Here is a 72,089-nt window from a genome sequence, read left to right as displayed (position 1 = left end):
GGCACATTTTATTTACTAAGGTAGCTGTAATTAGTCTGATCAATGCTGTTATGATGAATGACTCACTCATCAGCCAGAAGATGAAACAATTCCTCACTGAATAGCTCTCTGCTCCTTTCCTCTCAGCAAACAAGGGCTGTACTGGCATGGCTGTGCATCTCCCATGAGACCTGCCCTTCCCTGACATGCCTATCAAAAATACCACACATCTGGGGTTAGCATTGAGATAAACTCACAGCAAAAACACCCACCAAGGAGCTTTAGACTCTTCATTCTTTCTTCAGAGATTCCCAGGTAACTGTGAGGTGAGAAGACGATCCCCTCATACCTGCTCTGTGTCTGGCATGGTTCCCCAAGCATCCCCCACTGCCCAGTCTCACACTGTGGATGTGCCCTCGATGGCTGCTCCTCTTTGCTTGCCCTGCATGCAGCCACAAAAGCAAGTCCAAGGACAAGAGCACTAAGGGGGATGTTTTCTTTAGTGTGAGGACAGATAGAATTGCACACAAGAAATGTTAATGTTAAAACAAGTCAGACAACAACGTTGGGGAAGACTCAGAGAGCTCATATGCTGCAAAAGCCCAAGGGAGTTTTTTCTTATGTGCATACCTTATATTGTAAAGTATGAAATATTGTAGCTAACGAGTCCCATTTACCTGAGATGTTAATACATCCACATCCTGTGCCACTTTATCTTTTGACATTTTAGAGCTTCCTTTTTTTTAAATGGAAGCCATAATTTTCTTGAGTATATTATAATGAATTCATTTCAACACCTAAAAGCTCAGCTATACTTTAATTGTGTGACATAGATATTGGCAATATGAAATCTGATTTTGCAATGCAAATGCCTGTCTATTAGCAGAATATTGTAAATTTGAATTGGACTCTGGAACAGCAGCTGTTTATTCAGTTCTCAGGTTTCTTGCGGTTTGTGGTTTCTTGTGGTTTAAACATTTGCAGGGTGTAGACACTAACGAGAGCACTGAATTGTTTATGGTGATCTTTGAAGCAGAATTGCAGATTTGTTATGAATTTTTGCCAGGCCAGCAGAAACATATTAACCTCTCCTTATGCAAAGTCCCACATGCAGAGTAACCTCTCTAATCCAGCATTTTGGGACCATGACATCATGCAGGTCAGTGAGAGTTTATGCTGCTACTGTACAGCAGCTGGTCACGTCCTTTCCTCTGATCTCTTATCTGGAGGATGGGCTTTTCCTCAAAATACACCATTCTGGCATTAAGCAAAAAACCCCAACAAACCAACAACTCCCCAAAATTTTTGTAGTGCTCACAGCAGAAACCCATGTAAGAGCACTGGATAAGGCAGCAGGTTAGTGGTCATCTCAGCAACTCATGATCTAGCTTTGTAAAGCCAGCTCTGTGCTGGGAGTGAATGAAGGGATCCTCCTCACAGGAAACATGTAATTGCCAAAACAATATTGCCCTACGGAGGAACGGGAAAAATATTCTCAAAAGCCTTTTCAACCCAATTCTTGATGACATGCCTTCTTCCTTTAGGTACATAACAAAAGGGAGCCCTCTAGAGTAAGTGTCATATGGAAAGATCTTGGTTTCCAGATGCTTTGCAGTTGGTTTCATTTTGTGCTTCAGCAGCTGTGAAGGTTCATGGAACATGGTGATTTGCGTTGCAACCTCCAGCTCAAGGAAAGCACAAGCTGCTCACATGGGCCTGGGACATCCTGCCAGAAGAAAGATCTCATCATCTGTGCCCTGTTTCTCTAAGCACCCATCAAAGACATCATCCATCAAAGGCTGGAAGGGTTGGGATACAATTGTACTGCCTCAGACTGGCCATTCTCATGCTCCCTAAAATGAACAGGTGAATGAATGCTAGAGAGTAGACACCCCTCTTACCATTCTAGCTTTCACTTTTTGCACTTCTATGAATCTTTCACAGCTGCTGATGTCCCATGTAAATGCAATGCTTCTCCTTTTCCCATTGTTATCTGTCATCGTGCATTGGATCCCAGTCCCACTTACCTCTGTGCTGCCAGTACTGCAGCACGGTAGGTGACATGACACAGGTGTCATGTTTATTTCCGTTTTCTGTAATGACCATGCCTTTTCCTCCCCCTGCTCTCAGACTCCTCCAGTAAACCAGCAAACCCAAACTGCTCAGCTTGTGTTAGCTGCAGTGGGGGGGAGGAGCAGAGGGTGGGGAGACAAGAGTTGGCATGGTATCAGTGGTGGGCCAAGGAGAGAGATAGAGGAGGATAAAGGGACAGCTAGAAGGAGTGAGATGAAAATTGAAAGTAGAACTTTGGCCCTAGCAAATCAAGCGGCTTCTGGTATGGTCTCTTCCATGTTGTTGACTGAATGCCAGACTCAGACCTGCTCTGTTCCTGTGACACCAGCCCCAAGGTCAGGAGGGTGCAACAAGACCCTCAGTGCCCAGTAGAATGGACATCCTCCAAAGGGGACATGGCAGACCTTGGCCAGCTACAGCCCTCCTGAGCTGCCTCACCATCCCACCCATCCCAGAGGCACCACATCTGATGGGCCCCGCAGCCTCCTGACGTCTCCTCAGTACAGAATTACTGCTGTGCCAAGGCTAACAATGCTCCCTCCATTCCCCATGCCATCTGGGCTAAAGCACAGGTAAATTAGAGGCCTGCACCAAAAATTACTGGGTGTAACTCCCTGGCCTGAGTTGAAAGGATGATAGACCTGAGGATTGTGCACCTGGGAAACCATGAATTGCCTTGTGGAGCCTGTGGCTTTTCACAGTATTGCAAAGTCGTCTCTTTTTCCAGTCCCTTTTGTTTACAACCCCAGTGGCAGTGCTTTCACCATCTCAGTCAGCTGCATAGCTAAAGGGTTACACATCTATGTATTCTCTGGTCTTTCTTTCTAACCCAGAAACACCATAGACAGTAAGAAATTCTTGCTCAGAAATTACTGTCAGGGAGGCAGTGTAATGCATTTTGATTTTAATGGGATTTCCCACTTCTTCTTTTTCAACTCTCACATCAAAATAACAGAAACAAGCAACTGTTCCTTGGGTGCCAGCCTGTGGTGGCTTCTCCAACACGTGTGGCAGCTTGGCCTTAAGCTTCCACCAGGACTGAGTTATCTGCACAGTGCCTGGCTGCAGGCAATGAAATATGTGAGAGAGTGAAGTTGTTTGGGTGAGAAAGACACAACAACTTTTGTTATTGCCATCCTTTTTAATATTGGACTAGAACAAGGGTAGCAACAGCAAAATGAATTTCCATTTCTTTCCTAATCAGATGCCATAGCAGAATCAGAGATAGTTATGTGTAAGCTTCTTCTCAGACTTCACTGCTGCCCTGGAGTGGGCTTTAGATTTCCATGTTTTAATTTCTCTAAAATTTTTATCCACTTTTGTACTGGCTTAACTTGGGAGACATCCCTGTGCCAATATGCCCCTCTGCTCTCTGCTGGGGTGCCTGGTGAGTGCCGTGGGCTAAGCCCATCGTGCTTCGTCCTCTGCAGGGATGCATCTCCTGTCACTCCTCACTCTCCCATCTGACTGAATTTCTGAGCTGCATCCTGGTTAACACACAAACACAGAGGGACTCCAGGCATGGGAACACGGCTCACAGGAGCTGGAAGTGCTCCACTGGTAGAGCTTATAATGAGATCCATCTGGAAGAGAAGGCAAAGAGAGCACTGGCTGGCAGGGCAAAACATTTTCAGGAGTTGTCATCTGGCACAGTGCCCTTACCTTCCCCTGATGGGAACAGCCTGTCTTCATTAGAGAGGCATGAAGGCTTCGTCTTGAGTCACCATGGCATCAGTCTCCAAAAATACCTTCCTGCTGCTGGCACAGCCCTGGTTATTAGGTCAAGCACATTCAATACCCAGTAAGTAATAGAGGAGTTTGGCTGTGACACATACTGATTGCAAAAGGCTTCACCTGATGAAGAATTGCTCAATGAATTAATGAGTTGCTGTGAAGGAGCAGAGAGTGGCAAAAGATCAGATTTTGAGGTATTGGCTGCCACTTCAGGAGTGACACGAATCAGAGTATAAAATGGTGTACACAGACAAGTTAGACTGTTTCCAACCAGTGTCCTTGTCTCTGAACCAGAATGGGGGGGATCAGGTGTGACTGTCTTTTCTTTCAAAAAGGTCTTTCCATCCCAGCAAGCTCTATGTTCCCAACACTTATGCTCATTTTTATCCAAATACTCCTTCTCGGGAGGAAAACACTTTAAAAAGGATTTGGCAAAAACCCATCCAAGAACAATACACCACCAAACAGAAACTTTGGGACCTCACTTAGGACAACATTTCTACTGCTTCTTGAATTTGTGAGGCTTGCTTCCCATGGCAGTGGGGCAGCACTGTAATGCCTAGCTAAGTAGGGATGATGGCACTTGCAAATTAGCATCAACCATTGTATTACAAAAATTGGTTTGTCAGATGCTCATACAGATGTTGTAGCTCTAGAGCATTTAAAGAAGCAAAGTGTAACTCAACAGCTCCAAATAGGCTTTTAGAGGAGGAAGCACTGTGCTTAAGGCTCACCAAGAAAAGCAGCATAAGCAACTCTTCTGAACAAGCAATGCTGCTGCACCTCGTGATACTTTAGCCTCCTGTGGTGCCAGATGTAGCTAGTGTTTTACTATTTCTTTCTTCAAATAGCAGTGCTCAGGGGGGATAAACTTTACTTAACCTAATTAATTTTAATCACAGCTTTCAAATCTCATACTGTGCAAAGAATTACAAATTGGAATACATTAATAAAAGCCGTGGTTTATGCTGCAAGCTAATCGGGAAGTATGCATTTATATTTTCTGCATGAGTTTGCAATTACCATTAAAATAAAATTCAGTTATGTCCTTTTAAATTACTAAAATGTGAAGAACAGATTGAGCTGGTCCCATTTGTTGTAGAAAATTACTTGAAAATGGACTAGATTTCGAAGAATTAAATGATTCTTAGTGAATAAGAGGTTTTAGAAAATTATTTCCAGTCGTCTAGAGTTAAGGTGCTTCCAGGCATTCAGGTTTAAACAATCTTTCTTTAAAAAATAATAGATTGTCTACCTACCTGCTTCAGTATAGGTTCATGGAAGGAACAGAGAGAGTTCTCCCATGAAGCCTTGGCTATATCCTCCTTTAGGAGTAAACCAGAGAAACATCGCAGCTGACCACATGCAAAATCTAACTCCAAAATACCACAGTACTGAGCACTAGGTTAGGAAATTTTCTTCCCAGTGGGGAGGTTCCTTTTCATGTTGTGAAAGACGGGTGGGTTGGGAATAAAACTATCCCCAAGTACTAAAATGAAGAAGCTCTGCATTATGGTTACAAACATACAACTCCTCCATGTGTCTTTGAAATTGCAATTCTTGTGGGACCGGGCAAAAAATTTTCCATACACCCAATGATTTAAGAGCCTTTGTCTCATTTAAAAAGAATAAATGCATGCACTTGAAGACTGATCCCTCTGGCTGCTGATGGCAACTGGGGCCTATTCCCCAGTGCCTGGCTGTGAGATCATTGGACTACTTTTCAGCAATGCCCACTCTAGTAGCTGGAAAATTAGGTGTCAAATTTCTGTGGTCTGTGTCACCCCAAGGCCGAGGGCACCAATGACTACAGAAGAAATAATAATAATAATAATGAGCCGCTGGCTTTGCTGATACATTTGCCAAAAGACCTGTTGGTTTTTTTTTTTTTTCTTTTAATGGGATTGTTGCTCCATATAAAAATGGTTTGGCCAACTGGCACTCATCTTCAAAAGCAACTTGATCTTTTAGGAATGTAAGTCCCATCCACTTCAGTGAAATGTAAATTTCAGGGGGCCAAACACTCTGCTGAGCATGGAGCTCAGATCCCTAAGTAATTCAGTTCTTTGAGAAAGTGTTATCTCATTAGAAATGGTCTCATTTGCTAGAAAAGTTGAATTGCTCTGACAGGAACTTTGTCCTGAGGAAAGTATAGGGGTGCAGTCTGAGTGTCCAAAGCTGGTTTTAATATAAAGCTTTATGTCATAGTGATGATGTTCAACAGAGTACATAATATTGTAAAAATAAAATAAAATAAATTGTATTTATTTTCTGGCATAAACATGCTGCTGCAATTTTCTTTTTCTTTAAATTCAAAATCATGTAAAATGAGCAGTGCAAACTCTAGAGGGAAAACCACAGTGTCATCATAGTTTGTATAGACACAGAAACAGTTTATTCTTTTGTATAGCAAAAAGGTCAAAATGCACGGCTTTGAGGAAAACACAAGCAGATATATCTATTATAGATGATAACCTTTAACTAAGTTGTAAGCTCCATGCTTATTAAATAATTGATATTACATCAGAACTTCAGGAAATCCTTGTTTAACATGCTGAGTTTAAATAAAACAGTTTGTCATAATACTTTTTTCTAAAACATAATAGAAAGAACAAACACTGACACAGAGACCAACAGGATGGAACATTTCCATATTATGAAACAGATCACTGTATGTAAAATAGCACTAAACCTCACTAAAATCTCTGGAAGAGGAAAATTAATCATGTTTTCATGGTGAAATATCACTTCAAACTTGTATTTGCAAGAGGAAGCTTGCCGAGGGTTTATACTCTTTAAAAATGCAGCCTAAATGCTCTGTAGAGTGCTCATAACCACAGAATGATATAAGTAGCTTTAAAGGAAATGATGAGCTGATTCTTAACTGATGTAAATCACCAGAGCTCTGCTAGAGTAAATGGAAATTTATTCAATGGACAATTTTAATTTTAAATAAGATACAGATTGCAGATCCACCAAACTAGTTTCCATATACTTTCTTTAAATTGCAATGAGAAAAGGAAAATTCACTTTTCCACCCTTCCAGTTTTCCGTAGGTGACTGTGAGACTGTGTGCTCATTTGGCAGAACGAAATGTAAAAACACACCTCATTTTCCTCTCTGTCACGCTCCAGTAAATCGCTGGTAAGTTTAAAAAGGTTGCAGTGCTGCAAAAAGGTAGTCAGAGGGAGCATATAGTTAAATGCAGAGATGCTTCACCTCCAAGTGATTCATCTGCATCTTTTATGCCAGGTAGGAGGATGAGAGTGGTGCAAAAGTCCCACTTCTGCCCTCTAAAGAGCCCTGCCCACTGCTGAAACAGAAGCTGGACTCCAGCAAGTGCTTTTTGAATTTCTCAGGGTTTAAGGTAAGCAGCCACTATGGATATAAAGGCCTACACCAGGGCTTATGATGGAGCAGGAGAGCCCTGCACTTGTCCTTCTACGCTTTGGCAGCTTCTGTAAGTACTGCAAGAATCCTCTAGTCACGTCAAAGCCTACTCTAGTGATTCATCTTTGGGACTTAGGTACTGTGCTGTGGTTTGGTTGGGTTTGTTTAAATGTGGAATTTTCTAAACCAAAAGAAACACACAAGGTATTTATGAAAATAAATACAGGTTAATTTCAGATACCTCTGAGATTAATGCTTCTTAATGGCTATAATCCAACTTTTTTTTTGAGTTCAAGCCTGTCCAGCTATGATCAAGATCAACCTAGATTGTAAGTAGGCTCTTGGTAGTAGCTGCAAAACTTGGCCTCTCCCCAAGAGCACATTTTCCTTGTTGTTACATTATTAACAATGTCTGATTTTAGACACAAAAAACCCCCAAACCATTTTGCACCCATTAGAGATGCTTTGTGCATTAACTAGCCTCCATGTGATGTTCCTTCCCAACAATTCCAGACCATAAGGAGGAAACCACTGCAATTCCCATTTCCAAGTGGTAAAACAGCTTTCAGCACCACCAGCTGACTACTTGCTGCATTTTAATTAGCTCCAGAACGTTCCCAGGCCACTGTGTTGAAATGAAATGTGCACACAACTGAAGACTTGCTCATTGGCAATCAGATGTTTAAGTTACCAAGCCTGCCGGGTTCTCTTTGCAGAGCAAAGCCACTTCTTCAGAAGCAGTGATATTCCTCCAGGGGCAAGGAGGAAAAAAAAGTCCTATTTTTGCATAATCACCGTTTTCAGTAGTACAAAATTCACTGCTCTTTGGGAAATGGCAAGACAAAAAGTCTTAGTAAATATGAAATCCTCAGTGCTCTGGCATGTTAATGCAAGGGAAAAGTTGCCTTGCACAAAAGAGATTATGAGGGCTATTTGGCACCATTTCTCTGTCCCCAGGTCATTACTCAGGGTCCCATCACTGTTAAAAAGCAGAATTCCATGGTTTGAAGGGCTCTGCGAGCTGTATAGCTCAGAAAAAGGGCTTTGTCCTGCTGCTCAGCTCTCCTGCAGAAGTCTCTCACCTCCAGGAAATCCAGGTTATAGCATGATGTAATTTAGTCCCTGCTGGCAGTCTCAGTATTGTTTAATTAATTTTTTCAAATTTATTGCAATTTCTTGCAGATCCAGCGTAAATGCTGTGTCTTGGCTGCTGCAAAGCTGACACCAAGAAATTTTGCAGAAAAACTACTTGCACTTATGATCACTTACATAGTGAAGAATATTGCTTTTGTGTACTAGTGTGCTCAGTTAAAAAGGAATAGCACATTTTTCTTTTCCACTTTGCCTGAATTGAAAGGCTAACGTGTGTCTATCATATATTTATCTCTACATATTGGCAAATAAGGTCAATGATTAGGTAGTTTAAAACTCATGTGTGCCCATATCCAGTCTTAAAACAAAGATTACAGATAGAGGGTGACCTAAGACCTCTGTACTCAGCTCAGCTTCAATGATAGAAGAATATGGGAAAAAGAAACCAGAGCTGGGCATAAAGAAGGCATTGATCACAAAATTGATTGATCCTTTCAACCACAGTTAGGGTATAGGTGGCACAGGCTGTGGGCATGTTCTTCTTGGGCAGACATTGGCCTTGGCTGGCTCTCTGGCCAGAAGCCCTGAGGATGGGTAACAGAACCCCAAGCTGAGCAGGCACAGGAATTTCCGCAGGACTCAAAAAGATTCTCCAGGAGAGGTCAACTCTCCCAGCAAGAGATGATGAATCAGATCTTCACTAACACAGCAATGATACACTGAGAGTAAACCCAGAACAGTGCCATTCTGTTTGTGCTGGATTGTGGCTGTACCTTCCTGAATTCAGCTGTGTGCTTTGGATTATTGCAAGAAACGCTGGCATTAATATTTTATTTTTACTTTTTTCCAAGTAAAGGGAGTTTGACCTGGTTTCTCAAGCCAAGTAGGCCACAGTTCTTTCAAAATGATGGGCCTCCAGGGAACCAAGTGTAACTGAGCTAAGTCAAGAGACTCCCACAATTTACTCTTCTGTAGAGCCCTAAAGGTTTTCTGCAGATGCAAGGGAAACATTTATTTATTTAATTTTGATTTGCTCACTCACAGGCATCACAAGAAAGAATTGCATTTTTATTTACAGCTTTGCAATCACTGCTAGATTCATAAAGGAGAGATGATCTTATGTTTCCTGCGTTCTAAATAGCAGAGAAGATAGAATTTGAGCTTGGTGAGAAATTCTTTCTTCTTATGAGCACTGCATGTGGAGATACAGCTTTAGGCACATTCTTTCCTAACTGCACAGCATTTAAATGTAATTAAGCACAGTCACATGTACCAACCAACATCATGAAGTGTATAACATAAATAGATCTCTGTTAACCTCTTCCATCAACAAAAAACGATACCTTAATTTTAAAATCATTTCGCAGAATTTTTAACAAGTAATAATGTGCTTGGTTTAGAATAATTTACTCTCTCCTTGAACTATAAAGTTCTTTGAGGCATTACCCAAATGTGGTCTCTTAGGTTTTTTATTTCACTAGCAGTTATGGTCCTGGACAAGATTAGTCACAGTCAGCTAGTTTGTAGCAAGCCCAAAATTCACGGTCTTTTATTAAAGCCTTTTATATGTAGGAGACACCTTATCTCATACTAAGATGTAATTTCATCACCCCCCCTGCTATGCATACCCAAAAGATGTACCCATTCATTCACTGCTATCCCACTTTCACAACGACAGCTGACCTGGTATGTAATTGGTTTATTTCCATTTGCATCACCTTAAACAACTCAGACAGCTGAGAAATTAAAAATGTACCCAATCCTCGCTAGCTAAAAGGATATTTCCTGGATCTAGCTAAACTAGGTCTTATGTTAATGGAATGATAGGCAGGAAAGATGAATCTTATTCCTAAATTCTTACTCCTTTTTGGAAGGTCAGCTGTGCTCCCTTGGACCTCTATTTTCCTGTAATCATGCATTTTGGAAAGTGATTTGAAGCCTTCAGGTGAGAAATGCTCTGCAAGTGTTATATATCAGTAATAAAATAGGCCTAATGACCACATCTTTTCCCCTTAAAGGCTTCCCATGGAGCCAGCATCACCCATGGAGATGGTTCTGTAGGATTTGCTGGCGTTTTTACCCTAGGAATCATTGCAAGATGGGTTCCAGTTACTGGTTTATCCTTATAAGCCTGTGCTGAGACTTGTACATCTAAATACTGGTAAAAATTCAATCACCAATGTAAATTTCCTTGTTACTTATGCTCTGTGCATTGCCAAACAAGCTTTTGCCTCCTGGTTGCTGCAATGACATTTTTTACAAGGCACTGCTGCCTGTGAGACCAGATGACAGCGCTAATGACCCATGTCCTTGTTCTCCGCTTCCCCTGCTTACGCCTCTTGTTTCTCCACACTCAATTAAAGAAAAGGAATTGAGGTTAATATTCCCATCCTTGAAATTAAATCTACTCTTGCCCCACAGTGCAATTAATGAAAACAACTTGGATACAGAGCCTTTCATCTCTAGTTCACTGGTTTATTTACTAGGAGTTGACAATGACTCACGCCATTAATTTGTCTGCTGAGTGGCAACCACAGAGTGAATTAGAGATGTTAGCTGGGATTGTAGGCATAAACCTTGCAAAATGAGTGCCATGAGTTAACAATCCTGCTGCTCTTTGAGGTGAGGAGTTGTGGTGATACTGAGACTTCTCCTTGTGTCACAGGTCCTCCTGCAGCCTGCCTGCAGATGCACAAAGGTTACGCATGTGCTGCTCTTGATAATACTAATTCCAGGGGTAATGAGATAAAAATGGCTATTATACATCAAACATTAGCCTTGGTCCAAATAACAGAGCAAGTTATGCTATGCACTCATAGTATGAGAAGTGTTAGTCAATTATATATTTGGCTATTAAAAGATTTTAAAGTCCAAAATAATGTTCAGCAGCAGAAACACAATAGATGGGTCAAAATGAGTGTAGGTATCATCTCTGATTTTCTTCACTGGCAGATGCTGATAACTGGGGAGTTCTTGAGGTATTTACAAATGCTAAAGGCATTTGAGAGTAATCTCTCCTGTATCCACCTGTGTAGCCTCACTTGTAAGGCAGAGACACTTATTTTCTGCACCATCCACTTCAGGATTCTGAATTAGGCTCAAAGCTTGATTTACCATGGAGGAATACGTGTCTCCCTTGCCTGAAGCAAGTGGGAGGAAGTATCTTTGTGAATACTTCTACCAGCCCTCCAGCTGCCTGTTCCAAGGCTGAGCTCTGGGAAAATTGTTGGTATGGGAAGACTAGTCACATACTGAGAAGAGACAACACCATCCTTCTGTGACAGTGAAAAGATCTTGGCCAGCCCTGGTTCTCTGGGAGAGCAACAATATCTCAGACCAACTGACAGAGCAGAACAAAAGCAAATTTTTTGCAACACCATCTCTCTGTACAGGTGTGATGGTAACACGTGATTTACTTCCTTGCCAGCCAGTTTTTGACATCTGGAATAACATGCCAAAATGACTGCAAATTCATTTTCCTCATTGGCATTTTCTTCCATTTTTCTTGTCAATTTTTGAGATTTCAGTATTTTGTTTGATTTCAGAAATTAACTAACTAGGTTTACTCTCTAAGATCCCAAAGCTCTGCTTTTCCCCAGCAGGTAATTTCAATATCCAGACTAGAAGTAACTGTTCAGGCCAGGGAAGGTTAAAAACTTGCAACATCAACACCAGCCATGAGACTGGTGTTCTACCTGATAAAGATATCCTGAAAATCACTCACTTCTTGTGAAATCTGCCCCCAAATAAATCAAGTAAGGGCTAAACCTCAGTAGAATCATCTTCTTTAAAATTATATTTTGCTATCTTCCTTAGCAACAATCTAAACTCTCTACATAGAATCACAGAATCATAGAATCATGTAAATTGGAAAAGACCTCAAAGATCAAGACCAACCACTAACCCAGCACTGCAGAGTCCAACATTAAATCACGTCCCTAAGCGCCACATCTACACAGCTTTTAAATATCTCCAGGGATGGGGACCCAGCCACTTTTCTGGGCAGCCTGTTCAATGCTTGACAGCCCTTTCAGTGAAGAAATTTCCAATCTAAACCTCCCCTGGCAAAACTGGAGGGCATTTCCTCTTATTACTTGTGAGAAGAGGCTGAACTTGGCTACACCTTCCTTTTCAGGGAGCTGTAGAGAGCAACAAGGTTCCCTATGAACCTCCTTTTCTCCAGGCTAAGCACACGCAGCTCCCTCAGCTGCTCCTCACAGGACTTGTGCTCTAGATACCTCACTGAACCTTGCTGCCAGAAACTAAACTTGTAGGAGCTGGATAGAACACAGAAAAGCTGTGTGCAATTGGTTATATTTGCATCTTTTCTCACTCTGGGACTGGGCACCAGGGAAGGAAAAAAAAAATCACCAAAATCTGAGTTTTCATATGGTTAAAACCAAATCAAGTTAGATTCTTAATGTTCGTCACTTTTTGTACCTTTTGTGATTTACCGCAATAGGATTTTATTAAAAAGATATCTTTACCTGAAGTCCTGCTCCAGGAATATTTTGATAAAATCTTCTGCTTTATGGAGGGGCAAATTCAGCTGTGAAGGCCAGGTGAAGGCTGAGGTTTATCCAGGAGGTGCACATTACACGGTCCTAAAACCATTGAATTAAGGCAGCTGAGATTGAAAACTCAGTTTCACCTCTAGCGCTTTTTGGGGAGATTATGGCATAATATGCAAAATTATTAATAAACCAGCCACATTCATCTCCCTAGCTGTGTTGTTATGGCTTTTCCTTTTTTGTCCTCTTCTTCCTTTCAGGTCTGAGAACTCAGAGCCCTCAGGGAAGCAGCCATGAAAGCCTTTATCACTTGTTTCACCACATGGCTCTTTTGGTTCACATTCAGAGAAGGGCTTGTGCCAAGGCTACAGGCATACTTCCCTGATCTAGAGATGTGGGATACAGCGCTCTCAATGACCCTCACTCTAATTTTTTTTCTACCTCAAAACAAATAAACAAAATCCCTCCTCAGCCATCTCTTTAGAACTAGGGTTTTTGATAAGCATACAACTATCACCCTAAATTTCACACCTCACAGCAGCTTTGGTGTCTGTCAGCACACAAGGACACGCAGAGGGGTGGCTAAAGGCTACTGATGAAAAGCAGCAGCCCTGCTCTCACCCACCAGCCCTGTAACCTCAGCCACGGCACTGTGCTTTGCTGCAAAGCACAGCAGCACTGACCAAAGGGGTTCCTAGTGCTGACTCTTCTTCTGAGGTCCCATCTGAACCCTTCCCTGACAGAAGCAGTTTGTTTCCAGCAGCTCCACAGGCCTCAGACAGCCCTCAGAGGATGAGCTGAATTATCTACACCTCCTACCTGATGAACAATTCCTGGCTGTGCCAGGAATTTGCTAATGATGAAGGCGATGTAAGAAACATGAATAAGAATCTGATTCACATGTGGTGGCTTTGCAAATATGGATATCCCCAAATGACAGGATGATTTATTCCCTCTTTTAGCCTAATCTTTGTAACTTTGCCTGTTTTTGGAAGGGAGTTTGAGTAGTCTCAAGCATCTACTGTATAGATACAGTAGCAAAGCTGCATGAAGTGTTCTTCATTTCTTAAGCACCTTTTTGGCCACCCTTCTTTCCACACTGCAGGAGCTAGCAGGTCAGTCATGTGGCTTTGCACATCACTCAAAGGTGGCCACAGTTGTGACGTCCACACTGCTACTCTTAATGAGAAAGAAGGAACAGACCCAGACAGAGCTCTTTGCATATACATCTCATCACAGAATGGTTTGGGTTGGAAGGGGCTTTAAAGATTATCAAGTTGCAACCCCCTTGTGATGGGCAGGGACACCTTTCAGTAGACTAGGTCGCTCAGAGCCACATCCAGCCTGGCCTTGAATACTGCCAGGAATGGGGCATACACAACTTCTCTGGGCAATCTTCTCCAGTGCCTCATCACCCTCTGATCAGAGAAAATGTAAAGATTATATAATCTCCAAACTGCCTACAGAGAGGAAATTTTTTCTAATTTTCTGGTATAAACTAAGATTTTGTTCCACAGCACATGCTAAGCCCATAGGTTATATGAATGCAAGTCACCACTCGGTCCTTTGCGCAATTACCACAGGAAAGCAGTCTGTGTGCGTTTGCTCCATTGCTTTTCCTGTTCAGTATCAGTGGGAGGGAAAAGCATGACCAGACAAAGGGAAGGCAAATGCATTTCCACCAGCACATCAGTGTTTATAGATTCACAGAATGGGTAAGGTTGGAAGGGATGACAATGGGTCACGTCGTCCAGGCTCCAAAGGTCTCCTAGACCATGCTACATCATTATTGTATTCAAACATCTTTTGAATATTTCCAGCGAAGGGGACTCTTTGCTCTCTCTGGGCAGTCTGTTCCAGTGCTCAGTCAGCCACCACAGTAAAGTTCTTCCTCATGTTCAGGTGGAACTTCCAGTGCATCAGTTTTTGCTATTGTCTCTTGTCCTATTGCTTGGCACCACCAAGAAGAGCCTGGCTCTTGCCACTCTCCTTCAGATACCAATAGACATTGAGGAGAACCATTCTCAGTCACCTTTTCTCCATATTAAATAGGCCCAGCTACCTCAGCCTTCCCTTGTGAGACAGATGCTTCAGTCCCATCATCATCTTCATTGCCCTCCACTGGACCAGCTCCAGTAGCCCCATGTTTCTTCTGTACTAGGAGCCCAGAACTGGACACAGCACCTCACCAGGACTGAGCACAGAGGAAGAATCACTTCCATAAACCTGCAATGCTTTTTCTTATGCACCCCGGGACACCATGTGCCTTCTCGGCCACAAGGGCATTGCTGGCTCACAGGCTGTTGTCCACCAAGTCTTTTCCAACCTTAATGATCCTGTGATTCTATGATGCGCTCTTCTCCACCCATTTGTAAAAAGAAATGGTTCCCAAGGGCATGACTCCCTTTATTCAAGTTAGAAGGGGAGTACTAACAAACTATGTGGAATTACGCAGACACAAGCCTGCTGTAACTTTTGGAGTATCTCAAATTTTTAGCTACTTAGTGTAAAGCACACAGCTACGAACAAAAATCTTTTCTTCATTAATGCTTGTTTAGCTAAAGCCCTAGGATTAGCAGTGCTCTAAATATTTTAAGACAGTATTTTATTAATAATTAAAAATTAAAAGTACTTAGTCTAAATTCTGTTTTGCTCTTTCATTAAATACTGCTCCATGACCAGATAGATGTAGGTTCAAAGTTAAAAGATGTGTAGCAAACCTCTCCAAGTACAGTGGAAGATGTGAATTGTCCCTGCAAGAAGCAGGAAACTGCTACATGGGCACAGAAAATAACTGATGCACTCTCACACCTCTATTTATCTGCCCCTAAAGAACGTGATCATCACAGGCATAGAATTATCACCCATCTAGTGACATTACTGAAGTAAATAAAAACTAAAGAAAGATTTTGAACTCTGATTTTGGAAAAAAAAGGCATCTATCAATTATGATTTGATATATGCAGCTCTCTACAGAATCATAGAATCAATGAGTTAGGAAAAGATGTCTGAGGTCATCAACCTATGACTGACACCACCACATCAACCAGACCATGGCACCAAGTGCCACCTTCAGTGTTTCCTTAGGCATCTTCAGGGATAGTGACTCCACCACCTCCCATGTCCAATCACCCCTTCTATGAAAAAATTCCTCCTAATGTCCAACCTAAATCTCCCCTGGCATATCTTAAGGCCGTGTCCCCTGTCCTGTTGCTGGTTGCCTGTGAGCAGAGGCTGACCCCCAGCTGGCTGCATCCTCCTTTCAGGTAGGTAAGAACATGCGAGTACGTAACACCGTGTTTATATTTGCATATACATCTACATGCGTTTACTTTTCTAAGATCCTCCTCGTCAACCTGGTCACCAGGGATATCTCTATTCTGAGGAGTTGGGTGTGCCACACCTTTTTTCTTTCCCCTTGTTTTTTCAAACTTTCCCGGCAAGTTACAGCAGGGCACCTGAAAGGATCAAACTGTTCAGAACACTTCAGAACAGATGTGAAGCACAATTCTGTGATCTTCACAGACAATGACACTTCTGGGGGTCAACTCTGTCTCTGGTATGGCAACAGAACCTCTCAAGCTGTAACATCTATTATGAACAAAAAAGACCAAGTTCCAGGGAAGGAAATTTTTCTGACCTTAACAACAGAAGACAAGCAGTTATCTCTTTGCACTACATCCACCACAAGGTAGATGCGCCATTCTTAAAATATCTTTATACTCAGTTATGAGTAAGGCTATTCATCCTACACCCTAGTTCTGCATACAGGAAGGGACAAGCTCATAGCAGAAGAATTTTTTTTCGGCAGTGGGAACAACTGCACGATGATTATCTTCCACCCAGTGTGGGATTCCATGAGAGATCACGGATGCTCTGGCAAGCGTTGGGGCATTACTACATGTTTGTGGAAGGCTCTCAGCTTTTATTAATTAGACTCCTGACAAAGCAGTAAAACCCTGTAACAGAAAGCCACACTGCTCATTCCTGAATCATATGAAATCATTCACCATTTTATGTACAAGTTTTGAATTACAATCTTCAACTCCTCATCAGAAAAAATAACAAACCAAAAAGCCTAAAAAAAGCATTTTTGGAAGAACTGCATAGTATACAGAAGCATACTTCAATTACAAAATATCTTACAGAACACAGACTGTAACAATAAGCAGAGCCTGTTACCTTTTCTGAGAAGGCAGTGCCCAGCCCAAACTAGATGTTTCACCTCCATTATTAGAGGAACAGCTTTAACTGAACAGAGAGCACATGAAAAAAGTTCCTGAACAGTCCAAATAGTTTAACAGAAAAATAAAAGTACATTTGTAAACAACTTTAAAACAAGAGCCTTATGAAAAAAAAAAAAAAACAGCTAAGCTGTTAAACTCTCAGCCCAAACTGATGTGTTTTACCCTTATAGGTTTTTTCATGATAAACAAATTTGTTCATGTGGAAAACCTCAGTGAGAAATCTGGGCAAGTATTTTTTAAATTTCTGGTAAACTTAAGTAAATGACAATTTGAAGGCAAAAAGTCAAACTTCAAATTTCCTTTGAAGATTAAAAGAGTGATAAAACCAAGCTATTGATTGAAGCCAACAATGCATGGTAGCACAGCACTTATTTTATAATCTGACACCCTTTTTAATGTAAACCCTGAAAAATCATAAGCAACTGGTGGAAATTACTTTTGTATTATGTACCATTAATTTATCACTGCATTCACTTTCATTATTCAAACCTTGCCATAAAGTGACTTTTCACATACAACACTGATTTACCTTAAGCATCTCTTTTACTACACAGCAAAAATGTAAAAACTGTCCTGAGAAATGATTTTGTCTATGTAATTATCAATGCCTCTGAAGTTGAGCATCAGTATTTATGCTGCTCTACTTAATGCTTCAGCATATATTAAGTGATCTGCTGATCACTGAGTGTCTCCATTTTGGTAGACAGACAGATGTATGTGAACAGCGATGCTTTGGATAACTTGCGCTATTCCTAATACTAGAGTTATTTTCTCCCCCAATTATATTTTGCTATAAATATGTGTGCCCTTAAGTTGATCCCAATATCAGTTTCAGCTAACTAATCAAATTATCTGTTAAGGTTTTGGGAATGAGAACCCTTCCTTTATTTAAATAAAACGAGGGAAAGGTTTCTAACTCCCAAAGGTTTGCCAACAATAGATTTATTGTCAAGACAGGATGTTCAGTAAGTTGTTTGTCCTCTTTGCTGTTCACAGATAAGCACAACTGTATTAATGGTTTTTATCAAGTAGGCAGGAAGAGAAAGAAAATAGTATGAGGTTTTTCCCCTTAAGGTTTTTCCAAGTTCTGCTCATGGGTATGAGCCACTATTCATTTGAAATAAGTGTATTTCAAATTTCATATTAGTTCTCTTTTATTGATAAGGCTCAGCAGCTAAAATTCAATTTCCGATTTTAATTTTGCAAACAAGTGTTATTAAAACCCCACCTGTAACTGAGAACATCAAGAACTTAGGTATGTATGTAAGGAGTAATTTATCATTGTATATAGAAGTGCCTTATTTTTGTACCAGTTAAAAGTTAGTTCATAATCCAAATAATCAATCTGCAATGTAAACAAGTAATTATTTTCTCCTATGTAATAATGGTAAATATCAACACTGAGCATTGCATATTCCACTTGAGTTCATTAAATGCAATTCTTCAGTCATAAAGGCAGCAGGCATTCTGTGATGAACTTCCTTTGAGCTATGTTCAAATGAGTGGAATAGCTGAGATTCCTCATGGAGATCTAAGCTATTTCTCTCATTTTCTGAATAGTTTCCACTATTTGCATACTCAACTCCATTTTATAATTTTCTATTTAAAATAAAGTCATTCCCCCAAACTCTTCTCTATCTAAAACAAACTTATTTACATTTATGGTAAATGCTTTTCACCAAATAAATTTTAATTAAAAAAACTCCTGAAACAAAATCAATAATGGAGCAAAAATATAAAGGGAGCAAGTATTTCAAGTACTGCATTAATTTTCTTTCTGAATCTCCTTCCAACGATTCTACAGGGACAAAAGTTTTAAAGGTTTGAAACAGGCTTTTACCTATTTTTGATTCTATCTCTTTTATACGAGGGACGAATTGTGTCCAGTGATCACCTTCCTAACTTTTGGCCACTATTTAAATGAAACTGCATGTGATTCACCCCAAGGAAGTAAACAAAATACAGCCTTTTACTTCAAATATTTTATGAATGCAAGATTACATGAAATATATTAGTCAAAATGCAGGGCCATCAAGCACTGAACCAAGAACGCTGGCATCAGTTTGCCTACCATTTTACATGTGGAAAAATACACTATGTCTACAGGTAAAAGGCATCACTAATGCATCATGAATTACTCTGGTCAGCCAACATCACCTCTGCAGCTTGGCGCATGTTTCAGTTTATTATGAAAATAATCTTCATAATAATAGTTTGAGATGAGACACTGGAACAAAACCATTCTTAAACAGGAAAGTCTTTTTTTTTTTTTTGCTCTTACTGAGGCAACACCAAAAACTAAAAATAAGTTCTCACAATTTAGCAGCCTCCTCAACACTTGTTAGGCTAGCCTTCACACAAGGAGCATGCAAACAGCCACTCTTCTTGCTTTCAATTGAGGGCTATTGGTTAATTCAAGTCACTGTCATTTCACCCTATTCAATTAACCTGTTGAACTGGATTTCACCTAGAAAAAAGAAAATTAAATGATGTTAAGTGTAGCAGACACGTACAGATCACACCAGGAAGCTAACACTCATGAGCTGTCATAATAAGGGATAATAATAACAATTAAAAAAAAAAAATCAGTCTTTTCTGTGCATATTTTTCATTTGAAAGGTCCCAGGAAATCATGATGTGCCTGGCCGCTTCTGTTGCTGATTTCTGATGACCTCTAATTGTTTTTTGCATTGCTGATAGTATGTTGAGAGACTTTTGTTTTCATCTAACAGCTTTTTATGTTCTTGTACCAGACGGGATGTGTTTTGCTGGTCTTTTTCATCCTGGTCCAGTTCTGCTATTAGCTCTTGTCTGAAATGAAAAAAATAAAAGTCATTGTCATTTATATTCTATTTTCATTTGTGTGTAGATGACTTCATATGTTTCAAATCAGTATTTGATTATCAGTATGAACTCACAGCTGGTGATATTCTGTGCAAAAGAAGTTGACAAAAGAATGTTACTCTTTAATGTAGTCTGGGGAAAATTCCCTTCCAAATCAAATCCACATTTAAACTTTAAAATAGCTGAAAGACTAAGCCTCAGTCTCTAAAAGTGTCCTTTAGACAATATCTTTCATATGTAGTTTTACAGGTCACAGTAAAATACCTAAGGAGCAACACAAAATTTCATAAATATATTCAACTCCAATTTTAGATATCTATATGTACATTTAAATCACTAAAAGGCAACTTAAAATACAAAATTACAGCAATTTTTGTAGCTTTTTAGTGAAGTACTATTTTCTATCTGGACTTGAACTTACTAAAGCAGTGGAAAAGTAGAATCAAGGAAATTACTTCTGTAACTGGCATTTCACATTATTTATGCTGTAAGTGTTCAACATGTTTTTTTAGCAAGGATTTTAGAGGCCCAAACACACTGATAATCTTACTAAAATTTATTCTGCAAAACTGGTGTGGCAGTTTGTTTTACTATTTTGTTATGAGGTGACAAGAAGGCAAGCTGCCAGCAATATTTTTGCAACAAAATAGCAAAGGATAAAGTTAATTAATTGTTGTCATATGGTTTTTAATTACAGTTAAAGAAAATGTAGTATTTATATGAGGTTGAACTAATCACTATCTTAACCAGCATTCAATTCATCCCTCACAATATCTTTTTTTGTTTTAACGCCTATGGACAATTACCTTCTGACTAAGAAAAAATAGTTTGGAAGAAATGTGAACACAAACTTCTTAGGAAAAAAAGCAGTAGGAATCTAAAAGTAGAGAATGAACAGTTTTGAAACAAATATATTTTAAATAATTTATTGACCATTGGGGACAACACAAGTAGAATCAAAATTAAGATATTAACCCTAGCATCATTATCTCCTCATCAAATCTAAAAATTCTCATTACATGTGAAAAAAATCAAATTGTTCACAGAATACTAAGCCCAAAGTGAATATGTGATAGAGTTCAATCTTACAGTAACATTCCCCCCACCCCATTCTGTATGCTATTTCTACTGTACAAAAGGTTTACACATACATTTTTCTCATTAGCTAATCCACAGATACCAAGGCAAGATCCCTATTAACAGCTGCCAGTGGCTCAGACACTGGTGGGTCACAACCTGATTATTTGGTCCAGTGTGCAACTATGACCTCTGAACTGGCCCCCAGCAACAGGAAACAGAACACAACAGAACTTGTTTTGAACTCAAATTCTGAATCAGCAATCACTTTTGACCTAATACAACAGTATGTGCAGCTGCTTTACTTATACATGTAAACAATGCAAGAGGAAAGACTTTATTTCCAGTGCACAAGGAGAAGGCACATAACAGCTTTTAAGCATCAGGTCCTCAAGACATGGCAGAAAAATACAAGATGAATGTTGGTAATATTGTTGTAAATGCAGTGCTTGACAAAAGTCAGATACATGATTAAAACTAACTGCAAAATGAGTAACACTGACATATTACCCAAAATTCTACAATCCGTTAACTAAACAATTATCTATAAATTACTACTGAAAATACTTTAATGGAGAGTGTAGTAAAAGGTTCTTCAACAGTTCAGGTGTTTCATTTGAGATGATACTATCAAGCATTACCAGTTTGTAACATACAGAGATTTGCCACGACCTTATGTAGGACTTGTCCAGAAGAAGAATCTTGATATTGATTAGAACTTTCAATTACCTGCTCTAAATATTTCATCTGTATTGAGCAGCTCAGTATTCCTGAGTTTAAGGTTGCAAAATAATTACGCCCTATGAAATATTACTTCATAAAGGCAGAAATAATAGTCACAGTGACTATTATTTACTTTTTATTATGTATTTTTATTATTATACACAGAATGTGTGTATAGGATACACACAGAAGAAAAGAAAAGGTTAAACACATTTCACTTACTTCCTCTGCAACAGCAATGCGATTTCTGTCTGAACTTTCATATATTCTTGTGCCATTTTGCAGTGCTGTTCAAACACAGCCATAGATTCTTTGGAGTTTGGGCATGGTGCTAGAGGCTGAAAATAAATCAGACATGTTAAAGACTAATGAACTGATATCTTAGTAAATAGCGTGTTAGAATGTCTCTGCAGTGTATTTATAACAGTCTTTTAAAAACCAGTAAGCCTTTAAAAATAAGTGTTAAACCATGCCCTGGAAAATATTACTGCACCGATGTCAAAGTTTACTCAAATCTGAAGTTTTTAATCTGACACTTGTCACAAAAATCAAAGCAACATTTAATCCCCCACACAAAAATTAAAGTGTATACAACAATTTGATTCAGTAACGCTCAAGCAAATAATGTCTTATTTTGACAGTCAAACTCAGATTACATTTGGTTTAAGGGATCATGTTTCCCAGGGCTTGTTTTTAATAGCTTCATCAAACCTGAGTCAACCAATCTCAGATTACATAATATATTTTTTTAGCCTTGGTCAAAAATTAGACAGAACATAAACCCAGGTAAATATGTGGCACTATATTTTGCAGCCCCAAAGTCACATGTTAGAATGAAATGCAAACTTGAGAATCTAATAAACTGTATATTTATTACCTGTAACTGATGATCTAATGTGAGATATGCCATTGGGATGGAGTTATCTGACCCGTTGGTCTCTGTAAAAATACCAAGAAAACTTTAATGTATTTAAAAATACTTAATTTTTTTCTTACAGGACAAAAACAAGAAGTCTAAGTAATTTCACAATACACAATCTGAATGTGGATAAGCAGATGGAAATAGCAGCGTTCCAATCCCAAGGCAGATGAATCATTTTATTTTTCTGATAGCTAAGAACATCAAAAGTATGGTCTATCACATCAAGGAAAAAAAAAATTATGGTTATCAACCTACATTTCTAGAAGCCATGTAACAGCACACAGATTTGTGTACAGTTTTCTACAGTTTGCGATCATTTCTGTTTATAAAAATTTGCCATTTCATTCTTGTTTATGAAGGATCAGCCAGCCAGCCCATGCATCTAATGATTTTAAAATTAGAAGCTGTGCAAATCAGCTCTGCCAAAATAAAACAAGCCAACCTCCTGCTCAGTTTTGAAACCTGCTCCCAGTGAGGTCTCTAGAGTATCTTCCTCACAGCATGCTCTAGGACATCTTCTCTGCTCCATATAGATACTTTGTGGGTAGCAAGGAACCCAATAATCGGTCTGTCTGCTGGGCATGGCTGCTCTCTTCTTACACTGCACTTGCTCTGGATTTCTCTAGAGCTTTCATTCCAGATTTAGTATGTTTCTGCATTCTTATCTTTCAGTAGCCCACAATCTGGGGATCACAAGGTTACTCTTAAGCTTTAAGAGACACAGGAGTAAAGACACATGGAGAAACTACTGATTTTACAGCTGCATAATTGCTACTAGAGGATTATATGGAGGAGGGTAGGTGGGAAAAAAAAGGGGCTGCTTACCCATACCCCAAAAGCACCTGCCACAGAGTAGTCGTGGTAGAGAAACTAAGGTGTTGCCCTCAAAGACTATGCTATTTCCAAGAGCAGCTTCAAAAGGAAACAGAAATAAGAGGGTGGGAATGGAGAAAAAGTGGTTAAGTGTATGCTTGTAAGGAAACTGGAAGGTGGTAAAAACAAAAAGGAAAAAGAAAAAAACCCTAAAACCAGAGACTTAATCACCACGGTATCTTAAATGCAATCAACATGAGAAATCCTTCCCTACATTAGACTATTGCCATATACAGCTATTGTGACAATGAATTGCAATGCTTCAAAAATACATCAATACATGTAAATGCTTCAGGTGACATTCCCGAGTGTTTCAGCACCATGTCACAGAACTGCAAACTCTCCTTGATTGACCAGATACAGCTGCATCCTTGTTTTATCACCTTGCTTCATTAAATTAAAAGCATAGCATCTTTTACAGAACACCAAAATTATTTCTCTCCTCAGAAATTTGAACAATTCTTTGTGCATGGCCGACATAAACCTACCAAGAAAAAAATATTCATATGGCACATTATGTATGTACATGAGTATAAGGCGAGCAATTTCTGTGGGCTAGAAAACAGACTTGACTTTTAGCTCCAGTGCTGTGCTGCATTTAAGACCAAAAACTTGGCACAAACTTTTGTTGCACTGGCTTACGATTTGCATCTTTCCCAATGAACTCCTGACTGGGTAAGAGCTTGCTTCCAATGTGAGGCAGCAATTCCCATTAGTGCTCACTGCCTAAAACAACTTGGGGTCCATGCTGCACAAGAGGGCCCAGGGTGGGCTGCAGCAGTGGGCAAGGGCATGAGGAAGTTCTGAGTGACTGTGGTCAGGCAAAGCAACAAAGGACAGAAAGAAAAGAATAGAGAAGCAAAACACAGGAGTGTATTGTCCTCCCACTAACACAGGGCAAAAAAAAAAGTACATCTTACATAATCACTGTATATTTGGTAAAATGCAAGTGTGCAAATATACATACATATTTATGTATATATACATATGCTTGTGCAAGAGTCAGTCACCACATGAGTTTCCATTTTGCAGTCCGTTACAGGAAAAGAGTCTGATCATCCAGATGAAAAGATCACAAGAAAAAGATTACAAAACCTGAGGTACTGTGAAGTACCACCTTGAGACTAAATTTACATTGTAAATTTACATATTCTACATGTACATTTTGGTAACAAAAACCTAATTTTTATTTATATTCTAAAACGGAATTTATGGGGGTCCATCTTTTCCTGCATTCCAGTACTGGTTCTTTTCGTAACAATGCATTATGACTTTTAAAATCAAACAGAACTATTCAATTATCGTCATTCTTAATCCTATTTCATAACAAAAGAGCAGTGATACTACAGTAGAAGTATTTACAACGTTTCTACAGACACGTGTTAGTGCATTTAAAACCAGCAATTTTGTGTGCACATCTACACTCTGCATAAGCAAAATTACAACAGTGATAGTAAACAGAAGTAACCCACTCCAGCTGATACTCACCTACATAACATTTAATTCTAGATGTCAGGGCAATGAAATCTTTAAATGTGCATTCAAAATACAAATGGACAAGACTAAAATGTTCCAAGATTACTATTCCCCTAGTTCCCCAAAACGACAGTAAAAAACTACAGCTAACAAGATCCTCATTAAGTATTATTATCACATCAATTTACAGTACTTTCTTACAAGCAGAATGTTTACAAGTTTATGTAATTTAACAATCTATAAATAAGTATTCTTAAAGCATATGTGAAAAACAAGGCAGTAATGTAATGACTGGATTTAAGCAGAACTTAAAAAAAAATCATGATCTTCATTGCTTACTTTTATTAATATCTGAGCACACACCTCATACCACAATCAAATAAATATTTTAATTTTTTTACAGGCAAAAAAATTACATAATAAACAAAGGATTACCTGCATCATCTGGTGTCCATGGGTTACGTGTTGGCTTTTCAGAGGTTGGTCCCGAGGTAGTGATCATTCTCACACTAGGACTAGATGATCTACTGCTGTTTCTACTCTCCTGAAATGACAAAATAAAACCAAACGACAATTAAGAGAAGATTTTTTGAGAAGTTCATTAAAAGAAGTTCATTAAGAAGTTAATTAAAATTTGAAGAAATCTGAACCTATAATCCTCCTTAAAAATACTCTCCCTCCCCAAGCTTTTACCCTGAATGCTCTCCTGATGGTTTGGTTAACTTTACATGCATTGCAGGGATAATTTCATCCCTATTTCTTCTTTACTGTGTAAAAGAAATTGATACAATTTTGCTATTCAGCATAACAAAAAGCAATGCTGAACAATGTGTTCAAGATCTTTACAGAAAATCATGACAATATGTTTAGTGATTTTTGCATCATCATTCAGTGAAATTTAACAGCTCTGTAATATAAAGAGGAAATAAAGTTTGTTTCCAGTGTTTAATCAATGACTGGAACTACATTCAATGAAAGGAATACAGCTTAGTAGTTGCACTAGACCACCATGTATTAATCTACAGTTTTCTTCTGGTTCTTTTGTTAACTCAGAGGTTTTGTGATTACTCTTCAGAAAATGTGAAAAAAGAGCCTAATCAAAAAGGATCAGTCACTTGAAGCACATCAATCAATAAAGGAGTACATTCTCCCTCATGAAGCAAATTAAGGACTAAACCAAAATTCTTAAGGTCGTTTTTTCATGTACTCTTTGACTCCTCCAATCTTTTTGTTTACCAAAGCACAAAACCATAATAGATTTTGTTATTCTGCTAAGCTGCTTTTTCAGAAATGTTATTTACAATATATATGTTTCTATTTCACATACCTCCTCCTCCTCATGTCACTCCTAAGTGACATTAAATTAACACAGTAAAGGATTTAAGACTATAAGCCCCAGCAAGTTTCTCAGAAAAAAATGAAGTAAAAGGAAAGATGCTATTAAAATACAACTATTTCCAAGATGGTGTATTTATCATGAAATGATTCATTAAATGACTCAATTTTTCAAAATAAGCACTCAAATATACATTAACTAGAACCTATATTTCTTTATGACTTTATTTCCAAATATCCTACTTTAATTTAAGTTTTAAAATTCAAGATTCCAGCCCAGTAACAATCCAAAGAATAGTAAGATTATACACACTGAAACATCCATTATTTCAAATGCATAGTCTTTCTTATGTGATGTTTATTAAGCATTTTGTGTATTATGTTAATATCTAGAAACAAGAAAATAAATCGTAGTAATAATCTGATGGATCTTATCAAGATGATGGCATCAGACATTTTGAAAAATCTTTTGTGTTGGAGTCTTTGTTGACATTAATTAAGGTTTAAGTTGATGAGCTTACTGTTAGTGTCCTCAGATATGAATGACAAATACACCCTGCTGATGTAAAAGACCAGAAGATAGAGAAAGCACTTGTAACAGCATAAAAGTCCTTTAAGCAAAAAGATATTTGTTGAGTATCTATAGCGGATAGTGAAGGGCACCTGAGAAATACTCTAGTTACAGTAACTTCTCAGTGCTTTACCAGATTGGTTTGGTTCACCAACCAAAACCACATTTCCTTGGTATCTTTATTTACATGAAATTCAGTAGATATAGAAATGAAGGAATCACATCTGAAGCATATCTAAAAAACACTACGAAGCTGAAAGGAAGTTTCCCAAACTGAACACTGGTTACAGTGTTTGAGTGTGTGTTGAGTGAGATGTTTTAGGCCACCCGCACGGCAGCTCCTCTGACAGGTAAAGTGTCTGGACTTTAGCAATGAGTTTCTGCTACCCCTTCATCCTTGCTTCCTCCAGATTTGCTAGCAGGTTACTCAAATCATCTTTGCCAGGTGGTCAAACCCAAATGGCATTCTTAGCTTCCATTTCTCAAAGACTTACAGTCTTGAAAAAGCTGGCAAGCTCTGAATAATAATCCTCCCTGAAGTTTAATTTAAACAGGCAACACAATTTAAAGAAATCATTACTAGTCTTGTTTCCTCATCTCATCTGTGAATTTTATCTTTCTGTGAAAGGGGAGAAAAAACCCCAAATGTTCATCTATGACAAATTTCACAATCTCATGGACAGAATGATTCATCTGTGTAATATCAGATCCCCAAATTATCCCACTTAGCTTGCATGCATGTACATGGGCTTGTACATTCTGACCTTGCTTCTCAACTGTTCATATCAGTACATGGCTTTCTTTAATATAGTATTTTTTTTCACTTCAAAGTAAACTGTAAAAGTTATGAAGGCCCAGTAGCAGTTATGATATCCCATCTCCCCCAAAAACCAACAATCCCAAAAAATCCCAAAACAAAACAAAAAATGTTTAAAAGAGGAAGTAGGTAGTTTTCGTATTTATGATAGTACTGTTAAAGATGGGTACAAAACAACCAAACCAATAAAAGATACACTAAGGAGATGGATACCACACTGAGAATCAGATCACAACCCATAGATCCTGGGTCATTATGCCAGATATGTTTCTCAGTATCCATATAAAATATTAAATTTTGTAAAGATTGCATGCAGTATAAATAGCAATTTCCTGTGTTCCTTCAAATCCCCAAAAATATTAGTAGCTGCAGTTAAGAGACCGCATGTTTCTGTGTTGCAAAGGTGTTTAGGCAAGAGCAATAGCACTAGAGAGAGGACACACTAAAATGTTCGGAAGTGCATGTACAGGGAAATAGGCAGAAGAAACAATTCCGTTCAAAAAAAAAAAAAAAAAAAAAAAAGAGAGAAATCAATGCATATACTGCATCACAGTATATGGACAGAAATAAATGAAAACGTAGCATTTGATTTTAGAGGGGACAGTTGCATCAGTGTTGCTCACGTCACTTGGAAAGGTCAGCAAGTGCTAAAATCTGTGAATATTCAGATCTGAACATGTGTTCTCAACACCAAATCACTCTAACAGCTGATCCAAGGATGGAAAACCCTTGACCTAGCAAATTTCCTATCTAAACTGTTGATGCTGAGTAGTAAAATCCTCTGCATCTGCTGCTGAGAACACCAGTAAGAGCAATACTGTTAAACACCTTAAGTGTCTCAAGAACATAAACATAGTAATCGTCAGCCATACAAGGCACATAAAAAAATCTTCCAAGAGCACACAGACATAAAATAGACATACAATCATAAAACATACAAGGTGGTCAAATGGAAACAGATGAACAGGTACACAGGACCAAGAGTCTTGGACTATCCCTTTCAGGTAAGCACACAAATTTTGGTATATGTATTATTAAATATTTATTGTGTGTATATATATATATTATATTAATTAATATTATATATACATATATTTGATTATTTATATACAAGCCTGGTGTTTTCTTTCACCTTAAGAAAAATTCCATTCTGTGTTGGAAAAACCTTTCTAATTAAAACCCAGTAGTAGTAACAGAACCGTTTTCTATTGACACAGCAGCAATTTTCAGGAAAAATACATTCAGTAAAAATACTTCTGATCAGCTTTACCGTGTCAAATAGTTAAAAGCCAGAGAAGAGGCACCATGGCAATCCTTCAGTTTTGAGTGGGATAGGGCCTTTCATGGCCTGGGTGAGGGAGCAGAGGGGCCACGGCTGCTTGGTGAAGAAAGCTGTGCTGCAGAGTGGGTGTAAGGGAGAATGGAATGCGGGGAAGAAGGATGTTTGCAATGAAGGAAGGGAGGGGGAAGGGGATTTTCACATTAGAAGAGATACCCTAGATATGGTATAGTGCATATGGGGAAATTGGATAAACTGACCAGAGATGCCACTCAGATGTTTTTTCTGCTTTGGCTTGTAGATTGCTTATATGGGTAACAGTTCAAAATTTTTAATAAAAAATCAAGGCACTGGGGTCTAGATGTATAGAAACCCATAGAAATTAATGTCAAGTCTTTAGCCTTAATTACATTGTGCTCTGTTTCCTCATTGTTTTCCATTTTTTTTTAATGTACAAGCATGTGTACATCAAAAGTTAGCATTAGTTTCAGCAGACTCTTCTATCTCTCCTCACATCAAAAAGGGGATAAAAATTCAGTATTTGTTTATACAGACAGTGGAAAAATATCTTTGAAACTGCATTTTTCATGTGTTCTAAAATATTATGTTTTCCAGGTTTTGCCATGTTTCCAAAGAAACTGCAGGATAGCAACAGACAATTGTAATTCTTCCACTTATATTGCCAATATGTGCACTATCAGAAGCAAGAAAGTAAAATATTACTCTGGTACTTCTATAGACCCACAGGTGATATTAGTGAGGTAAACATAAAACAAAATTTCTGTATCCTTCTGTTCACAAGGACAATTTAGCTAGAACACCCATAAAAGCAGTAGAACACCTTTCAAAGAAAGATTATTATAACAGTTATTAAGAGATGAAGCAAACGATGATAATCTGAAATATCAACCATTCATTAAAATGAACAGAATGAAAACTTTTAAATAAAAAAGCTGTAATTTAATTGTTATGCATACATCAATCAGCACAATTTGGAATAACTGATCAATATGCTAAGCACCAGTATCCCACACTCAAATAATAGTAGGGATCTCAAAATTGCCAATTCACATTAAGGACCAAATAGCCTTTGTGAATTGTTGAAGCAATTAAAAAGACAAAATAAACATATCTGAATGAAGCATTAGCTATACTTTTCTCATTTAAAACTGAAATGAAACTAGGAGCGTGTTATGTAGCATACCACTGTCTCTGTTACCATGGCATTTACACTACCAGACAAATAGCGATGTTATTATAAAATATCTTTTTGAAACAGTATTTTTTTATACAAAACTTTTTGACAACACCCTGCTATAAACCTTTCACAAGAAATAGAGAGATATCTCTATAATTTACTATTCAGGATTCAGAGACTGATAATAAACAACACTTATTATACTGATGCACATGCTTTTTATTTTCAGGAAGAAAGTGAGACTATCTATAACTGTTTTACACAATAAGTAGTAATTACAATCGTTTTCTACATACAGAAAGATGAAAAGGCTTTCCTGTGTAACAAGTGCCCTCAGCCAAATTAAGCAGTACACAAAAAAACGTGTACATAAAAGTGATAAATACTGCATAAGCTATATAGAAAATGCTTCCCATCTAGAGCTCATTCATAGTTACCCTCATGGAATCTCATTTCAATGCAATACAAACAACACTACAGTCTGCCAAGCTTCCACATCATTTCTATGAAAGCATCAAAGGTGATCTAGATCGGTTCCCCAGTACAGATTGGGTGCTGACTTTACTGAAAGGCAAAGAAGAGATGAGAAGGACATTACCTGACTGGACTCTGTTCCAGCAACACTAAGATCTTGAATGGATCTGCGCCTCTGCTGTCCGTTTCCTGCTGGGAAAAAAACAAAACAAAAACAAACCAGTGAAATATATTCAGAACAAAATAAGAAGGGTGCGACTGTTGCAGAGGAGCTTGGAATTTGTACAAATCCACAGAGACAAAGTGAGAGAGGGGGAGAGACAGCTGCAGAATTTTAACTCAAAACATGCTGGCCTGTCAACAAAAAGTATAGCCTAATACAATAACCACTCCTACCACATGAATAGCTGCTGCACTCTACTCCACCATCTTCTGTCACATGTATTTGGTCAGGCTTAGTACTTGGGGCAGGAACTGATGACGACATCTATTTCAAGTGCGTTACGTTATGGGGATTTCTAAAAGCTAAACCACAAAGATAACAGGCTGCCAGCTTTAACCTGCTGCTCTTTGGCTTGCTCAAGGAACACAGCAAGGACTTCTGCCTGTGTGACGCTCCCCTCAAGAAAAGTAAGAAGCGAAAGCGCTTCCTTCTGGTCTCCTGTCTCCTTCAGGGGAACGAAACTGTGTCCTGTTCTCATGCTCTGAGAAGTGTGAAAAGGGGACCGTTCAGCTAAATCACATCTCACCATCAACCTACGAAGCACAATGCTGTAATCTTTTCCTCTTCTCCTTCCACCTGTTTGCAATTATCCACCAGTGACAGCTACATAAAACAGTTTAAATTTTAGCACTGACAAGCAATCAAAGGCATTTTCAGGAAACAAAATCTCCTTAAAAATAAAAGGAGATTATGCAACAGAATCTCCCTGACTACTTTGATTTTTATTACAGTGATTGTTTATATTATCTCTTGAGAGCAGGTCAGCTGTCCAAAAGGAAACACCAAAATGTCCTGAGTAACAGCTGACAATGCTCAAAATTCTTGCTCTTAGCTCTGCATTACGTAACTCTGCTACTGGAGGGGAGCATCTGAAACATGTACTGCAGCCATGGCAGCCCCTCGCCCAGCAGCCTCACACTCAGCCACCAACACAGCTCACTCAAAGCCTTGCAAAAGGCATCACATTGCTGACCTTTTAGATACTTCTCATTCAGCATAATTCCCACGACTCCAAGCCTATCCTGACACGTGTTTTGAATTACAACAGTTACTACAAAAATGTAAGACTGTTTAATATTGATTGATATATTTAATAAGCCTTTAAGGTTTTAAATATATGCATTATTACATATAAGAACACACTACCACAAAACAGCAATACAAAATGCTTATAGTCACTTTATCAATTTTTCATAATGTTTTAAAATTTATAGAAGGTACTTTAAGAAACAAGCATATAAGAAAGTCAAGCAGGATTCTAAAACAGGAATATACTTTTTGCTCTGACTACAAATGGATTTCAATTGCAACTGTTCTGTGGTCTTGGTATTTTGCTTCTGAAATTCAGGGAAAGTATATACTTACCTAAGCAACAATAGCTAAGTTTGTTTAATACTTTCATATGGGGATCTTGTGAATTATAAACTCTGTCAAAATGTCTGAACTTGTTCATTTGCAGTGAACTTTTTCTCTATGTAATTGTTTAACAAACAAGATTATACATTTAATAGAATTCTGTGCTGTGGATACTTCATCTGGCTGCTACAGCTCATCTCAATATTCAACATATGTGCAATCCACCCACGACTGATACAAAATTATGTGCACATTTCATTCAACAACATTGTTATAAAATTAGCTCAGCTGAAATAGGCTTGCAAAAATATCTGAAATTCTCATTTCAGATTAGCAACATTTGTGAATTTAAAGAACCCAGCACATGTGTTGCTGAAATATTAGAACATGGCTGCCAAAATGTTAAAATAATCAGGGTGGGGTGCAAGAAAGAAAAGAAAATGCCTTGCGGGAAGTGAAGGGGTGGGGGGGAAAGAGGGGCCAAAAATACTGTTGTAAAAAATGAACACCTTTAAATGAAATATCTTCAAGTTAGTAGCATGAGGGAAGAGCAAGCTCAACTAGGCAATGCCATTTTAATTAGTATAATACTGCAGACATCTGGCAAATAGCTTCAACAAGGCAGAAACAGACTACGAATCAACAAATACTTATTGCTCCAGATTCAAGACAAATTTCAATTGAAAAATATGCTATACAACACAACAAAAAAGATTGATTTGAAAAGATAATGTGTACTTCCTTATGCTTTCCTCTTCCAGTTTTGATCTTGTTCTTACCTCTATGTCCATTTAAAAATATTTTTTCCTCATTATAAAACTAAGAGATTTGTATACGGATAGAAGTTAATCCACAGTAACTTGATGCACAATGTCAGGCTTTTGGTGGTTTACATGTCACAAATGTACTTCATGGTCTCAGAACAACCCATTTCACATACTGTTGTTTATTTTCTAAAATTAAATTCTAAAGGAACAGGAAACTTCCATCACGTCCTGCCCCACATACTCTAGGCAAAAATAAATTGTACAACTTATTAAGCTTTTGATCACCACCCCCACCAAGCCGCCAAATATCCAGACCAGCTATGACCTCTTCTCCCTGCCCTTTAGCAGATACTTGCATCTCCTTTTACACTTTCTTATTTACTCACAGTCCTCTCTCTTCCTTACACACCTACAAGGCTCAAGCCTCTCTCACAGTGCAGGATGATTAGTGACTGCAACAGTGCTATGAGACATTCTGACGAAGTTAAAATATTGACCTGAATTCCAGAAGAATTAAGTGATCTGGGAAGACAAGGGTGAGGTTTCTCGCATACATTGATTTTAAAAGTAGATAGAAATACTACAGACCTGCAACATCCATAATTCCTATCTACCTTCTAAAGACCTTGAACAAAGTGTGTCTATCTTGAGTAATCATTTATGCAGTGTCAATGCTATAAAAATTGTAACGCTGTGGCACAGTTTCAGATGACAAAATTACAAAGCCAAATGCACACATGCTAAATGCATGAGATGTCTAGTGAACATTGCTAGTGAAGAGAAGGCTGTACTTGTAGGTATATTTGCTAGATGCTGTTTGAATGGTTTCTACCAAAAAAGTATACGGACTTCAGAATTCAGATTTTTTTTTTGTTTCTTTAAACATAAAGATACTTAAACCTTTTGTACTTACTAGGATTTTTAGTTTTTATATATAATATGTATATAAAAATAAAGTTGGTGCCTATGACCTGTACTATACATACTGTATATGAAAAAAAAGAATGGATACATGGTTATATGGTTACAGGAGACCACCACTGCAAACTCATTTACTAAGCTGTTAAACAAAGGAGGAATTTTTTGACCCATTTTTCAGTTTTTAAGTTTTGTAAGCTAGTAACACAAAATACCATCTTAAATGAACAAACAGCTCTCTTCACCTTATAGTGCTTAGAAAGAAGAGCAAATATATTCTAAAAACTTCCCCTTCTGACAATATTTTACCTTTATTGATAAAGTATGTATTTTACGACCTTGGAAGCATAATCAGTTCATGGACGAAATGCAGTTGAGGCAACACATTACGAAAACCCCCAATGATAGCAGATGTAGTACTCATAGTTCCAAAATAGCCCTGCCCAAAGCAGCTGACTCACGGTAACATGCCTGCCTGGTGCTTCCCCTCTCTGGGCAGCAGCTGCTCTGCCATGTGCTCAGCACAGCTCCAGGCAGCAGCACAGACCGGCACTTGTGCGGCTCCAAGGACAGGGACGAGCTGCTCGCCCCACCGAGGGATGTGCCCAGGGAAGTCTGGAGGAGCTGGGTCTAAGGCAGAAGTAGTATGGAATATATAACTGGGTGGGATTTAGGTGGTGGTGACAGTCTGGGGGTCTTGGAAGCCTGGGGGTCTAGAAAGTGAAAAGTGTGTTCAGAGGCCAGAACTGAGAGCCTTGTGCTGAAAGAGTAAAGAAAGGAAAGAAGTGAGAAATATACAGCTGAGTATAATTAGTTTACTGGGCAGATGATCATGTTCTGTCATGTAATGACTAATCTCACTTTTTTCTGGCTTTGGGCTTATTACTGGAAAGCTGTTCTGACAACCAGAAAACTTTCAATACAAAGCCCAGATTTATTTGCAGACAATTTACATGTTGTTTCTGTAGTGCCAATACTGTCTTTTAGCTTAAGTAGTTCTCTCTTCCTAGTTTTTAGCAGCAGATTCATCTATAGAAAATAATTATTCATTCTCAGATTTCACTTTGTGGGCTAAAAAAAGCTATGCTTTCAGATCTGTTTTTATACTCTCTATACCCCTCTTATCCTAGTAACTCTTCTTCATATTATTTGAGTGCATGTATGCTTCTTTTATATGGCTGACCAGAACAGTATGTTCAGAACAGTATTCCTGATTCAAACTCAACACGGGCCAGTAATAGTAGCAGTGCTTCTTTATCTTTCCTAGAAATTAACCTTAAGAATTCACAGTTTGTCACATCTACATTAGATTGGCGGCTCATACTACCTGAGATTAACCTGCATGCATGTACTATGATCCCATGTCATCTTATTAATAGAAAATGTTGTTAGTGCATGACCCTGGATTTTACCCTATTTCTATTCAGTAACATCAAAATTCTCCCTACATGATAGTCTAATTCTCCTCTTAATGAATAGCTGCTTCTGATAAAGCATTAACTCAAGCTCATTTCACTTAAATACCTTAGGAGTAAATGTTGAGAAAACTCATTAATATGCTTGCTCCAACTCTATACCTTTTTTTTTTTTTTAATTTCTACAGGTTTCTATTTCTTTCATATGTCTCCCAAATTATCTTGAAATTCTCATCCTGTCAAGTTCAATTAAAAGAGACCAGGTGAAGAATTTTTAATGACTGCCTCTGCCTAACTAAGAAACCAACAGACTGGTACAGTACAATCTGTTTTGTGAAAAGAATATGATATTTTATTTCACTGACTTCTTCATTATTGCCTAAAAGTTTCAAGGTTTCTTGGAAGCCTCAATGTTGTATAGACAGACAGTGTATAGAGACAAGAGGCACTCCTTAGCTTCTAGAGCTTATTTACCAGGCTCTCATCATGAGTTAGCACTGAAACTGGACAGATGTCTTCACATTCGCTTTCCTTGTTTTCTCAGGATTTCATTTACATCAGTGCAGGCCAGGACTGCTTGAAAGTTAGACTGGAAAGCTACTCTAGTAAACTTTTTTGCCAATTTGTTAGCCTCAATGCCAATGAGGTTTTCTGTTTTATGGGTGTTATTGCTCTTTGGAATCTACTTTCTCATATTCTGTATTTTTACTGTAACCGTCAATAAAGTTATTTGAAAGAAACGTTTGTACAAAAATATCTTTTGCATTCAACTTTTTAGTACTTAACAATATCAAGATTTACAAGGAAACTTCCTCAGATGACAGAAATTTAGAATAGGAGGGCCTCAGTTTTTAGTGGATTCCTAGATACTATCACATGCATTTTCTGATTCTCTGCTCCTGACATATCATTCTGAAGTGACTTGCATACTGTTAATGGGATGCCTATCACAGTTTGGGATTGATTGTACTTATCTTTAGACTTTGAGAAGTATGAAATGAAAAAAAGAAAAATGTCATTCTACTACCTAAAAAAAGACTTGGGATACATGAGAATTATTCATTAAAGTCCCAAATGATATTCCCATCCATGGTGGCTGATTAATTTTTTTCCTATCAAAAGCCTCTCCTAGTAATTTTAGTTTGCATTAACTTTAACACAACAGCAATACCTCATGCACACACATTTTAGCCCTAGAAAAGTGTATTCAAATATAAGAATTACACAGACTAAGTGTTAATGTTTTAATCACAAGTATCACATGGATTTAAAGTTCTGTACATCATTTATCTTAGTCTTTTGTTCTACTATTATTTGATTAAAAATGGGAGCCTAAACACTACAAAGATCAGGGTAAAACGGTTACCTAGACAGGAATTTTTAGTTCCATTTTCACCAAATTAAGTACTCTAACATAAGACTGCATATGTAATTTTCCTCTATAAGAAGACTGAACATCAAGATCGTAAGGAAAAAGTCCTTTATCAGTAGAAGCAAATTTGAAGATTGAACACTTTACTGATAAAAGTAAATTTGCAATAAAATATCATGCTCTTTACTGAAACATTATGAAAAATTTAGTGGGATAATTTCTGGGCCTGTCCTAAAGCAACTGGAGCAAGAAGTATTTTAGCAGTCTGATCATTATTCTGGCATCTTAACCAATTGACCCGTTCACCTGGTCTGCGATACCTGGTATGATGATCTCAGGGACATCCAGAATGTTGCCAAATGAAGCAGTTTTACGATGGCCTCGTTTAGGCTTGGAATAGGCTGAAAAAATACACATATACAATACACATGCAAAACACTAAAATGGCAAGAGCAAAATTATTAAATTTCTAATACTGCATTGTTCATATACTTGGTTAAACTAGAGTTCATGCAAAAATGTGTCATGCAGAATAAACTGCATTGCCTTCCACTCATGCTTACACAAAGTAAAGCAACTGTTAAAAAGCAAAAAATGCAGAACTAGCCGTCATTACAACACAGTGTAATTAGTCATAGTTAGCAACACAAAAGTCAAACACAGAAAGCAGCATGGCAACACAGAAGGGAAAACCAAATGTAATTATCCAAACAGAAAACAAATTATATTATTTCAATTCACCTATACATTCAGAAAAAAAACTTGATTGCCTGAACTTAACTAACATTTTCTCTTTAGTGTTAGATACAAACTATTTTATTAAAAAGTCTAATAACTAGGTACTTCTGTTTCTTTAAATCACGTCCTTTCAAAGCAAATCTCATCTATCTCTGAAAAAATATTTACTTTTACTACGTTTAACAATCATTCCTGCCAGCTACTCTTTTGTCCTACCAGTGAAGATTTTTTGTTTTGAAAACTGGATATAACTACCAGCTTTTTAATTCTTGAATAATATTCCATAAACATTATACACCTTGAAATAAAATCTAATAATACTTTTTTTTTAATTTTACCGCTTCTGTAGTTTAAGATAAATAGTTCCTATTTAGAGAAAAATCTGAATGTATCTCCCAAAGGTAGAACATTGTAGCATACTCATCTCAGTAATGGTGATGTGCATTACATGATTTACTCTTACAATTAATCTACAGGACGATGGAACAAGATAAAATAATTTTCAACTTGATTTAACAACAGCCTAATCCTCACCCAGCCATGCAAATTCTTTTCAGGTTCACAGCATATTATTTCTGTCACACAGTTACAAGATTAAAAAAAGAAACCAATAGAGTGCTTAAGTTTCACCTCTTTTTGAAAAAGTTATGGTCAGATGTGCTTGACCTCATTTCTCATAGTCCACTACTGCATGAAGTGATCTCGCAAAAAAATATACAAAGAACCCCAAACCAAAAATAGTATGTTCAATATGTACTTTCATTTCAAGAAAAAGAAACCCTACAGTCATAACAAAAAGCCACCAAAAAGCCCTTAGACTATTCTGAATAGTAGCTATTATTTCAGAGCAATGTACTTAAAGAAGACAAATTAGGAAAATTAAAAACTTGTACAAAGGAGGGCCAGGTTATCTCTGATAATGTCAAAAAGTTACATTAAGAATGTCAGTGACCAAAGTGAGTCCTGACACGTTCTAAAATAAAACCAGCACAGTGTTATTACCAGGTAAGTACACAGCTGCCTTCTGTGTTAAGAAACCTTTATAGATATTCAGGGTGAGATGTGCTACACCATCATCCAGTCAAAGACTGACAATACAAAAGACAGATTTTGGAATAAAGCTTTAAAATAAAAACATTAAAGTAAAAAGAATTTAGGGCAAGATAAATATTATTTCAGTACTTCAGTATTTAATAAAACAAGATCCTGGAGCAATCATAACACAATGAAGAACAAAAATGAAATAGCCATGGTGCACAAGAAAGCCAGAATTTTGATATGTAATTCCTTATTAATTGCACCTACTCGACTAGTCTAATTTTAATATTGGTATAAAATACTCAAACAGCTAAATAACCCTGAACTAACCAATTTTGTTTAATTATTTAAATCTGTGGTTATATACCATAGCACAAAAAACTTTCACATATGGAACTTAAAACCTGAAGTTTACATGTACTAACAAACAGTATCTTTGATGAAGAAAAGAGACAAGAAAGTGTTTGCCAAGTGTATGCATTTTTATTAATTCACTCTTCTGGGATGAATCATGATTGCTTTCACCATAAAATTATGTATTTATACTTACAGATAAACTCTAATTCTCTCAAATATTTAAGGTTTAGAGATGACAGTTTATATCTGAAGGAAACCTGGCAAAACACCTGTAGCTTTTTTTTAAACAAAAGACAATGCTTTCTTAATCTGGTGAATAAATCTAATTATGTTTCTCATTCTGAAATCTGTCACAGTGGATGTTTAAACTTATTTGGGAACATGAACTTTAAACCTACCTTTTAATTTCAAAAGTATTATAGAGACAACCATGAAGAAAATGTTATTATAAATATATTTACTAGGTTATTATATATATATTTACTATATTTACTAGGTGAGATGTAATAACACTATTTCAGATAAAAAGGAGAAAGTTGTGCATTTGGAATAGGACCGATATTTAGAAATCTCATAACGCATTTTTTAAAAAGGTAAAAATCTAATTCAACAAAATATTTAAAACCTTTAATATACGCAATTACAATACTCAGTCTTGCTGAGTGTATAACCATAAATAAAGGCATTTCCCGCCACAATTAATAAAGGACAATCAAGACTACAGGAAAGGTATTTGCATATAGCTACTGTTGTCAACTTTCTGTAAGACTATGCATGTTTTACATTTTCCATCCTCCTTTATTTCTTTCCAGTTCTTTAGTCTACTCCCCAAACATCATTAAATTTTACCTGTGATGGAAGCTATTCTTGCTTCTATTTCAGACATGTCAGCACTCATCCTTTTGGCTTCTCCGGAAACAAGGGCTGACGGTGGTCGTGCGCGAACATCTGACAAGCTCTCAACACTGCTCCCACGAGATGGGGGCAAACTCAAACGGCCAGGGTCACCCTGTTTAACAGTCACATTTTGTGAAAAGAAAATTCTGCCCAAGCCCCTCCATATTATGAACCAGTATGTTTCTACAATATGCATTTTCAAAGGGACAAAATTTAAAATTTATAACATAATAAATGGCAATAATTTAACTATTATTGGTATACACAAATAAAATATATGCAGCTTTGAAAATAATCTAACTTCACACAGATAAACAAATCAACAGAGTTAGGCCAATATTGTCATAAGAGAATCTTTGTATTTTTGCATTCTACTTGAAATAAACTAAGGTATTTTCAAAATTCACTTAAAAGTTTAATCCCTTCATGTCATACTAGTATTTTGGTTATAAATTAAGGCAGCAATTTTCAAACATATTTTTTTAATCTAATAAATCCCTTTAAATACAATGAACTATTTTTCACATTTCACTGGAGATCTTATTAGAGCCTTCCAGTTTACCTTTTTGGAATTATACAATGTTTTTCTGCCCCTTTTCTTCTGTATTCTTCTCCTATAACTAACTGGATCCAATTTTGCACTATTTTGAATGAGGACACACACTTCAGAGCAGACACAACACTTATGTCTACCCATATCCATTTTGTTACTATGGTTCAAAATTGCACACATTAGCTTACCGGCTGCTTGGCTGTATTTTTGATTTGCTGTGCCAATTTTGATTCTAAACGTTTAATAGTGTCATTGGTAGAAGCTCCTTGGAAGTCGCTTGGCTCCATGTTAGCATCGCTCTTGTTACTTGTGTTTGTAGAAGTGATGTCCATGAATGAACCTAGAAACCAGTAACAAGGAAAAGCATTTGAGAATGTCCTCTAAAAATACTGAAGTGCATCTCTTCACAGCAAAGCTCTCAGATGTCTAACTTGCCTTTAAAGCGGCACTTTTGAAAACTTTTAATGAAAGACAAGTAGCAAGACTGCTACAGATCAGTTAGTATAAGAAGCAAGAGGAGTGAAGAAACAGTATATATCTAAATACTGTGATAACATTCTGAAGTCAATCTTTACCTCTCTTTGAAATTGTTAGGGTAGCTGTTATATTAACAACACAACAGCAACCTCATGCACAATTAATGACAAAGACCATCATTAACCACAGAGCAGCACAAATACTTGAACACTACCAGCCAATAACTATTCATAGTTTGAAGCGATAAATTCACTTAAAATCATGTGCTGAGAGGTGGAGAAAAACTAGCAAAGTCAGTGAAATGCTAAATCTGCAAATATTTTTTTACTAAAGGTCACTAAGCTGCAAAGTAGACAGTGAAGCTTTATCCAAAGTAGCAGCAATTTCTTTGGTGATAGAAAATAATTCAACCAAGCAGAGAAAGCCAAAGACATGTAAAATTAGAAACTACTTAAGTGGAAAAAAATGTACTCTAAACAATGAGGAAACTAAATGACCTTTTTTATTATTATTAAAAGGATTTATTTGAGGGCAAAACTACCTGAAAGTCTAACCCACATTTTGTTCCATCCACCTTTCTTGTGATTTTTCTTGCACTTATTTTAAATTACTGTATTTACTGCAACTTATCATAAAACAAATGCAAGTTTAAATTGTGGAGATCGCAACTTAAAGCAGGTGCAGCTTTCAAGAATAGTGAAAAATTTTCAATTGACAACTCCTAAACATTACATAGAAGTAAAAGGGTGTCAATTGCTAGTTATGGGGAAAAAATGGAGACGTTAAGCCCGGGCATTTGGAGACAGTTCTTATTATAAAGCTTTTTCTTCATTACAAGTACACTTCAGCAAAACCACTTGACTGAGAACACTAAATATGATGTGGCATGAGGTATTAACAAAATATATGGGGTCTGCTGATGCTTAAGATTTTGGCAGTCTTTTCCATTTTGAGTTAAAAATCAATGTAAGAACGTGCTTTATAATCTATATGCATCATTTCATGTTGCTGCTCTTTTTCTCTAAGTTATACAAATGTACCTGTGCTAGTGGCAGAGTTGCTTTGGCCTTCATCTGAATACTGGCAAGGATACTGCAGAGGTTCATCAGCTCCTGGAAAGTACTGTGAAAAAACAGTAATTATTTAATAGAAACAGTATTTGACAATTGTTTTGAATTATTTAAATAGTACCTCATAATTTATGACTGTAAATGATGTATTACATTTATAATAATTTATTTAGAAAATAAATGCATGCAATTTGTTTTAAAAATTTAATACATTAGATATACCTATAACTTTGCTTATTTTCTAAAATTTATTATGAGTTATTATACCCCTCCAAAGAGGGAATATATATATATATTTATACATATACATATACATATATATATATATATATAAAAGACAAATTATTTCCCTTCTCTACCACAATAATTTGATAATTTTTGTCAAAAAGAGAGGGGCAAAAGAAAACACGCAAGCCCATCTTTGGAGTGAGATAAAAGGCACACCTTCTGTAAATCAATTTCCCAGCTTAATAGTTCAAGAAATTATTAAAATACTTAAATAAATTTTTATACCCGCATCAAGTGTGTCATTATTTTAACGATTTCCTCCATGGATGGTCGTTGTGAGGGATCCTTGGACCAACAACGAGTCATTAAACTCTCAATTGGTTTAGGTAAATTTTTGATCAGTGGTGGCCGAGTACCTGCAATTGAAATTAGAAAACACCCTTAAAATTCTTAAACAGACTCTAAAACAACTGAGTGTCTCATCTCTCTCCAGTATTTTGCTAAATAAATAAAGGAAGATGCAGAATTAAATGTAATCTCGATGAACTGGCTTGTACTTAATTTTCTCTCACAAATAAAAACTGACAAGAAAAGTTCCTTTGCACTACACAGCAGAAGTAGAAAAAAATTTAAACTTTTCCCTCAGTACAGGTTTGAATACATTCACTGACTGACCAAATACAGCATATTACAAAAGCTAATGAAAGGTTACTTTTTTCTGAAGAATAAAGTTCTAGGCCAAGTAAGGAAGCAAATAATAACAGTCTTTGGTTCCTAATGTTGTATTCACAAGAAAAAAAAATTAAAAAAACAAACAAAACAACCCCCCCAAAAAAAACCAAAACAAACAAACAAAAAAAACCAAACCAAACCAAAACAAAAAAAAAACCAAAAAACCGAACAAACTAAAACCAAAATAAAAAAGACAAACAGAAAAACCCAAAAGACTCTAAGTATTTTTGAAAGGTGATTTTACTCCTAAGAACAACCTGAAAAATTATCAGGCACTGGAACTACCAATTTTTTGTGATTTTTTCATGGTCTATACTAATTTTAATAACATTTTACTTCAACTATTGTATAACTATTCACCTGGTTTTTGCTTCAAGTTCCTCCTCTTACTACAATTTCAATGAGGACAATTAATGGACAACCAGTTGTGTTGGATATATGAGACACAGTGATGGTTTGCAAAGAAAGCAGTAAGTATTTAAGAACATATTAAACAGATCAAGTAATACATGAAGTAAGAATGCCACAATAGTTTCAAGTGAGATGAAGTGTACTAACACTTCCTTCTTGAGAAAAAGGAAAAAGAAAATTGAAAAAGGTAAAGAAGACAAAATTTTAAAGCAAAAGTAGGTACAGATAGTGAATTTTAAAGTATACTCCCACAGCTTACTGAGGTTTCCTAATTTAGTACTAGATTTACACTTAGTTTTACAGCTAATGCTTTTATGCAGGGCACTTATCACTCCTAATCTCAATGTCCAGTGTCCTTGAAAAACTGGAGAATCTCTTTCTTCATTCAAAAATGGCATTTGCAAACATGTCTCTTTGTGCATTATTATATGCTAATATTCATTGATTCTATCACTGTCTTCCCCATTCTTTTCTTTGAATAGGATATGCCTGTGCTCACCTTATGCTTCTATCATTTACTACTGAAGCAATGATACTCAGGCAGAGTACCAGCCTTCATTGCTTCTTTCTTAATTTTTTTCTTCAAAAAGTTGGTGCTTGCTTTGATGTTGTCTCTCACAAATTGCAGAAACTCTTTGCAGACATTCACTGAACTACTTCACTATCATTACTTTATTATTCAAAAAATTGTTTTGCCATGGTACCTAAAAACACAGCAGTAAAAAAGTTACACCCCTGGCATGAAGATACTACAGTCTACTCTACTGCACTGAGCAATGTTACACCACTGCTTTAAAGAAAGCAGTCCATTTGAACACAACAACTGTGTCCTGCTCATAGTCTAACCTCCTGGAAATCTCTTCTGCATAGTACCTAGCACAGTGGAGTGCTGCTCCATGAGTGCACATACCTAGGCATAAAGGTAAAACCTTTCAAGCAGCAGAATAAAAAAAAACAAACCCCCAAAACCACAGATGAAAAACAGAAGTAACATTTTTAATGTCTAATGGTCCTTGAGGAGGTTTCATAGTTTCTAAGATGTCTAAACACAGGTTAAGTTACTTGAAGTTACACTTTTCTTGTAGATGTCTAATTAAAAACAAAAAGATAAAAGAAAAACAGTGTAGCTAATAAAGCCATCATTCAGGCAGGTAAGAGGTTTTTCTCAGATGACTTTTAAAATGGAATGTTGTAATAATGAGGACATTACTCTTTATCCTTTGTTCATACACCAGTTACATGTAGCAAGCACTGTAGTAGCCAAGTAACTCAAAACCCACACTGACACACTGACAAACTGTTTAGCCTTTGTGACAAAAATGCATATTTAATGAAGCACAAAATGGAAATACAAGTAATTTAAAGCTGTACAGTTAAGAGTGTTTAGCAAATTTACAGGTCATATACACAACTTCAAATGCAATAAAGTAATTTCAACTCACCATTGTGAACGGCCCACATTATCCGGAAAGCTGGACCACCAATCTCATCAAAAGGTTTCCTACGGGTGATTACCTCCCAGAGAATAATACCCCAACTGAAAACGTCACATTTTTCACTGTAATTGCTACCTGGAAGAAAGACATCAATATAATTTGACTCTTCTATGTAACACGTCAAAAAGATATATGGTTTGAGCAGATCATAGAATCAGGCTGGAAAAGAGCTCCAAGATCACTGAATCCAACCTTTCACTAAACACCATAACGTCAACTAAACCACGGCACTAAGTGTCATGCTGAGTCACTTCTTCAATGCTTCCAGGGATGGTGACTCCACCACTCCCCTGGGCAGCTTGCTCCAATAAATAAATAGCTTTACATACTTACTTTCACTTCACATTTATTTTGCTGAGAAAAAACAGTTTTCTAAAGCTGGCTGATTCATGCTAACTTAAGTCTGAAATCACTTGACAGTGACTGTTAAGAATGCCTCTCTCTCTGGGAATGAGTCCTTTTCATTTGGAGTCATCTTGAAATGATAAAATGCATCAATTTTCTTACATAATTGCAAATTATTAGGTTTTAAAAATATCTTGCATTCAAGGTTTAATTGATTATGTTTGCTTCCTCTAAATATTCTTCAATTCACTTCTTCCAATCTTAGTCACAATATGCCAGCCAATAACACCTGTCATATCCATTACTCTTAATAAATTACAGGTCTTCAGAAGAACTACTAAGTTACCACATGAACAAAACAGGAGAGTCCTTAATTCCTCACCATCTTATTTCCTCCTTGTTTATTATTCTTATTCTTTTTGTAATGTCATTACTTAATTAAAAGTCTTTGACAATAAGTTCAGTATTTCTAAGACTCCTAAGGTACTGAAGACAGGTTGGTGGCATAGAATAATAAATGAAAACGTTCAGAGGCTACAAAGAAAGAATGTATGCTTTGTAACCATAACAAGGATTAAAACTGGCATATAGTGGCCAAGAGATTTTTTTTTGTTTATATCTAATCAGAAAGCTTTATTCAGACTAATCATTTCAGTAACAGTGGAATTAAAGAAGTCTAGTTCCACGTGAATACCCAGCATATAGCAATAGTTGCAACAGGCTCCATTCACTACCTGTGAGCCAACTTCCTCTGCTCCCATACCTCTGACAAACTGCAAGGCAAACAGCCTGTTCTCTGGTCAGTTCTTCCAGTCCAGCCAGTTTACAAGGCAAACATAAGAAACAGGCTGCAGCATGAACCACAAGCCCTCTTTAAGTGAAGGCACTAATTTGGACTTTACAAAACTCTCTTAAGAATGTGGATCTCAAGAACTCTTTACACCTGTATCAAAGTAGCTGAATGTGGCTAATAAGTTCAAAAGGTACGAAGAAAAAAAAAGCCAGCTTTATCAGTCAGCTTATTTTCAAAGATACTTGGGGAAAAAAAGTAATGTAAACAATGGCAGATCACTAAGGAAAGCAAAACAGTCTCATCTATGCAGTCACAGAACTTCTGTAACACACAGCCTATAAAACTAAAGTAGTACTATTCCCCTAGGAATTCTACTTTGTGACTGAGAAGTCTTGGACTAATTCTGAAAAGTGAGAGTCTAAAAGAAGTGAGAAAGTATTCTGTATTGTTTCCTTATTATCCCAAAGCAATTTAATTTTTTTAAAATAGTTTCTTCTAATGGGAATTCTTATATTGGAATTACTCTCTTTTACTTCATACTTTAGGTGCCCTAAAGCCTTAGGTTTAAAATGGGAGAAAAATTCTTAATATTACAGTAACTAGTTCACAAAGCACCATGCTCTGCAACAGATGCTTTCCATGCCTTTATTGTTCTCACCTAGAAACCTTAGTACTAGAACAGCATCAAATTAATATTAGCCTTTATTCCATTGTTGAATTCTGATGCAGTAACACAAGCAAAGAAATTTTTAACAATTTTGCCATTTAAAGTGGTTATTTTGAGTAGTTTAATGACTCTTTCAAGAGTCATTTGATATGCTGCATTGTAGAACATGCATCATACTAGATTCTTTCCCCTCCTTTATACTAGTGTTTTTATAATGATTTGTCTATTTATCAGTAAATGCTTTCAGTTAAAAGTGCATAAAAACAACTGTAAACAGAATGCTTCTTGCACTGTTCAATAATAACTGCAATAGAAGGTTTCTTTCTACCTTGCTGGATTCATACACTAGAGGAACTAGGCTATGAACTGCAAATCCCTTCTACAATACACTTATTTATAGCCATTTTATATTAAGATTTTTTCACCAAAGAAATCTACCTTTAACACTGATGGCTCAATTGCTTATTTCTAAAAGAAAAAAAAATCTCCTATCTATACAATTTAATTTAATAGCAAACAAGTGTTAAGAAAAGCAGTCCTGGCTAAAAAAATAGAGGAAATGCCTGAATATAAAATAACATAATGGAAAATTTTCAGGCATCAGAGTGAAACAAATAATCCTTCTGTTGGTGCTCTAAGCAATCTGTGCAACAAAATGGTACCTTCAGAATAAAAGTTCCAAAGGTGATGTTTGGGAGGAATCCTAAAATTGTATATGGACAGTCTCTGGAATAAGGACAGTAAAATGAAAAGAGGCCACCTGGATCCAGAATTTGGGAAACCACTGCTGCACAAAGGCACTTGCCAAATATATCAAATCAAGGACACCTGCTTGCTAAAGCAGGAGGATGACTTTTCCAGACCATTGCTAAATTGCATTGATAATTAAGGTACAGATAGATTAAAAGGTGTTTAATCTGCAATTTGTTATCTGTGAGTTTATTTCTTTGATAATCATGCAGCAATTATAGGTATCTAATTATCAAGTATCATCAGTCTTCCCCAATTACACTCCAAGAAATAGCTTGTTTTATTACTTAACCAAATTAACTGGTATTAACAAGTTCCTCAGTATGTAGGAAAGAGGAAGTACATCAAATCTCTAGATTACACAAAAAGCAGATGAAGATGGCAGTTACAAGAAAGTGGGGGATGAAAAAAGAAAGCAATTATGTTCAATTTAGAGACTATAACAGGGAAATTCTAAAGTTAAAAGCTAATCAGAGTAGGGAGTGAAAGTAGTGACAGTGTATTTAAATGACAGAAGAGTTTGAAATGATTTAAGAATCTTAGAAACAGCAAAATTGTGGGGAAGGAGCCCTCTGGCTGTATTTTAATGACTTACAAAATAAGGAACTGCAGCTGTCTAAAGGTACTCCTTATGTAAATCTCAGCAATGACAAATAAAGGTTCTACATCTTTACATAATTAAATATCTAATAATAACATCAGAGAATTGGTTCAGTGCTGTTCTTCAAACCTCTGCACAATTATTTGACAACATACACTTGTAGAGATTTTTATGATGATGCTCTTATTCTTACACCACATTAATTCACAGTTGCATCCCTATAAAGAAAATGTAATATTAACACTGAATTTTCATTACCTTCAAAAACTTCAGGTGCCATCCAAGCAGCACTTCCTTTGTTGTTGGTCATGTGTGTTTGAATATCACAGGCTGTACCAAAGTCACAGATTTTTAGAACTGTCCCCCCAGCTACCAAGAGCAAACTGTCAAAGAAGAAAAAGGATATTAAAATTGTACAATATAATAGTCTGATAACAAACCCACTTTTTTTTTTTTTATCCCAACAACTATCTTTCTAATATAGGTGAATATCTTAGGCTTTGTATCTCAGGCCTTTGTTTTATAATTTGAGAAATACGGAAAGTCATTTGTGTCTAATGTGAACATATTACATATTTTAAAGTAACCCAATGTATGTTGTAATTTATTAATATTTCTACATGCTAGACCTTAAAAAAATATCTTTAGCCATAGTAAACTACTAAGCATATACTGACAAAAGTAGACTCTCAGATGCCAGGGGCTGAAAACCAACAAGTGCTGTAACAATTTTACCAAAAGAAGAATCAATGTCAGTCAATGTAGCTATTTATTTAAATGGAAGCACTCGAAGTTACATGTGAACAACTCTCTAAATCAAAACTGGGGAATACAAGAAAGAACTGAAGATTTAACTTGTGGCTTCATGTTATAATTTTACCTGGTAATAACTGCAGATTACCACCCAAAAAGGGATGATTCTGCTGATCCTCAAATATCTATCTAATCTGTGGAGCCAGATCTGAAGCCATAAAATGAGCTGGATAACAAACTGACTGGGTAGGAAACTATTAAATTGTGTTTCGGTGGAAAGTGATGGGAGCTTCTGGCAGGGGTAGTGGAACAGGCAGAAGGAAGGGATAAAGGAGGATGGCCATGCGGCGAAAGAGCTCTAATGCAACAGATTAAACATGACATTAGAACCAATCAACCCCCCCACAATGTTCTCTTCTTGAACGCCACAACCATTCCAAAACTGCAAGATTTTAAATGCCTCTGATTAGAAGCCCTAGTCCTAATAAAAACCTCTTCCATGGTGCAGGGCAGGAGCAGGGTATTTTTCCAGTTGAACAGAAAGTAGCTGAATACAGTTAACTTTCTGTATCACAAACCATCATTCTGTAACTAAAGTTTCACATGCACAGCTTTCATTTGGAATACAGTACATCCAAAAGTTAGTACCAATTAAAGGTAGCTCCTTTAAATGCAATAAAATTAGTATAAATTATATTAAATACCAATTGTAAGAAAATATGAAAAATGAACTCTCAACCTACTTTGGTGGTTTCAGGTCTCTGTGAATTAGAGCCTTTGGTTTCATGCTGTGGAGATATGCCACTCCTTGGGAACACTGTAAACACCAACTCATGGCATGTGCAGCAGTATAATGAGGCAGAGGTTCAGCACCATGCAGCACTGCAAAACAAAGGCACAAACTAAAAAGAACTTTATTGCATATTACAACATATACAATGGAGTTAACAAAATACCAGTCAGAAAGCTCTATGGAATCTAAGTAATCACCAACACCTCATTACTGCAACTAAATATACCCTTGTGCAGACTGTTTAAATAACAGAAATGTCAAAATATTTTCCATTTTTTAGTACATTTTCCATAATCATTTATGTTAAGATTCAGTATAAAAAGTGTTGCTTGTTCTCAGCTATCCCTGGTAAAGTCTGTGTTAAACAAATACCCAGGGAGTTTACAAAATAAGGAAGAATGTTTTCAGATGTTCCACTGGAAAACCTTACATTACTTGTATAAAATGTAAGAAACTGCTATCAAGAACAAACCAGTGAACTGAAAAGAGGTTTTAAAAGGCACACTCCCTTCTCCTTAAAATTATTTTAAGAATTTCAAAGACCCACAAAACAGTTGGAAGAGACCTCTGGAAGTCCACCAAGCAGGTCAAGCAGGCCAGCTCCAGCTGGTTGCCCTGGACTGTGTTCAGGTGGCTTCTGAATAGCTCCAAGAATGGAGACATATTTATGAAACAACTTGTAGTTTAGATGATGTTTACCCTAATACTAGCACTTTAACTCCAGGAAGTTGAAATGATACTCACCATTGTAGAGAGAACCTCCTTCAGCATACTCCATAACAAGACACACCTTTGAGGGGAAGGGGACAAAAATTAGGCATATTTTCAATGCAGAGGCAGAAAACAGCTTTTGTAAACTGAAAGGGAAGTTCTTTGAGAGCAACTGCAAAGCTTCCATATCTAAGCTAATGGAAAATACATCAGTCAGTTTGACACATATGTATTTGCATGTAAGAAAAATCAGTTTTACACTTAGTTCTCACTGGATGCTAGAAAATAAAAAATAATGACCTCCCTCCTCCTCTTCAGACGTAAAAAGCAAATACTGTCTTCCAACTGCAGTTCATTGTTCTTTACTTTATTCCTTTAGTGGCTTACAAAAAAAATTAGTTAAATACCACGCCAGAAAAATTTCACTAGTACTAAGAAAGAAAAGGGATGAATCACTATTTTAAGCAATTAAATAGCCCATACAAGAATTTGCTAAGGATACATCTGTCCTGTCACAGTACCCTCTTTTCTGCTCAGAGAATTTGTGAGACTGTTTGCAGCTATGGCAGAAAGTAAGCAAATCCTGAAAATTACATGTATGAAAATAGGAGCTGATTTACAAGACACAATCATGTCTTGACTCTTGACACTGCATTTCCTTTTTGTATTGATTTGCAATTAATAGAATTGTAGATATATATTTAACTACATTATGTAATACACTAGATGCCATTTTGACTAACTGAAGTATAACTGGTGTTCAGAAACAGATTTGGGGTGTTCTTGAAAGAATTAATTTTTATAGCAGCAGAAAGAAAAAACAAATATCAGAAAATATCAACCAACCTACACATCTATATATTTCCTTATTATGGCTAGAACATGAAAAATATATAAAATAGACATTTTAATATAAAATACATGTTCTGTGCATTGATGGTTGCATATGTTAAGCTAGTTACCTTTTTTCATACTGACATAAGCTATAACTTACTGGGTTTAGACAGGCTCCATATAACTTGACAATATTGGGATGGTTTACCCGTGACAGTTGTCGAAGCTGCAATACAAATCACACAGTTTCAAACCATGGGAAAAAAAGGCTAATGCTTTATTTTCATAGCTATAAATACCACAACAGCAAGTACAGTTCTCTATGTCTGCATAACCCCAGATGGTGATTTTACAAATTACAAGACTTATGTCACTCTTTGCATTTTCATTTATGTAATCAGGTTTGTGTCAAACTGGACCTGTATTTTAAAAGAAAGTTTGATGAAATTACATTTAAAGAAAGTATTTTTGTCAGGATATAGTAAAGTCACTCAAGTCAAAAGCACAGTGCAACTATGAAGTCTATAGATTTGGTGCTCTTCCTGGAGCCTTCAATTTTGGGACTACATAAAAATTGTCTGATTAAATAAAAAAAAAAAAAATCAGAATCATACTGTCTCTTTTAACAGTATAGAGGACAGAAGTTCTAATATCCCCAAGCCCACAATCTTATAAAATAATTTAATATTAAGATGACACAGTTCCAAGGACCTATTACTATTTGTACTGACAATTGCGTTATTTAGCGTTGTTTTTTTTACCAGTACACAGTAGAAGCAAGCAAAAAGGAATTTTTTTCCCTGCACACAGACTGCTGAAGGAGTTTACGCCGTCTTCAGAGCAAATGCTATTTTTTTCTATACACTTCAGAAGATCTAAAAAATCAGAATGAACTGATGCTTGCACTGTGCAGGGTTTCCTGAATAGCAGTAATTACTGAAGCATTTCTGGGATTATGTACTCAGATCTCTTTTGAACACAAAAATCCCAAGAGACTGATCGGATTTACTCAGTGTTAAACCAGAGTCATATTAATAACCTTTAAAACTTTTCATTGTAGTGAACAACATATAAATATTTACAGAAAGGCCTATCACAAACATGCTTTTTTCAGCCCTTTAGTGTGTCCCTTTGACTAGAGTTAGTTCTAAATTTAAGAGTTTTATTTTTAACATATTTTGTGTATCCTGAACATTCTAATTTATACCTGAATAAATACTAAGCAGCATGCCACAATATATGTCATTTAAATTAACTTTTGATTCTAGACAATATTATGGATCTTGGGAACTTTATCAGTGTATCTGAATTACTCAAGACATTTCAAAATAAGAAGACATTGAATGAAAACAATGATTGCCTTTAAGGTAGCAATGTACTTGCATAGAAGAAAAAAATTAATCAAATTATTAGAACTGCTGAAAAAACTCAGAAACAGTTTTAAATATCAACCTGATTGTACTGGAGAACCTATGCTGTGGCCCCTGGAAGTGTTAATCAGCTTCAAGGCTTTGGTGGGTATTCTAGTTGCACCCTGACTTCAGACTGGGACAGAATCTAAGAACTGTTATTTCCCTACTTGTGCGCCCTTGTCTCTCCCACACTCTTGCTTTTCACTTTTTATGAGAAGCAAACTAAAGGAGCTGCAATGTGCTCTAACAGGTCTCCTGTTCTGCAAGACAAGGGCCAAGCCTGAACTGGGTACCGCAGGCAGCATTTATCTTGTGATAAAGACATAGCTTTTAGTACACTAAATGAACCCATGAATTTCAGGAAACAAGCTCTACCAACCCCCATATTTTCCATCAAATGTACTGTACCTCTACAATGAAGGCTTTTCTTTCAGATTCACTTTCTATTTGCTTAATGGCTACATCTTTAGCTCGCCATTTTGCCTTGCAGACCACACCAAAGGCTCCTCTTCCAACAACCTAGAACAAAATATAGAACACTAAGAGTTAAAACTTGAAATAGTTTCATTTGCTGTGCAGGACTTCAGAAAGAGAAAAGAAATTTAATTTAGAAAACTGAAGATACACAGGCTCAAGTTTTGCAGTAGCAATTGAATAGTATGCCATCAAAGCATAACTGGTCTTAGCTAAGTTTGCTCAAGAGATCATTTAGAGAAGAACTGGAAAACACACATACAAAAAATTGTATTACTAATGTGCAGTGACAGTATTTCAGAAAATTATAATTTCAATTGTCTAGAACAAGCTTTACTCAGAAGAAAATTAAAGGAATGAGACCAATTTTTTTTTTTTAGGTTTCACCCATGAAATGACATCTATCTGCTGTATTTGTTTATTCTTGCTAAAAACCAGGAATGAAGACTTCTGAAATTTAAATGCACACACAGCTGCACTGGACCATGATGAAATTGGGACAAGATGTTCAGTGTGGTCAAAGTAATCCCATCATTTTCTCATAGATGACTCAAGAGTGTGATAGCAGTAAATTATCCTGCAAGTCCTCCAAAAAAAGTGTCTATAAATGAAGTTTTCCCTATTTCTGTTGAAGTTTGCTTTCTTGCTTATTTAGAGTTAACAGTGCCTAAAACAATGAAAAAACCCTACCCTAGACAAGAGTCGTAAGTCTTTACTGTAACTTTGCAAAAGCAGTAGTAGCAGCTTCTGTATACTACAGTGTTCAAGTAATCTTTAACCTTTGCTTTGAAGAAGCTCTAAAACCACCATTATTTAGAGTAGCTCTTTGAAACCAAGCATGTAAATGAAAGCAGGATAGAAAGAAGGTCACTTTCAGTTACTGGTGAATTACACATGATGTTTAATTGAAAATTCACTTCTTTTAATTGTTCCTCAGAGGAAAAATGGCAACAAAGAGGAATAATGACAAAATATCCACGTGAGATGTAAAATTGAAATGAAGGTGTTGCCAAAACAGTGACTGCAGCCACTACAGGAAAGCACAGACAAGTGCATTATTACTCATATGCTCAAAAGAAAATGTTGAGGAGAAGCAAACCTAAGGCAGACACAGGCACAGAAGGAAAAGGAATTCCTCAAAATCCAAAAAATGCAAGGCAGGCAAGATGAGAAGTAGGAGAGGGGAGGAGAAATAAGGGGCTGACTACCATTTATGTAATCCATTCTTGCGTTAGGTTCTTACTATGTGCTTTCCAAATAAATAGTGAAACGGATTTTCCCAGGAAATGGGATGGAAAAGGCTGCAGATGTGTAACTCAACACCTGCTAAACTGTCACGATGGATATGAGAAAGTTTGCAATCAAGACCTCGGTTTGAAGGGATGAAAAATGTAAATTAAAAAAAAACTATCAAGATCTTCCATTAAGAAAGATCAAAAAAGGAAATTATACTTAGTAGTTCTTATAAGTTTCATGAGGATATAAAAGACAGCTGCCCCTGACAGCCATGGTGATATATGGCACTTTCTTCTTCTGCTTTCCTTATTACTACAAGAAATATTTTTCTCTTCTACATTACAGCATGCACTTAGCCTTTCCGGAGTTCCTGCCATCTCACGTTTACCTTCCACAACAGTGGTTCACAGACTGAGTCTGCGATAAGATATGCACAGGAGATGCACAGAACATGCCCAATTCTGCTCCGTTAAAGAACAGAACCTGTTGATTGTAACCTCATCCCCCAGCCAGTGCCTTGCACTTTGCATTGCCTTGTTACATCTTGTCCCGATGTAACACACGCTAACTATTTTCTTGCATTCCACAAGTGAGGTTGGAAACACCAAGCCGTGAATGATAGATGAGCAGCCTACAAAAATAGTACATATAAACAAATTGGAAACAATGAGTCACTGGAAGACATAAAAGTCCCAAACAGTCTTCCTTGTTATTTCCTTTTCTCTCTCAAACCATTTTTGAATAAAATTGCCCATTTTCTTGGGGTTGGCAGGCCCCCCACCTTCTACTGCCACAAAAATTGTCCATTACAAAGACCCTACCCACCTTGCACAGCACATGACGAGAGCTACAGAATAAGGAAAGTCTCATCAAGTTGGTGCGCTCTAACTCTGCATTTTGCAGAAATGGTGATTAGTGAGCACATAAAAAAATCGTCCGTGCAAGCACCTGGGAGATACTAAGGACAGTTAATGAGAGAAGGATGCCACAGAGCAGCTTGTAACAGATGAAGTGTATTGGCAGCAGCAATACAGTTAATTCCACATCTGCTGTTCCCCTATGCTGCGAAGGAATCCAAACAGGGTTACCCAAGAGAGTGGGAAGAACCCTCTCTTCCACTTAGGGAAAAGGAGATGGGCATATAAAAAATTCTCCTAGGTGGATACAATTGGCCTTACGGTACAAGCCTCTGTGAGACTCCTTTTAGAAGGTTCCTTTTTTTAATATACCTTTTCTCATACTCTTTCACAGTTTTCAACTACAACTCTGTTACACTGAATCCACTGACAGAAACAAAAAGAGTGATTTGAAAGCAGCGCATATACATCAGCTAAAAGATTGGTCTCAAAATTTAACGAAGTAACTTTTTTTTTTTTTTTTACTTAGCCTGAATCACTTACAACAGTTTGCGATGGGTCAGGCTTACTTTTTTTCTGGCGAGTTGTATCTTTACCTGCTGAAAAGATATGTACATATGTGTGTCCATATGTACAAATACACGATACGTATTATGTATATGATTTTAATATTAGCCCTATGCAATATATCCTACATATCCATCAATTATATTTATTTTTCAGATGCATAACAAAAAAAAAAAAAGCCCGTGTATCTCTTCCAATTGATTCCACATGGTTAAATTCAGCTCATAAGTCTATATAAATGCATTCTGTTCCCCTGTAGATAAATCCATGACTATTTGCAAGTTTCATCTTGAGAACTGGTACATGTTTTTCCAGTTCATATACTAAAGAAGTCATAATTTTTTCAATACTGTTGTATTTTTTAACAATGTTTCTACTGAATGAAGAAATTTACAGAAACAAGTATACTGTCCAATGTAGTATTTTACATTGAGCCATGACTGTCACAATTAATTCTTTGGAAGAATTAATTTATTTGGGTTTTAGCTGAAAAGTGGAATAATTCCAAGAATTAGATGAACTTTAGGAAGTCCCACTGATGACTGGAAAAAATAATAATGAAAAATAAAATCAGTGTTGAGCACCAAGAGGAAGAGTTTACCAGGCAATCTAAATCTTAATTACGTAATAGAAAGCTGTGAGGCCATCAGGTATGTACATTTTATTGTTGGTGAAAATAGTTTGATAAATGGTCATGCAATCAAGGTTTCATAACAATTTATTAGTGACTTGGTGCCTGCTTAGGCAGAAGGTTGAACTTGAGAAGAGGACATGACTGCAGTGAATATTTACCTAGGATACAGGGAAAACAGAAGAGCCAATCCTCCATTAAAACAGCTCAGGCTCTTGGATGGCACATGAAAGGAGCAACCATCAGAAACAATGACTGATCTGATACAAATTGAAGCTTCCCATATGTGAAAACTCCATGTGGTTTTTCCTATATAATCTGGAAAAAAACCTTACTCATAGCAAAAACCCCTTTATAATCAACAGAATGCAGCTTGTGGTGGAGTCCATTTACATATAATTTTCTTCCTTTAAATTTATTCTTTAAAGGAGTAAGTCTTAGATACTGTCAGAACAGTTTAAACACTATGTGGTTTCCTTCAGCACCTCGTGCTGGAACTAAGTAACATAATATCACAGGAGGGAGGCACTGCCTGAACTTTAGTTTCTTCATGCTCACTCCTTGTCCCCTGCTGTTGGTGCCACACCATGTGTCTGGGCAATAGCGCATATTTGGAATTATATGAAGCACAGTTAATGGAATTATTGACACAACAAATCAATAAACAGCAGTTGATCTGTAGCACTGTGTATATTTGGAAAATGATCTAAAAATAAACATATTCTTTTCATAAAAGATTCTGTTCCTTTAAATATCTTCTAGGAGAAAAAAGGAAGATAGAGGGTAGATGAGACATTTAGGAATAGAGTAAGAACAAGTCTGCTTCTACCTTTCTCACAGAAGACAATTAAGTTTGTCAAAAACCACTTGGTACATGACACAAAACCACTTTAAAGTGGAAGTAATATTTAAAGAGATTCAAAGATTGAAAAGTGTATTAAAATCTATTCTTCTACCTGTAAAATACATACCAGTAAAAAGTTACATTTTACTGTGTGACAAAGTGACATGGTGAAGGACAGTGCCACTTGCATGTTTTCCAGATAATGTATTTAGAGTCTTATTTAAAGAATATGAACCATACAAGAACCCTGGAACAAGCATTACCTCTGTCTCTGTGTACAAATAGTATCAAATGCTGTACATAAACAAAGATACATGATACTTACTTGTAAGTATGTAGACTATACTGACTGGTTAGTTATGTAGACTAGAAATCATGCAGGAAATAGAGACTGCAGATATGTTAAGAGCTTAAGGATGTATTTTGTCCTAAGGGATGTGACCAAAAATTTCCCCTCCCCCAGTAAAACGAGAAAAATGCATCTCTATTCAGACGCACCATAATCCCCTAACAAATGTCAAAACTTTGGAAAAATTAATTTCAACTTTGCATTAACTCCACAACTTTTCTATTAACTCAAAAACATAAAAGTGCAAAGTTTTTCTATCTGTCCATAAAGTTTCCATGTAAGGTAGTTCTGCATGCTGGATACCTAGTGCTTTTCTTTCTATAAAAAACTTGCTGGATATATAAGACAGCAATAAAATATAATATCTCCCTGGTTAGCAGACATAGTATTCTTTAGAAAACTGTCTTCATAATTTGCAGTATCTACCGCATGACATGCTCATTTACGATTTTGGGAAGCAAGATAAGCAGTTACAAAAATTCAACAACAGAAACCCAACAAAACCCATGCTTCCAAAATGACAACAGGTTTTAAGTTATCTTTAATATCTACATTGCTTTGTTTACTGGTATATTTGCTAACGAAATGGGATGTATGCAAACTGAATGTTTGTATCTCCAGACACTACACTAGACAGAGTGGAAAAAAATATGTTCTATAATGTGTTCTAAAAAACACAAAAAATAATCACATTTTAAAATTCAGTTGTTTCTACTTTCTCTACCAGAGCTCCAGCAGTATCAATGAAGTATACTAATATTTTCAGTTTTTCACATGTGTGAAATGTATGGCACACTCAGCACAAATTTAAAAAAGTGCCAAAAGAAGCCATGAACAATAGTTTAGAGCTTCCAAAATTATATTCCTACACTTTCTATCATTCATTCAACCAGCATCAAATTCCAGCTTTGGTTCCTCTGTGTGTGCTATGCTTTATTAAGTAGGTTGAAGCAAATCGGCCCCATGCCACAAATGACTGTGGCCAATACCCTGGCAGCACTTTTAGGAAGGAGTTCAGATCTATCTGCCAATTCTTACAGCTATGTTCTTTGACTGGTTAAGTTTATTTGTACTAGTGTCAGCGCAACTCTAAATGTTGCTTTTCCTTTCTGGGATTCATACAGCAATGAAGAAACCTCCAAATCATCTCCACTCCCCCACCCCCAAAACCCCTGGAAGCAATCCTACTAATTTAAAGTAAACTAAGTAATTTAGTTTAGATTTAGTTTCCAAGTTTGAACTTAGAAGTTATGCAAAACACTGTAGGAAAAAAAATATTTCTTCCTGAAAGAAACTGATTATTAAAATCAACTTAGATTCTTAATAAATATAGGCAAGCTCTGCTTCACAAACTCATACAGTTGGTCCCTAGATAGGGTTTTTCATCTGTTAGAGCTGTATAGCACTGTACAGTTTTCATTCAGTGGCTTGTCTGCCTGAATTTAGTTCTGTTGTAAGAACTAATTCTCTTTTCAGCTTCTTTGGAACACGTTTATGAAGAATCAAAGTATCATCATACATGTTCTTGAAATTATAGAATCACAGAATGGTTTGGGTTGGAAGGGACCTCAAACATCATCTAGTTCCAACCCCTCATCATGGGCAGGGACACCTTCCACTAGACCAGGACACTCAGGACCCCATTCAGCCTGCTCTTGAAAACTATGTTTCCAGAAATTCTTTGCTCTGAACATGCAACCAACCCTCCCTGCATTTTGATAGCTCAAGTAATTCCAAGAAATGCATGCATCTCAAAGATAACAGTTTATCAAGTTATACTTTCATTCTGGCTTAACACATATTGAAAAGCTTTTATGCACTGATAGGGTTTTATACATCTGTCTCAAGAACTGAATGCACTTTAATTAACAGCAATTTAAATACATTAACAAAACAACTGTCTGATGCTCTAGTATGAATCAATTTGTTCTGTTAGAGCAGCCCAGAGAGTGAATTATTGTTTTAGAAACAAGATGTTGGATAATGAGGCACTCAGAGTGCAGGACTCTAACATGAGCTCTCTAGGCTGGCACTGTCTAAAATTACTGGTCTTTGGAAAAAAAAAAAACAAACCAGAAAACAAACAAGTACTCTGCAACCAGTAAAATACTGGTAACAATCCACTGGGTGGAACAAATAAGGGATGTGTGAAACTTGCTCTGTTGTTTTAGTTTTTTTCTTAGGGAAAGGTATTAGATATAGAACTCTATTATCATCTCAGAAATATGGATCTTGCTTTCATCACTGGAACAGGAAGATCTGTGAAGTTTCCTTCCCATGTATTCTTTATGAAGTATTTAAGTCTCTTTTACAGGACACAAACTAATTCACTGAATGTATCTGCATGTGTAGAAATGAATGTAAAGTGTCACATTAAGAGTTTAACTAGCTTATTAGCTATCTTCTAACTCACTGCACAGTAAATTTCACCCACATGGAATAGGTGTTGCATAACTTCTGCTATAAATTCACACTCCAGCTGACACTTCAGCTATTTTCTTATATAAATGAATGAAGAGAATCTTCTATTGGTGTAACTAAACTATATTTAAGTAGTTATTTGAATTAATTCAGAAATGTATTTAGAGTAAAATCAGAGAAAATACTGGCATATGTTTTCACCATGTACTTATTTTTTGCCTTTGTTTTTGAATACCCAGATTTGTACCTTGAAGCCTTACTGAAAAAGGCTGAGAAATCTGACTGAATTCAAATGGATTTCTAACTACCACCCTTGGTTCTTGAGAACCAATTCTTCTGTACTCATGTCAGATATCAAATAACGCTGTTCAGATCTCAAATCACATCTGGTTCTTCTCCAAATTTCTTCCAATTTTTCAGATTGGTATTCTACAAATGGGGATGTTCCCCCAGGACACAGAAACAATGGAGGCAGTAATAGCTCCACGTTCAACAGCAGCTCACACAAATCTGCTTTACCTTGTAATGGACATAATCAGTCACTGCAACTCACTAACTTTTAAGAAGTTAACTATATATAGGGGAGCAAAACCCAGTTGCCTACTGTATTGCTCATTCTCTTGCCTCTGAACTGCTTTGCTCCAGAATTGGAAGGAACACATGTAGTTCTCAGCACACTACTCAGTTAATGAAATTAGTCAACTATTTCAAAAATATCTAAGATAGGTGGATATACTATAAATTGCATCTCCTTAGTTGCTGGGACCTTAAGTAAATTTTCTAAAATAAATATTTATAAAGCTTACCTCTTCATCTCAAAGAAAACATTGCCCTAATTCTCTTAGAATTAACTACTGCCCAAATAGATTCTTGAAAATAAACTTCACTGTAAACTGCAATATAGCAGTAGAGCATTAAACAACAGTTTTCAAATAATTTACATTTCAGACCATCCAAAAGTAACTTGCAACTATGCAAATATGGCATTAGTTTTTTAACTTGTCTCCATCAGGCAGTGACTGGGCAGGGTTGCAATATTCATGACCAGACATGTACCTTTGGCTGTGCAATCCAAGCATACATACATCATGTGATGAAGAGGTCTATGTTTTGGTCATGTATGGGACTGTTACCCAGATACCTGGTGGAGGAAAGCCTGTGGAATTTTCAGGAAAGAGTGGCAGGGAGTTGGCTGCCAGAACAATTAAAAACCAAAGTCTGCTTGTTGCTTAGATGTGGAAACTCCCCTGGGAAGAAACAACCAGAGTGTTGTTCTAGATTTAAATATGAGATTTTAAAAGAAGGCTATTAGGCTTTTTATTGTAGACTTGATTTCACTTATATTAGATTTTAATTTTTCAGTTTCTAATGATTTGTCTATCCAATGCTAAAAACTTAAAATGGCCATTTTCACAATTGAAAACTTGCATAGTAAAATAGAGAGCACTTCTGTTGAACTAAAGTTTGTGTTGTTTTCCTCGTTCTAGTTTTGAAGATGCTCCTGCTGTGTCACATCAATTTTGATATGACTCCAACTCCTTCATAATTATTGTCTCTATGGTTTACTTCATTTTTAGCACTTGAAATAACAAAAAGGCATTATGAAGTGGAGATGTGTTTGACTGGTGGGAAGTAACACTACAGCTGGTCATGTGCATGGTAGCTAAAGCGAAATATGGTATATTCTTTTTTTTAATCTTAGTAGAGTTCAGACAAACCTAAATGAAAGTGTACTTATAGATTTCACGTTTATTAGCAAGGTCTCTGGGCCTGCAAGTATTCCAGAACTTCAATATCTATTAATAAACCAGTGGCAGAGTGGGACTGCTATCTGCTGACAAGACAGCCTTGATAATACAACAGCAAAGCTATGATTATAAAAGCAGTTGATCTCTTAACACTCCATTTTGAAACATTTGAAATTTGCCAAGCATAAATATGACCATTTTGAGATATTACAGCCACTTTAAGTCCTTGAAAACCTCTGAGCCTAAAGTGAGAGCACAGAAAATCCTCAGCAAGGATGTGTATTTTGTTATGACTACAAAGTTGACTATTTGTGCTGAAACTGCATCATGAGTAAGAGGTCAATACCCACAGCTCAGAAAAGCAGGGCCTAAGTATGATCTCCAATCCATCTGTTTTCTTGTCAAGTAGGTCTTATTTCTTCCTCTGTGCAATGACATTTGACTGTGTTCAACACTAGGGTATTCCCGTTGCCTAGAAGAACTTCTGGGAGGACAGGTACACTCAAAATGCTAAGCCAGCTGTGACCAGATTTTTTTATGGAGACAACACTATCAAAGTTCTCTTGCTTATATCACATGCGTTTATATCACTGTGTTGAGAATAACACAACAACTGCATTAAACAAATGTCTACTTAAGCATTGTCTCTAGATACATTTTTGTACTGACAGTTCTGTTTCTGCCAGTGCCAGGCACATGTGTGGGACACTGTCAAGCTCTGAGCACTAAACCTTAGAATACTAAACTCTAGTTACACCAATTACACACTATGCAGCTCCACGTTTCCTACATGTAAAACAGCAATACAATCCTTGCTAACAACCTCCCCAAGGGTGTTGTGAGGATTAAAGATTTGTACAGCACTTTATTAATTCAAAGGGCTATGTCTAACACAGCAGATGTGGCACTCACTTCTGTGAGCCATCACTGGGCACCTTTTTACAATGGATAACCTGCTTAAACTTCATTGGGTGAGAAATGCTATTTCTCCCAAAACATGTGATCTGATCTCCAGCTATTAGTAAGTGTTGCAAAAACAACAAAAACATCTTCATTTCAGAATAGTTAAATACATAAAAGGAGGCAGAACAACTAGATTTACAGAAAGAAAAATCTTTATGGTTGCCAAATTCACAGAAAGAGATAAAGGCAATCTTTTGAAATATACTGTCTTCTGAAAATCTCCAGTGCCCAGTGCCTGCTATGGTGAAAGCCAAAGTTACCACAACACTACCTGAATACAGCAGAAGGTGCCCTGGTAGATTTTAAGGTCTCTGAATTATCCCCAGGAGACCCAAGCCCAGTAGGATAATTATGAACAAACCAGTATCTAGCAAACTACTCTAAAAACCTGAGACACAGGTTGTCATACCTATAAAAGCTACTACACAAAACCCCACTTCCACACAAACTTTTTAAGGAAAACAGGGTCATTATTACTTTAAGAGAAAAATATTAATCTAGAAAAAAAGCACAGGGACTGTTTCAGCAGTCTTGGATGCCTGTTAGGTCCAGACTCTACAAGCTGGCCTCATCAAATTCGTTATGGATCTGCACGAAGAGACTTCATTCCTGTAGAGAATTTAGCAGGTGACAGGAAAAAACAGCAGAAATATTTTTGTGTAATTCTGAGAGTCAAACAACACTGTAGTATATAGAGACTACTGAGCCTGTTATTAAAGCATACCCATCTACCCTACTTTCACAGGAACCCCAGACAGATGAAAGGTACACCTGAAATAATTTCACTATGTGAATTTCACAGAAGAAAAACTTCCAACTTTGTTATAAAATTACTGAATGTCACTTTCTGTGTAACAGGCACAGATCATAAATGAAATGTTAAATATCCATAAGTGCAATATCACTAGCCTATGTTAAGAAAAAAACCCTTGTTTATCCTAACAGCTCACAGAGCTGTAAATTTAGTAAATCATTAAGAGCAGTATGATCATTATATACACAATGGCTCAGTTTGGCGGCAGAAGGTGAAAGCAGGGCCACAGAGAAATAGAGATCTAAAAGAAACATTAGAATTAACAGTTCCCTCTTGACAACTATGTTTGCCACCCATACTAAAGTGGATGGCAAACGGGACGCGAAACTTTAAAGTCCTGAATAAATCTATCCCGTTTAAACAAAACTCCACAGTAAGGCATCCAGCAGCAGGGCCGGCAGAAGTCAGCTGGCACCTCCGCTCTCAGCCAGACCGCTTTTGTTCGCTGGTGCCAGCCGCTGTAGCATCCACGGGAGCACAGAACCCCCGGTCAGGTACACTGGGGGGTCCCGGCATCCCAGCGCGCCCGCGAAGCCTCCGCGGACCCTCCCGCAGCCGAGGGCCGGCGCCAGGGAGGGGAACGCCGGGGGCGCTCGGGGTCTGCGTGGTGGGGGCCAGGCTGGCCGCGCCCGGGGAGCGAGGGGGACGGCAGGACCCTCACTCACCTCTTCCACCTCGATCTCTTTGTAGTCGATTTCTTCGAAGTTGAGGACCGGGGAGGTTTCAATCATTTCAGCGGAGGCGGCAGCGGACATGCCTCCTCTTTTACCGCAGGGAGGAGAGGGGGCAGGGGCTACGCGAGGGTCCGGCACCAGGCAGCCGGGGGCCGGAGCCGGGGCTACGCGGGGCTCGGCGGCGGTTCCTGGCGCAGGTCGGGGCGGGCCTGGCCGAGGCGCCGCCGGGGCCGCATCCGCGGCGGCCTCGGGCCTCACTGGCGGCGGGCACAGGCCCCGGCGCCGCCGCTGCGCATCCCGAGCGCGCCCGCACCCCCGCGGGGCGCCGCGCCGACTCCCCTAGGCCGCGGCCTCTGCGCAGCTCGGGACCGCTTCGGCCGCGCGTCCCCGGGTGAGAGAGGGCGGCGCCCCCGGGGCCGCAGCCGGGCTCCTCCGCCAGCCCCAGCGGCGGCAGCGGGAGAGGGGGCCGCGGCGGGGGTGGGGGAGCCGCTCAGAGCCGCGCCGCGGCCGCCGCCGCTGACATCAGAGCCGCTTCCTGCTGCCCTGGCCGAGGAGGGAGGGACGGAGTGAAAGAGTAAGGAAGGGAGGGGGGGAGCGCTAGGCGGCGACGGGCGGGGAAGCGCCGGCACCAGTGGCCTCTCGGTCGGCCGCGGCGGGGCCACGGCCTGGAGGCGGCACCGCCCCCGCCCCGCCCCGCTGCCCGCTACCGCCAGGGGGAGCAGCTGCGGTCCCGGGTCGGCCCCGCTTCCTGTTCCTGCCGCCAGCCGGGAGCGGCCGGCCGGGCGCGGAGCGGCGGGCAGGGCCCCGGCCGCGCGTCTCGGCTGGGCCGGGGGACAGAGGCCGGCGGGGCTCCCCGGGTTCCGGGCAGCGGCCAGGCACGGCCCCATCCCGGGGCTGCGTGTTACCGCCATGCGAGTGCTGGGGGCGCAGGCCTTTTCCCTACATATATATCTATATATATATCTATGCACATGCCTTTTTCTTGTATACGTTCCTATATTTCTCCAGGGCAGGAGGTGTTGTACGGGATCTTGGGACGAGGGCAGGCCTTGAGCTTTTCAGCGGCGCTTTCTCAGGGGAAACCTGTGTGTAGGAGAGTAGCTGTGGAGTGCAGGGTAATGGAGCGATTGATGTAAACACACAGTAATAAAAGGATAGGGAATGAATGTATACCTTAACGCTCCCTCTCCAAGGGAGTCTTGACCAGGGCTGTCTCCTGCTCCTGCTTTGGCTGGAGCACCCACCCCATTAGTGTTTCGGTGGTAAATGTCTCAGATTGACGCTTCAGGGCAGTCCATGGTGTGAAATCAGTGCTGAGATGAGTGAATAGAGCTGCTGTGTTCCCCTGAAACAGCTGTGCTTCATTTTGATATGTTTAACCTTTGGGCTATATATAAAAAGTTATGTTATTGTACAATACTATTAATAGTATGTAATTTTAGTAGATCTAGTAATCTTTCCTAGATCTTCTGCTGCTAGCATGTTAGTGAATGTCTATACCTCACAAGTGTCATAAATGTAGAGAGATCTGGTTTACAGACCTAGCCTGAGAAAGCCATTTAAACAGTTAACTAGGAAAAAAAAATCAAGGATGAATATGGGAAGTGACCTAACCTTATGGTGGCTCAGCTGTTGTTAAAAAAGCCAAAGTACTTCTATCAGAGCCACTGCACTTTGTGACAGGTTGCCATTATAGGTTATTTGCTCCCATCTTGTATTTTTCTGTCAGCTTTTGTAATTTGTCCAGGATTTTCAGATGTACACCAATCCAGAAATCCCAGCCAAGCAGTCACAGTACCTGTTGACTCTGTTGCATGCAAGATGAAACTTGTATGCAGGGCTGGCTGGGTTGGTGCAATTACATTGCCCAAGCAATCTGTGTGCGTGAGGAGCAGACTCATATGCTGAATGTGCTGAGTTTCTGCTGTTGATTTTTGATTTTCTGATATGGTTTGGTGTAGAAAGATCTAAAGAATCTTCTGTTAGTCCAAGTACCACAAAATCTGGCTAATATCTGCTTCATCCAGCAGTGGGGTTATTCAGAGCCCCTGCTTTCTCAGGTTGTTTATAGGTTTGGATGTTCATACAGACCCTGGCACCACCTTACACCCAGTGAATCATTTGGTTTTCATTTTTTTCAAAAGCACTATTAGTGCACATCTTGGTCATGCTGTGACACAGTCATAAAGAACCATGTTTATACCTGGACCTCACAACTTTTTGCAGGAAAGTGTATCACTTGTGTAAGCAGCTGCTGCTGTCTCAGCTGCTGGAGTGTGCAATATATTGATTATTGAAAGATGAAGAAAATGGATTTCTGAGGTATTGAGAAAACTGCAAGTCCAATGAAAACCAGACTCCTTTCAGTCTGGTTCATACTGGCTTCATATTGCTGGATGGATTGCTTCAGTTCTCTATACACTTGTAGATCAAGACAAGGAACACCTGAAGTCAACTGAAGCCAAGGCAAAGGTGTGAAAGAAAAGAAAGGGAGGTGTGAAAATCCATCACTGGATACTTGAAATCCATACTCTTGATAGTTAGTTGCAATCATGAACATGCTCTCAGGCCAAAAGCTTAACATTTTATTTATTTTTTGGGCACATATGCATCGGGAAAGGTGAACTATATCAGTACTTTTTAGAAAGATGGCCAAGTGGGTGGTTGTACTTAAGGGGGTGGCAGTTGGTGATCTCTGGTAAATGTAACTGAATATTTGGTTTTTTGTTATGTTTCACAGACCTCTCTTGAGGGTATGTATCAAACAAATGGCAGTTGAAGTCTTCTGTTTTTCAGTGGAGAGATTTTTCTGTTACCTTTGTTATATTTTGTTGATGGGTATAAGACAGCAGAAGAGAGCATTCCAATTATAGTTGCTTGTAAGGTTCATTTCCTTTCAGAAATTGATGTGGAAATATGTATCTCAAAAATAATGAGCTCTTTCTTTGTGAAGGCAGAGTCATAATCATTATCAAAATGTCACTGCTGTGAAGATCAGGAGGGGTTTTAAGGATGTGGTAATTTTGATATTACCTTTTTTTTTTTCTTCTTTCCTGACTGACACAATCTTAATTAGTTACAATTAGCTATTTTGTGGACTGGGTATTGGTTGTACAGCCCCAAAATATTTATTCAACAAATACAGGAGAAAAAGGAAAAGAAAAGCTATACCTGTTGTGCTTATCTTGGACAAAAACTGCTCTTGTGTTTAGGAGTAAAACCTAGAACCTGGGACATCCACATTCTGGGTCTCAGTAGCCTCTCTATAACATGGGAAAATACTTACACTGCCTGGAAGGTGATCACTTGAAGACTGTTGGAAACATCTGGGTACCATGGCCAGAGTGTGCACAAACACTCAAACCTGAGACAGTTGCTATGGAGTTCTTTGTCACACCTGTCCTAGAGTGTATGGCTCTGGTTTGTCTGAATCTCCAAGGATTCAATCCCGAAGTGGGGGCAGACCAAGTGAACCAAATCCGAACCTGAAGGGGCTACTTTTATAGGGATGGGGGAACACGGGGAGGACACAGCCTTTGCCCAATAGGAGGGCATCAGGGGAGGGGTGCAGGGTAAGGGCTCCCCAACAGAAGCCAACACGGGGAGGGAGCAATCCTTACAATCCAATTCTGCTTCGAGGAAGGGATGAAAGACAGGGAACACTCCAGAACCAAAGGAGTGTGCCGTCTTTGACAGACAGGGGTGAGACAAGGGAACGAGGGAGGCATACAGGTGGATTGACATGTGGATTGACATTTTGGTGGGGAAAAGTGTGGTGAACAACTCAGGACTGAACCATTAGGGAAGCCAAATGGGGTACATAGAATGAACCACTGCAAACTTATAACAAGGAATATTAAAACATACTACAGAAGAACCAACTGTAAAATAACAGACTACCACACTGAGGTTTAGCCCTAATATCTGCAGATCCTAATGAAAATTTATCCAATATAATATGAAATTTTACAGCTTAGAATTTGGACACATTTTCATGAATACAGACAAAGGCACAGATACATTATCCTGGCTACCCTTCGTCCACCTCCCTTAAAATTACTCTGACAATTTTTAAAGGGGGGTGAACAAGCATTATTTTCCACTAACTTAATTTAGAAAAAAGCTAAGTGATTTCTTCTTTCAAAAGACTTTAACTTGTGTTGTATTTTAGTATATGCATTTTTTTTTAATTGGTTAAAATGTCTCACTTTAGGTGATTGAAGATTGAAACAAGAAAACAGTGGAACATATTGGATGGTATCTACAACTGGAATGCCTACAACAAAAAAGGTTCCCTTCTAGATTAAGCACAGGAATATGTTTCTGCCAAGTCTGACTCTATTTTGTTCCTCTTAAATATTGTCTTGTAAATATGAAGTTAAGTTATTTCAGTTTGTGGGAACCTTTTGTGATTAAAGAGCATGTTCTCCATAGTAGTATGGAGAACACTACGAAACACACGTGCTCCACAAATTCATGTCACAGTTAGGAGGCACCCAAGAGGAGCCTGCTGCTTGTTCCAGTGCAGGTACAGTGGAACTATCTCATGAGGACAAATCACTGTGACTATATTGAGAGATTTCTGTTTCTTTGCATGGCCGAGTTGTTGCCTAATCCACTCTTCTCATGCAACTCCTTTGGCTTGTACATTAATATTTCCCAAGAGCAGGTTGCAATATTGTGTGTGTGTCAGATTCCACTTTGAATCTCAATGATTTCTTCAATTATGTCCTGCATGAATGGTTTGCAAAGTCTTGGGAAACAGCACAAGGGTGTCTTCTGTGGCGTGGGTTTTTGCTCTCCCCGGCTGCACGCGGCTCTTGGGAGCCCAGCTGTGGCGTAGCTTCCACGTGCTGCCGGGGTTTGCTGCCGCGGGTTCCCGGACACGGCTCCGTGTCTCGGGCGCGTGGGCCGGCCAGCCTCTGTTACCGTGCGCTAGGGAGCCGGCAAAGAGGAAGGAATTTGTCCATTTACTCTGTGCTTAGCAGGAACGGTTTATTGGTCACGCGGCACTGTTCGATGGAAAGACGCAACCGCTCCCGGCACTCGCATGGGAGAAAATGGCGTCTGACTGCCGGCGGGATAGGGCTTTATAGAGGGGCGGGGCGAGAGGATCCACGGCCTGCCGGCCAATAGGGGCGGCTGCCGTGGCGGTGACGCCAGCAACAGCGACCAACCAGAGAAACCCGCAGGGGCGGGCACCGAGCTGCGGGCTGAGCGGGATCGTGTGGCCAGCACGGGGTTTCCCGGGGCCGGATGGCAGGGTGGTTACAGGAGCGGCACAGGGGTAAGAGCCGGCAGCAGGCAGCATGGGGCCAGAAACCGCGGGGGGGAACAACACGGGGGAAACGCGGGATTACAGAACTTGACTTATTTTAACATAAATTAAGAACCCTAATCTAAACCCAAACTCCGGGATGCAACAGTCTTCTGCCGAATACACTGAGATAGCACGCCCAGCATGCTTCATGTATTTTTATTGCTTCTTTTGCATTCTGGGACAACTTCCTCACAGTATGTAAAATCTTCTAAATAGCTATTAATTCCTTCAGTGGTGGTGTTCCCTATTATTTGTGATAAAACACATATATTAAAAAAAACCTTAAAAAAGCCTTGCAAAATAAATGTGTGAGCTGCTTGGCTAAATAGCAAACTCAGTTGTATGCAAGGAATTGTATTCATTTTCGTAAAAGGAAAAGTTCTATTGTATGAGTATTACAGAAACTCAAATGATCACATTTGTTTCTGAACCTTATTTTGCCTCCTAGTCTTAGATGTGTTAGATCTCCCAGAGTTTTCTAGCAGTCTAAACCACCAAGAGAGCCAGGAAAGTCAAATAATGCAGCCACTGTGCAGTAAGTATGTAAAAGTGAGAGACTATCTAGATTCAGTCCTGTAACCAAACAAACACATTTTCTCTGGTGCAGCTATCAGCAGCTGGACTTGGCTTGGGAGAAAGATAGTAACTAATTTAGCAGAGAAGAAAGAGACACATGGCTGTAGACTGGCTGATCTTGAACTGAGAAGTCTGAAAGATGTGGTACATTAAATTGCTGATAGAAGATGTGTTAGAGGTGTAAATGTAGGTAGCTATAAAGTAGCAAAGGTATTTTAGAAAGATGCCAAAACAGATCCAGACATCTAAGTGTCTTTTGCTCTGCTCTCAGTAGGCTTTAAAATAAAATGTAATGGAGAGAATAATAAAGAGCATGGAGGTAAATAGAATGAAATGTCACATCTTTTTAATCAAAGTTTGATTATCTCAGATTAACAAAAGATCATTTTTGATATATTTGATGATATTTTTAGGCAAGGAGAATGGGTAGAACTATTCTATCTTGAATGTATTTGATATATTGTCTTCTGGAAAATTGTTAATTAAGCTGGACATGAGAAGAATCATTAGAAGAACTGAAAGTGGGTAAAGAAAGTAGGGAAGTGGTTAGGAGACAGTAGATACTATCAAAGGGGAAGTATTGGAATGGAGTTACTAATAAAATCTTTTTTTCACAATTGAATTTTGAGAGAAAGCTTCTTAGTAATTTCATTAACAGTGTTGATAAGAGAATTAGGAGTATGACAGTGATTCTGAAGACACAAGTTTAGACAGCATAGTTAATGGAGAGAAGGATAAGAATATCAAATGGGAGAAATTAGATAACTCCAAGGATAAGAGAAATAAAGTGGCTAATATTTAAAATATTAGAATACACATTCATGAATTAATTTGAGAACTCATAACATGTTATCCTGTGAAAGACTTAAGAAGAAGAGGTGAAGAAGATTACAACTTGCATGTTTTAACTGGTTTTAGGAGTACTGTGAGGCTTGTATGTAATGCACCTAGAAAATGAGCAAGCTTCTCTATCCCCTCTGATATATCCAATAAAGTTATAAAAGTTTATGCAAACCTTGTCTGAAAGGCTCTACCGTGTTGGTACCTGCTTTCCAAGAAAAATGAATTGAGACTTAACTAGTTGCAGAGAAAAGCTACAAAGATGGTCAAGATAAGACAGGGCTTACCACAGAAGGGAATATAAAACAACTTGGCATGTTTAATCTTGCGAAACAAAGACAGAGAGGATATATGTTGCCTCTGTTTAAAGAGATTGGGAAGATAAATATATTGTGGGGGTGAATAGTACTGATGGAAAGTGATATTCAAGTAAAAGGAAACTCTTTTTTTGCACAAGAGCCCTGTTAATGCATGCAGATTGGAGAACTGTAAATATTCCTTACAATTGGGGCAAGACACTTCACTGGATGGTCCTGATAAGTGAAATCATTTATTTGTCATAATGATCTGTGAAAGCAAAGTATTGTATTCATTTCCTAAGGAGGTATCTTCTAATCATATGTTGAATAAAAATGTGCTATTAGAAGTGTAAATAATGTAACAAATTCTTATTGTGGTATTTCTTTACCTGAATATAGATTGAAATTAAGTGCATGTTCTTAAGATTAAGTAAGTATTGCATTGAATTGTGTGAGTAAGGTGGTATTCTGAAGAAGGAAGTGAAATTGGAAGTAGGATAAATTTTTGGTATTTTATTTCTTGGAGAAGTAATATCACTATCTTTCATATTTTAAAACTTCTAGCTCATGAATTAGAGCATGTGAAGGGAATTGTTGCAGGTGTGATTTTTAAACAATATTGGGAAAGGGAGTTTACAGCCTTGTGTGTTTTATACCAGACACAAAAGTGGATGGAGTATCACAAAGCAAAGGAGCAGTAGACTGGAAATAAGATGGGAAATTGTTCATGATCTTCACATAATGGGGATAAGACATGGAGTCTGAGAGCATGTACACTAAGGCTCCTGTGTATGAGGAACATACCTTCAAAGTTTTTCTTCTAGAAGATCTGTTCTGCTGTTTAAATGAGAAACAGGAATAGATGCTCTGTGTGCTTACTTTCTGGTTTCATACCAGCTAAAACTGACAGAAACAAGGAACATATAGAGCTCTCAGTCAAATGGAGAACTTACCTATGAGGAAAGTCTGAAGCAATTAGTCCTTTTCTCCCTGAGAAGAGAAGGCTCAAGAGAGAATCTCATCACAAGTATTCTGGTACTTAAAGGGCTTCTCCAGAGAGGATGGAGCCTCTCTCTTTGTAGGAAGAAAAGGTACAATGTGTACTGGTTGTGCCAGGTTTCATCTTGATACAAGAGAGAATTTTTTTACAGTGA

General features: G+C 37.9%; 1 protein-coding gene across 5 annotated transcripts; it reads right to left on the bottom strand.

Moving 5' to 3' along the window:
* Positions 1-16,771: 16,771 nt before the first annotated feature.
* On the bottom strand, positions 16,772-64,163 carry MAP3K7 (mitogen-activated protein kinase kinase kinase 7). Of its 5 annotated transcripts, XM_053972999.1 has the most exons (18): positions 63,892-64,163; positions 52,731-52,841; positions 51,071-51,136; positions 50,110-50,155; positions 49,316-49,454; positions 48,078-48,202; positions 44,610-44,738; positions 42,310-42,440; positions 41,767-41,848; positions 40,438-40,589; positions 39,649-39,808; positions 36,987-37,067; positions 30,740-30,807; positions 25,377-25,485; positions 23,418-23,504; positions 22,548-22,609; positions 21,893-22,008; positions 16,772-19,837 (listed from the first exon to the last, which is right to left on the bottom strand). In XM_053972999.1, the coding sequence occupies exons 1-18, from the start codon at positions 63,979-63,981 to the stop codon at positions 19,657-19,659; spliced, it is 1,935 nt and encodes a 644-aa protein (XP_053828974.1). In that variant the 5' UTR covers positions 63,982-64,163; the 3' UTR covers positions 16,772-19,656. The 5 variants fall into 5 exon arrangements, with proteins under 5 accessions (XP_053828974.1, XP_053828969.1, XP_053828970.1 ...); XM_053972994.1 differs by lacking the exon at positions 23,418-23,504; XM_053972995.1 differs by lacking the exon at positions 23,418-23,504 and having other exon boundaries at positions 30,740-30,804.
* Between the last annotated feature and the right edge of the window lie 7,926 nt (positions 64,164-72,089).

The sequence above is a fragment of the Vidua macroura genome, chromosome 3 (genome assembly GCF_024509145.1).
Source record: "Vidua macroura isolate BioBank_ID:100142 chromosome 3, ASM2450914v1, whole genome shotgun sequence".
Classification (NCBI taxonomy): domain Eukaryota; kingdom Metazoa; phylum Chordata; class Aves; order Passeriformes; family Viduidae; genus Vidua; species Vidua macroura.
Note: the sequence above shows the minus strand (reverse complement) of the source record. Positions and strands in the feature narration are given on the sequence as shown.

Bases quoted from the DNA above. Each gene is read 5' to 3' on its own strand.
- MAP3K7 (XM_053972999.1), bottom strand. From the start codon at position 63,981: ATGTCCGCTGCCGCCTCCGCTGAAATGATTGAAACCTCCCCGGTCCTC. The intron at 52,842-63,891 runs GTGAGTGAGGGT...ATTTTGTTCTAG, and splicing joins AAGAGATCGAGGTGGAAGAG to GTTGTTGGAAGAGGAGCCTT. The intron at 42,441-44,609 runs GTGAGTTGAAAT...TTTCAATTGCAG, and splicing joins AATGTGGGCCGTTCACAATG to GTACTCGGCCACCACTGATC.